Source organism: Elaeis guineensis, chromosome 8 (assembly GCF_000442705.2).
Source record: "Elaeis guineensis isolate ETL-2024a chromosome 8, EG11, whole genome shotgun sequence".
Taxonomy (NCBI): Eukaryota; Viridiplantae; Streptophyta; class Magnoliopsida; order Arecales; family Arecaceae; genus Elaeis; species Elaeis guineensis.
Window position 1 is genome coordinate 51,003,794 of NC_026000.2, and position 64,787 is coordinate 51,068,580.

The 64,787-nt window shown below is 40.0% G+C and overlaps 1 pseudogene; it reads right to left on the minus strand.

The window, feature by feature from the left end:
- Positions 1-22,969: 22,969 nt before the first annotated feature.
- LOC105034661 (serine/threonine-protein kinase Nek5-like) lies at positions 22,970-60,581 on the minus strand (annotated as a pseudogene).
- Between the last annotated feature and the right edge of the window lie 4,206 nt (positions 60,582-64,787).

A 64,787-nucleotide genomic window follows, 5' to 3' on the forward strand; every position in this document is an offset into this window, starting at 1 on the left:
TTAAATAATAAATATTATTTAATTTTTTTATCACTTTGTATATCTTCTTTGAACTCTTATATTGTGATGAAGTACTTAGAACTATTTGAATCGATATAGGAGGTGTTGGTGCAAAAATCCACCTGCGTCGGAGAAGCTGGAGTCAAGGGAGCCGCGGTCACCACCGGGACCTGCAAGGGAAGTCTAAATCGAAGGTGGGGGTGCTCCGACAAGACCCTCCGACGCTCAAGTCAGTTCTCTGCCTCAACAAGAATGGAGTGCTCGAACGAAAATTTTAGCAGAGTTTTGAGATAGAAAATGAGAGCTTAGAGAATAAGTATCTGGGGTCCCCCTTTTATAGGCGGAGGGCGCAACAGACTGATAGTGACATTTGTAACCATCTGGCAGTGGGCCGTTTGGGGCCAGAAGGAGCTTGTTATGAAGAGTAGTGGAGTGGAGTCATGGCCATCACTGTGACCTGCCACGTGGAGTCTGTTGCGGGGAGTGGAGCGGCGTCCGTTGTCGTGACCTACCAGAGAGTGAGGAGCTGCACGGTATCCATTGCAGGAAGTGGAGTAGAGTCATGGCCATTATTGTGGTCTGTCAGGGAGTGATGGAGCCGCACGAAATCCATCGCAAGAAGTGGAGCAGAGTCGTGGCCATTACTATGGTCTGCCAGGGGGTCCAGACCTGTCGCCCGAAGTTCGGTTGGAGTTCGATCTCCTTAAAAGCCCGGATGGGGATCATTTATCGAGGAATCTCGACGAGGCCTGTCTGCAATAGAAATCCGAAAGGAATTCGTCCACAATGAATCTGACACGGACCGCTCGTGATAGAAATTTGAAGTAGATCGCTTGTAGCAGAAGCTCGGAGTGGGTCGCTGCAGTAGGAGCCCGGAGTCCAGTCCTTGTAGGAATTCGGGGTGAGGTCCACCTGCAACAGGAGTTCAGGGGGAAGTCCGGCTCCTGTGGGGGCTCGACGAAGTCTACCTATTCGGGGAAGGAGTCCGGCTCCCGTAGGAGTCCGGACGAAGTCTTCCTGCAGCGGAATCGGGGATGAAGTCCGGCTCCCGTAGGAGTCCGGATGAAGTCTACCTTCAGTCGAGTCGGGGACGAGGTCCGGCTCCCGTAGGAGTTCGGATGAAGTCTTCCGAGCCGGAGTCGGGGATGAAGTCCGCTCCCGTAGGAGTCCGAATGAAGTCTTCCTGCAGTCGGAGTCGGGGGCGAAGTCCGGCTCCCGTAGGAGTCCGAATGAAGTCTTCCTGCAGCCAGAGTTGGGGACGAAGTCCGGCTCCCGTAGGAGTCCGGATGAAGTCTACCTGCAGTCGTCCGGCTCCCTAGGAGTCCGGAGTCGGGGACGAAGTTGGCTCCTGTAGGAGTCCGGATGAAATCTACCTGCAGTCGTCCGGCTCCCGTAGGATCCGGAGTCGAGGACGAGGTCCGGCTCCCGTAGGAGTCTGGATGAAGTCTACCTTCAGTCGAAGTAGGGGACGAGGTCGGCTCCGTAGGAGTCTGGATGAAGCCTTCCTGCAGTTGAAGTTGGGGACAAAGTCTGCTCCCGTAGGAGTCCGGATGAAATCTACCTGCAGTCGTCCGGCTCCCGTAGGAGTCCGGAGTCGGGGACGAGGTCCGACTCCCGTAGGAGTCCGGATGAAGTCTACCTTCAGTCAGTCAGGGATGAGGTCCGGCTCCCGTAGGAGTCCGATGAAGTCTACCTTCAGTCAGAGTCGGAAAGAGGTCCGGCTCCCGTAGGAGTTGGATGAAGTCTTCCTGCAGCCGGAGTCAGGGATGAAGTCCGGCTCCCATAGGAGTCCGGATGAAGTTTCCTGCAGCCAGAGTCGAGGCGAAGTCCGGCTCCCGTAGGAGTCCGGATGAAGTCTTCCTGCAGCCGGAGTTGGGGACGAAGTCCGGCTCCCGTAGGAGTCCGGATGAAGTCTACCTGCAGTCGTCTGGCTCCCATAGGAGTTCGGAGTCGGAGACAAAGTCCGGCTCCCGTAGGAGTCTGGATGAAATCTACCTGCAGTCGTCCAGCTCCCGTAGGAGTCCGGAGTCGGGGATGAGGTCCGGCTCCCATAGGAGTCCGGATGAAGTCTACCTTCAGTCGGAGTAGGGGACGAGGTCTGGCTCCCGTAGGAGTCCGGATGAAGCCTTCCTGCAGTTGAAGTCGGAGACGAAGTCTGGCTCCCGTAGGAGTCCGGATGAAATCTACCTGCAGTCGTTCGGCTCCCGTAGGAGTCCGGAGTCGGGGACGAGGTCCAGCTCTCGTAGGAGTCCGGATGAAGTCTACCTTCAGTCGGAGTCGGGGATGAGGTCCGGCTCCCGTAGGAGTCCGGATGGAGTCTTTCTGCAGTTGAAGTCGGGGACGAAGTCCGACTCCCATAGGAGTCCGGATGGAGTCTTCCTGCAGTTGAAGTGGGGACGAAGTCGGCTCCCTAGGAGTTGGATAAAGTCTACCTGCGGCTGAAGTTGGAGATGAAGTCCGGCTCCCGTAGGAGTCCGATGAATACTAGAAGGTGGTCGACCACCGTCGAAACTTGGGTGGAGTCCGCCCGTCGTGGAGAATCCGGCCTACACTGGTGGCAGTTTATTCGTCAGCAGAACTTGGGAACGTTGCGGAGGCTCAGCCGCCGGAGAGGTTTGGGAAGATGTCGTCGAAGGTCGGACGTCGATAGAACCCCTGGAGGGTCACTCCTGGCACGAACTTCGGTTGGGGGGGATATTTTATACCCAACACCAGTCCCCCTACTTCCGAGTTCGAGTTTCAAATGAAGAAGTACAGAAAATTTTCACAGCCGAAGTTGTCCCTTGAATCCTGTGCACGATCGCCCTCAGATATTCTGGCATTTAATGCGCGCGTGCGGGATCTTTTCAAATCGGACGATCCGAGGGACCTTTCAAATTTTCGCTGGAGCCTAGGTACAGCACAGTAATGGTTCTATCAGCTGCTTTTAGCCGCCTGTTGTGGCGAGTGGGACACGTGGCGAGCGCGGGTCAGCCTGGGAAGATCCGCGATCATTATAGCGCCGGATCCCAGGGCTTTTTAAACCCGCCTTTCCGCCCTCAGGAGTCTCATTCCGCCTGAAAGTTCCATCGGTGTCTGCCTTCTCTCCAAGAGTTCTGACCCTCCTTGGCATCTACCTTGGCCCTAGGCATTCTTCGAGTCACCCCTGTCCTTGCATCTCTGCATCTTTCGGAGCGACTTAGGTTAGTCCCGAAACTTCCGTTTCTCTTCTTGCCATCTAGGTGCTCTTTCTCCTCCATTTTTTTTTTGTCGCGTTCCCCTGGTTTGGTCCCCCACGAACTTTTCGCCTCTTATTTCGCCTGATTTCTCCGGATTTTTAGAGTCCGTGTTTGAAATATCTTCTGGCACTTCCGCCTCTAGTGGTTCCAGGAGTTCGTCCGCCTCAGCCCCCCAGAACCCTCATACTGTAGACGAACCCTCATCTAGGGCGGGGCCTCGCCAGGTTTTTGCGTCGGGCGCCATTCCTTGTTCTCTGACTCCGGATGAACTTTTACTGATAAGGGTTTAGTATGGAGTTCCTCTGGAGTAGATCTGGAGCTTCCTGGTTCTGCCGACCAGGCTAGCACCCCCCACCTGGCCGTTTCTGCCTGTATCAGGAGGCCTTCCGTGCCGGGCTCCGTCTTCCGCTTCCGCCCTTCGTCGTCACTCTTTTTTTTTTTAGATATTTCTTTGGCTTCAGTCGTGCCGAATTCCTTTAGGTTTCTGATAGGGTTCCTCTCCCTTTGCCACGTAGTCGAAGTCCAGCCATCTCTTTCTTTGTTTAGGCATTTTTACACTTTCAAGCGCCACCCCTCGACCAAGGACTGATGGTACTTATCCCCCCAGTTCGACAAGAAGGGGTTACTGAAGGGTGCTCCCTCTTCAATCCATAATTGGAAGGGGAAGTTCCTCTACGTCCAGTGCCCGAACCTGAAGCTGGGACTGCCCCCTTAGGGCTCCCTGAGGGACTCTGTCCGTCGGGCCCCAGCCTGGGGAGGATGACCTTCAGGCCACCCGGAAGCTTCTTAGCTATTCGACTCCTTCCCTTCCCAACCTTCTGAAGGATCAGTTTTTGTTCAACATCGGCATGAGCCCTCTGGATCCTACGAGTATCCCATCTTTGCTTTCTTCTTCTTTTCTCCTGCTCTTCTTCTCACTTCTTTTTCTTTCTTCTTCTTTTTTTTTTTTACGCGTCACTTCTTCCTTTTTCACTCCATTACTGATCTCTTTTTTCTCTCTCTTTTTTTTTTTTTTTTTAAGGAATGGATGCCGAAGCAGTACGGATGCTCGCCAGGGGCCTCAAGGCTCACAAAAGAAAAGGCGTCGCGACCTCTGGATCGGCAAAGAAGGCCAGAATGGAGGAGACGAGCTCGGCCATGCCTGCCCAGGCGGCCTTCGCAGTCGACGTTCCTTCAGACGCCGAACCACCGGCTCCCGGGCCTCTTCAAGGAGTTCCCCCGCTGGGTTCCCGTTTCGGGGGTCCGCTTTGAGGAGGTGCCCGGGGTTAAGAGGGGGAGGAGAAGGAAGTCGGTGGCGCGCGGGTGAGTAGCCACCATCGAAGAGTCCCACGGTTTCGAAGAAGAGCCAGGGGAGAATCCCTTTAATGACAGGGACTTGATAAAGCGACTGATCGATGGCTGTATCCTGCCCGAAGTCATCCAGAGGATTGATCGCGCCGATCCTGAACAACGGTTTGGGAATCCCTAGGTCCTTTCTCGAGGTAAACAGGTTCACCTTCCCCCTTCTCCTCGCTCCTTCGTTTAATTAATTCTTCAACTTTCATTCTGACCTCCTGGCCGCCCTTGCAGATCGGGCACCAGCTCCTTGCCAACATCGAGGCGACGAACCGGGCGAGAAGGGATGCCATCCAGCGGAGGAGAGTCGCTGGGCCGAAGTCGCCCGCTTCAAAGAAAAGGTTGCTGAGGTAGCCAACCTCCAAGAGGCCCTTGAGAAAGAAAAGCAGACCTCGGAGGAGACGGTGAGGAAGGCGGAGGCCGAGATCGCGAATTTGACGGAGCAGATTCTGATTCTGATCTCGGAGGCCAAGGTCCTAGCAGTGGAGGAGTTCAAGGCCTTCGTGGAGATGAGGGACCTGAACGTCAAGTTCAGCCAAGAAGCGTTCATCAAAGGGTTCGAGCTCTGTCAAGAGAAGGTGGTCAAGAAATTTCCCAACTCGACCTCAGCTTCTTGGACGAGATGTCCGAAGACGAAGTCGGGCCCTCTCCCACTGCTATTGCCACCGCAGCCCCCCTTTCGGGAACACCAAGCTCCCCAACTCCTATTTAGAGGTCTGAGGCCTCTGACTTTGTATTTTTTTTATTGTAATTTTTTTTCCCTCTTATCTTTAAGAAACATTCAATCAATAAAATTGGGTTTCTCCTTATAGAGGGCTTCTCCACTCTTCTTCTCCCCTCTCTTTTTTTCTTTTTTTTTTTGCAATGAGACGTGCCTTGACGCTTTTGTCTCCCGATGGCAGTGTCCTGCCGAAGCGCTTCCCTTACCACAGGGAATTCCGCTGAAGTCCATGATCCAACGTCTGAAGAAGAAAGTTCATCATTTAACAAAAAGGTCGAAGGAGATGGATGGTGAACTTCGCAGGTTGAGGAGAGTCACTCTGAGGCCACCGCGGAGGCCATCCACTTTCAGAACCTCCACGTAAAGGGGATCATGGAGTATAGCCGGAGGAAAGCAAACTTCGAGAAGGAGCTCGAGGAACATAAGAAGCATGCCAGCGATCGATCTTGGGCTCAAGCTGCCAAGATCAGCTCTCTCAGAGTGGAGCTGTCGGCTGCACAGAAGAGGATTAGCTAGTTGGAAGGAAGCTCATCCCGGCTTCCAACCCGGGCCGACTGTGATCGGGAATGGTCGAAGAAGTTCTCCGACCTTCAGCAATAGCTCCAGGATGCCGAGGCGAGCTATAACGCGTACCGGGCTGGCTGGTGCAAGCAGGTGGATGACTATAGGGGGAAGCTCAGGATGGCGACCGATGAGGTTGCCTGCCTTCAAAGGCAGCTAGCTAAAGGAGCTCAGTTTGCTCCTATTCGGGATCCTGACGAACTCCAATCTCTGAGAAGAACTGTAGAAGAGCTATCTGCCGCCCTCGGGAAGGGAAGCTGAACTACAGCAATTGAAGATCCAGCTGGTATACGAGCAGCAGGCAGTCAAGGATGCGGAGGCGGAATCCGAGGTTCTGAGAAAAAGGCACCGAGAGGTGGAGAATGAAAGCCAGCGACTTCATCGGAGATATATGGAGATGCTAATGAGAGAGAAGGAATTAGAAGAAGAAGCCGAAAGCTTGAGGCACTCCCTGATGAGGGTTGAAATCGAAAGTTCGATGTCGGAGGAAGCCGGGCCCCCTTAGGGCTCTTTTCATCTTCTGTCCTTCTATGTACCTTCTTCTGCCGCTTGTTCGCTTGTTGTCGTTGCTGTTGTGTTGTTGTTGTTTTTTTTTTTTTTGTCACCCTTTTTTCTTCAGTCTCAAGGGCTCTGTAATGTATACTTAATTAATGACATGAAAAGAAAATTTTTCGTTACCTTTTTTTACTCATGTGTTGAATTGTCGCTTGTCGAGCTTCCTTCGGCTTTTGCCTTGTCCGATATCGATGCCATTCGGAGGTACCCGATCACCGTCGCATTAACCCATCCTTTTGTTTATGGCCGCTGATTTGTCCGGGACCACTCGAGTTTGACGCCTCTTTTCAGAGTCCGAGCTCGGAGGTCCGAGCTTCTCGTCACCCCGAGGAAGCCGCCTTATCTCTGGCCTGTGTTGAGAGCCTTCTTAAAGGTCGAGATTTTGATAAGAACTCCAATCCTCGCTAAGATGAGGTTCTCTGCATCTTTGATGCAATTTATTTTCCATTCGTCGCTGATGCAGTTCGTCGCTTTCCTTTTTAACTCCCCTCCCCTTTTTCCTTTTTCTTTTTTCGAGTGAGGGTTTTCCCACTGCTCTTGGTGGGGTCGCGGGAGCACGAAGGGGTCGCTGGGAAGGTTCCCTTCTTCTTATCTGGTCTTGAATGACCAGACCTTAATTGGTGTCAGGATGAGGTTCTTCCCCTATTTCTGATGTAATCGATTTTAGCTCAGGTTAGGACGAGATCCTCCTCTTGTCTCTAATAGGGCTATAGGGGTACATATGGGCATTGCGGGGCCTCTCCCCCCATCCAGTCTGAGTGTAACCAGGCCTTCGACTTTGCTCAAGTTAGGGCAAGATTCTCCTCCTATCCCTAACAGGGTGTGGGGGCACATACGGGCGTTGCAGGGCCTCTCCCCCATCTGGTCTAAGGGTAATCAGGCCTTCGACTTTGCTCAAGTTAGGGCGAGGTTCTCCCCCTGTCCCTAACAAGGCTGTGGGGGCACATTCGGGCATTGCAGGGCCTCCCCCCCATCCGATCTAAGGGTAACCAGGCCTTCGACTTTGCTCAAGTTAGGGCGAGATTCTCCTCCTGTCTCTAACAGGGCTGTGGGGGCACATTTGGGCATTGCAGGGCCTCTCCCCCCATCCGGTCTAAGGGTAACCGGGCCTTCAACTTTGCTCATGTTAGGGCGAGGTTCTCCTCCTGTCCCTAACATGGCTGTGGGGGTGCATATGGGCGCTGCATGGCCTCTCCCCCCATCCGGTCTATAAATAACTGGGCCTTCGACCTTGCTCATGTTAGGGCAAGGTTCTCCTCCTGTCCCTAACATGGCTGTGGGGGCACATATGGGCGCTGTATGACCTCTCCCCCCATCCGATCTATAAATAATCGGGCCTTCAACTTTGCCCACATTAGGGTTTGTTTTCGTTGTCCGAAGTGGTCGTCCCCTGTCGTTACAAGTCCATGCCAAAAAAGAAAAGATGTGCAGATCTGAAAGGAATCTTGATTTAAAGTGGGGTCGTTCGTAATACATTTACAAGTTTTCAAATCCTAGAGCTGTGGAAGGTCTGCTTCCTGTCAAGGTCCTCCAGAGACAGAGTTAATGATCCCAATCGGAGGCCGATCTTCGGGCTGCTCTTCCCTCCTTGGCGGCTCAGGCTGTGGCAGGGCCCTTGGCCGATCTTCTCCACCCTCAGGCCGGCGTCGAATGAACCTATCGAACCGACCTCATCGGATGAGCTCCTCGATCTCATCTCGGAGCTGAATGCATTCCTTCGTGTCATGGCCGTGGTCATAATGGTAGAGGCAGAACTTGTTAGGATTGTGCTTCTCGAGGTGCGTGCGCATCCTCTCTGGCCTTGGGAGCTGCTCTCTGACCTCCATCAGCACCTGGGTTTTCGATGCGTTGAGGGGGGCATAGCTGCGGAATCTTCCTGGGGGAGAGCTCCGCCGAGCCCGGTGCTCCGGGCTTCCCCGCCTACATGCTCGGGGAGGAGTCTGGGTGCGCTTGTGCCCGGGAGGAGTTCGAGAACGTGACCGAGCTTCTCTCGATCCTTTTTCGACTGTGGGCTTACTCGAGTCTCCCACCTGCGCTCTCTCGCGTCTCCTCATCCTTCATTTTGAAGGCTTCTTCTGCTCGGGCGTACCCTTCGCCCAAGCCAACAGGTCAGCAAAATTCTGGGGTACTTCTTTTCCAAGAGAATAAAAGGTCGTTCTTCTGAAGGCCACCTTTCAGGGCGGCCATCGCTACCGATTGGTCCAAGTTCCAGACCTCCAATGCGGCGACATTGAAATGGTTGATGTAGGCCCGAATGGACTCCCCCTCCCTCTGCTTGATGTTAATGAGGGACTCCGAACCCTTCCGGGGATGCCGGCTGCTAACAAAATGAGCCACAAACTGGTAGCTCATCTGATCAAAGGAAAAGATGGTATCTGGCTTCAGCATCGAGTACCAGTTTCTCGCCGCTCCCTTCAAGGTGGATGGGAAGGCTCGGCATAGGATGGCGTCGGGCACGCCATGAAGCAGCATCATTATCCGGAAGGCCTCCAGGTGGTCAACTGGGTCCGAAGTCCCATCGTAGCTTTCAAATTGAGGGAGCTTGAAGTTTGGCGGGATCGATTCCTGCATGATCATTTGAGAAAAGGGAGGGTCAGTACAAATATCCTCACCATAAGCGGGGAAAGCGTGGTGGAGTTTTTCGATCCGCCAGTTCATCTCCTAGAGCCTCCGGTCCAGGAAATCCTCTCGACTACGGGTCTCAAGGGTCTTCTGGCAGAATGGAGGTAGAGATCTTCCAGGGGTGAAATCGTGATCTGACTGAGGGCTCTCCACCCTCGGATTCGTCTTTCCGGGAAAGGCGGAGCGACTGGCCCAGGTGGCCCATCCTACCGGCGGATTTTGGAGTTTCGACGACATTCTCTCCAGTCGCACTGACGCCTGCGGCTGTTGCTGCTGCTGCATGGCCTGCACCGCTTCAGCGAGGCCTCTGACCTACTGAGCCAGTAGGTCGAATTGTTCTGCGCCAACCGCCGTTGCCGGAGGAGGAGGCTGGGAAACTGGGGGTGAGGCCAGAGCCTGAGATCTGGCTGCAGAGGACGTGGATCACCGTGTGGATGCTTTGCGGGAGGCATCGGGCAAAGATCTAGTGGGGGAAGGAGAGGACGTCGAAAAAGATGACCGGAGGCGGTCCCGTTGATCGCTCCTTTAAGAACAAGGGCACTGCGAAGGTTCAAAGGGCCACCCTTCCTCTAGCGTCAATCCTGTTGGTGCAAAAATCTGCCTGCATCGGAGAAGCTGGAGTCGAGGGAGCCACGGTCGTCGTGGGGACCTGCAAGGGAAGTCTAAACCGGAGGTGGGGGTGCTCTGGCAAGACCCTCCGACGCTCAAGTCAGTTCTCTACCTCAACAAGAATGGAGTGCTCGAACGAAAATTTTAGCAGAATTTTGAGATAGAAAATGAGAGCTTAGAGAATAACGTATCTGGGGTCCCCCTTTTATAGGCGGAGGGTGCAACAGACTGACAGCGATATTTGTAACCGTTTGACAGTGGGCCGGTCAGGGCCAGAAGGAGCTTGTTATGAAGAGTAGTGGAGTGGAGTCATGGCCATCACCGTGACCTGCCTCGTAGAGTCTGTTGCGGGGAGTGGAGCGGCATCCGTTGTCGTGATTTGCCAGAGAGTGGAGGAGCCGCGCGGTATCCGTCGTAGGAAGTGGAGCAGAGTCATGGCCATTATTGTGGTCTGCCAGGGAGTGATGGAGCCATGCAAAATCCATCGCAGGAAGTGGAGCAGAGTCGTGGCTGTTACTATGATCTGCCAGGGGGTCCAGACCTATCGGTCGAAGTTTGGTTGGAGTTCGATCTCCTTAGAAGTCCGAATGGAGATCATTTGTCGAGGAATCTCGATCGAGGCCTGTCTGCAATAGAAATCCGAAAGAAATTCATCCACAATGAATCCGACACGGACCGCTTGTGATAGAAATTTGAAGTAGATCGCTTGTAGCAGAAGCTTGGAGTGGGTCGCTTGCAGTAGGAGCCCAGAGTCCGGTCCTTGTAGGAATTCGGGGTGAGGTCCACCTGCAACAGGAGTTCAGGACGAAAGTCCGGCTCCCATGGGGGCTCGGATGAAGTCTACCTGTTCGGGGAAGGAGTCTGGCTCCCGTAGGAGTCCGGACGAAGTCTTCCTGCAACTGGAGTCGGGGATGAAGTCCGGCTCTCGTAGGAGTCCGGATGAAGTCTACCTTCAGTCGGAGTCAGGGACGAGGTTCGGCTCCCGTAGGAGTCCGGATGAAGTCTTCCTGCAGCCGGAGTCGGGGATGAAGTCCGGCTCCCATAGGAGTCCGGATGAAGTCTTCCTGCAGCCGGAGTCGGGGGCGAAGTCCGGCTCCCGTAGGAGTCCGGATGAAGTCTTCCTACAGCCGGAGTTGGGGATGAAGTCTGGCTCCCGTAGGAGTCCGGATGAAGTCTACCTGCAGTCGTCCGGCTCCCATAGGAGTCCAGAGTCGGGGATGAAGTCCGACTCCCGTAGGAGTCCGGATGAAATCTACCTGCAGTCGTCCGGCTCCCGTAGGAGTCCAAAGTCGGGGATGAGGTCCGGCTCCCGTAGGAGTCCGGATGAAGTCTACCTTCAGTCGGAGTAGGGGACGAGGTCCGACTCCTGTAGGAGTCCGAATGAAGCCTTCCTACAGTTGAAGTCGGGGATGAAATCTGGCTCCCGTAGGAGTCTGGATGAAATCTACCTGCAGTCGTCCGGCTCCCGTAGGAATTCGGAGTCGGGGATGAGGTCCGGCTCCTGTAGGAGTCTTGATGAAGTCTACCTTCAGTCGGAGTCGGGGACGAGGTCCGGCTCCCGTAGGAGTCTGGATGAAGTCTACCTTCAGTGGGAGTCGGGGATGAGGTTCGGCTCCCGTAGGAGTCCGGATGAAGTCTTCCTGTAGCCAGAGTTGGGGACGAAGTCCGGCTCCCGTAGGAGTCCAGATGAAGTCTTCCTGCAGCCGGAGTCGGGGGCGAAGTCCGGCTCCCGTAGGAGTCCAGATGAAGTCTTCCTGCAGTCGGAGTTGGGGACGAAGTCCGGCTCCCGTAGGAGTCCGGATGAAGTCTATCTGCAGTCGTCCGGCTCCCGTAGGAGTCCGGAGTCGGGGATGAAGTCCGGCTCCCGTAGGAGTCCGGATGAAATCTACCTGCAGTCGTCCGGCTCCCGTAGGAGTCTGGAGTCGGGGATGAGGTCTGGCTCCCGTAGGAGTCCGGATGAAGTCTACCTTCAGTCGGAGTAGGGGACGTGGTTCGGCTCTCGTAGGAATCCGGATGAAGCCTTCCTGCAGTTGAAGTCGGGGACGAAGTCCGGCTCCCGTAGGAGTCAGGATGAAATCTACCTGCAGTCGTCCGACTCCCGTAGGAGTTCGGAGTCGGGGATGAGGTCTGGCTCCCGTAGGAGTCCGGATGAAGTCTACCTTCAGTCGGAGTCGGGGATGAGGTCCGGCTCCCGTAGGAGTCCGGATGGAGTCTTTCTGCAGTTGAAGTCGGAGACGAAGTTTGGCTCCCGTAGGAGTCCGGATGGACTCTTTCTGCAGTTGAAGTCAGGGACGAAGTCCGGCTCCCGTAGGAGTCCGGATGAAGTCTACCTGCGGCTGAAGTTGGGGATGAAGTCCGGCTCCCGTAGGAGTCCGGATGAAGACTAGAAGGTGGTCGACCACCGCTGAAACTTGGGTGGAGTCCGCCCATCGTGGAGAATCCAGCCTACACTGGTGGTAGTTTATCCATCGGCAGAACTTGGGAACGTTGCGGAGGCTCAGCCGTCGGAGAGGTTCGGGAAGATGTCGTTGAAGGTCGGACGTCGGTAGAACCCCTAGAGGGTCACTCCTGGCACGAACTTCGACTGGGGGGGTATTTTATACCCAACCGGAGGATATATCATTTAGTCCTTAATCTAGTTCACAACCAAATGATATTCTATTAGTAGGATGATAGCTATATCAAGTGTAGGTTATTGTGTGCCATGGGCGTTGGTTGTCCTCTTAACTAAAGAGTATGGAGATACTGGCATTGCATGCAAGTAAGATGTAAGAGTATATTTTACTGAATGTAACAACTATGGAGCACTCTGCTGTCAAGAGTAGCTCGTGAAGGATATGGGTATAAGTATCCCTCTGACCTAAGATCACCATAGTGATTTGCAAGTAACTCACTGTGCTTTGGTGTCAAACTATCTGAATTTCTAATTCAGTGATGAAAGATTTCTAGGTACAGTCAAGTACTTACGAAGTCGGTGTGTGAGTCAAGATAGAATTGATCCCTCCGAATAAATAAGAGTTAATGCATCATCGTATTTCAGTTCAATAAAACTTTGGCTAGGGTAATCTATATGATAGATTTAAAAGGTTGAAATACAATATAGATGACTTATTTTGGGTTGAAAGTTAAACTCTAGATCACTTTGGGTATTAGGGTCAAAGGGATGAGTTATACGATAACCATATGCCAATGGGTTCTTGAATATTGCTGAGCAATCTTTTGACCTATCCAGATATCGGGTACCATTACTAGATGGTCTCCTTGATTGGTATAGAAAAATTATTTCTGTACTATCGGCTTAGGTTCGAACCTATGGGATCACAATCAAAAAAAATTTCTGATTGATCATATAGCTGATCGATGATTGAGAATCATTCCAGTGTATAACCATCAATTCAATTGAAGATTAATCTTATGCAAAAGTTATAAAAATTTAATTTACTAAGAGTTGATGAATTATAGAATGATTGATTAGCAATTAAATTGCTAATTAGCTCAATTTGATTGAGCATTGAAGTTTGGATCAAGTCTAATTGAATTAGATTCAATTAGGTTTGATCCGATTAGGTTATGAGATGACCTAATCGTTAAGGATGTTCGATTTTTGATTTGATCGGAACTTGAATTTGATTAATTTTTAATTTGATTAGAATTTAATCAAGATAATTTATTACCTAATTAGATTAGGTTCAATGGTCTGAATAGGTCTAACCTAATTTAGTTTGGTTGAGAACGTAATTGGATAAAATTCAAGTTCAAATGGATTTGAACCAAAGCCTATGCGCCATCTTATCTCTACGCTCTTCATTTCTTCATGCAAGAAATGTTTCTATGTGAATTTTTCTCATGCCCAAAAGAGATATGCCGCCCACTCTCTAGTCTCCTTTGGATTAGGATAAGTTTGGTTCATAATTCAAATTCAAATGGTTTGAATTTGACTTAAAACAACCTAGTTCTTATCCTTATCCTTTGCTTATCGCCTACACCTTGAGAAGGCTGATCATTTGTGTGACAAATGAGAAGGGAATTGTATGAGAAATGTCTCACACCTCAGCCCTTCTGGCATTCCTCTTGGATAAGGATCAAGTGATTGAGTTTTGAATTCAAATTGGTTTGAATTTGAACTAAATCAAACCACCTTATCCTTATCTTATCTCCTCTCCACACCATGATTAAATTCTCTCCATTTTGTGTGACAAAGTGAGAGGCTTTTACTATAGAAATTGGTTTCTGAGAGTGACAGGGCATGAAACAGAGAGGGGGTGGGTCACTCTGTGCGACAGAAAGAGGAAAACAGCTTCCTCTTTGGGCATGAGTTCTCGGGTGGGGTTCTAGGATTTCGGCTCTAAAATTTTATGAGAAGAAAAATCAAGAGAGTCTTGTTCTATACTTTCTACACCACCACCTCCTCCTTTTATTCCATCCCGTACACCACCTCCTCCTCCTTTTGTTCGATCCTCTGAGTCAGAAAAGTCTAGGTGATCCAAAGGAAGGAGCACATATCAGCCATCTAGTGCTTTTCATGCGAGCTAGCACTCTCGAAAAAGGACGATCAGATCAGAGCTTCGAGCGGACATTCTGTAGAGATCGGACATACTGTGTGGCTCTTTAATATTAGAAAGAATCTGTTACCATATCTATCAGCAGTGATGATCATCGATCCATGCTCTAGTAAAGATCTAATCTCTATAGATAAGATCTACAGTTGATTAGTTTGCTTGTTTTAGATTCGATTTGCTTGCATGATTGATATGATCAATCACACCTAAAATCAGATGCTGTATTTATTTATGTCATATGATCCTAATTAGGTAGCTTCTAGATCAGATCTAAGGTATGCAAATAGATTAAAATATTTAATCTGTAGTCTTTTGCTAAAATTTTTGAAAATGCATGTATTGAACTACTGATTTTATCTTCAACAATATCCTTAAAGAAGAATATAACATTTAAATGGTGAATAATAACATCACCGATAATATATCCATAAGTTATTAGAGTTCGAAGGCCGAGGCAAAAGTATCCCATCCAGTTGCTTGAGGTGATAGATTTCTGACTGAATAACTTCATCCACTTGGTAGAAACCTTCCCAGTTGAGACTCAGCTTTCCACGCTCTGTGGGCTGAGAGACTTCAGCTCGCTATAGGACCAGATCTCTAACCTTAAACTCCTTACCTTGGACATGAAAATTGTAATACCTCACTACCTTCTGTCGATAGGTTGCCATCCTCACTTTTGCCTTCTCATAGGTTTCCTTAAGCAGATCCAAATTTGCTCGAAGCTCTTCTTCATTACTTTGGTCATCATAATTTTTGACCCAGTGTGAAGGGAGCCTGAGTTTTACAAGGATGATAACTTTGGCTTCAAAGGAAAGGTTGAAAAGAGTCTCCCTTGTTGGAGTTCTTTGGGTGGTTCGGTAGGCCCATAAGATATTATACAGCTCATCGACTCAGGCTCCCTTGGCCCAATTGATCTTGGCTTTTAGTCCCTGCAAAATGGTTCGGTTGGTAACTTTGGCTTCTCTATTGGCCTAAGGATGGCCCACCATAGTGAAGTGCTGGGAGATGCCATGGTCTTGCTAGAATTCGATGAACCTCAAGTGTGTGAAATGACAACCGTTGTCTATAACAATCACTCGAGGAAGATCGAACATATAAATAATAGTCTTCCAAATAAAGTTAGTCACTTTGACTTCAGTAATTTTAGCAAGGGGCTTAGCTTCCACCTATTTGATAAAGTAATCGATAGCCACTAATCAGAATTTTCTTTGGCCCGATGTTGGCAGAAAAGGACCCAAGATGTCCATTCCCCATTGGACAAATGGCCAAGGAGCGACAATTGGAGTGAGCGGCACAGATGGTAGATGCTGAATATTGGCATTCCGCTGGCATCGATCGTACTGTTTAACAAAGTTAGCTACTTCATCTTGCATCTTAGGCCAGTAATACCCTTACCAAAGTAGTTTATATGCTAGAAACTTGCCAGCTAGGTGATTATCGCATATTTCTTCGTGCACCTCCCTAAGAGCATATTCAACTTTGGATGGGCGAAGACACCTTAAAAGCGACAGAGAGAAGGATCGCTTGTAAAGTCTCCCATTGTAGAAGATGTAGAGAGTAGCCTAAAACTTGATCTTCCTGGCTTCCTTTGAGTCTGTAGGCAGCACCCCATCCCTTAGGAAATGAGTGAAGGGATCCATCCAATAATGTTCATCATCAACTTGCAGAACATGGACCGAATCTTCTATGCTTGACCTTTCCAAGACTTCAAAAAATGACTGTCATGGAAGATCTCTTGGTGTAAGGGTTGCCAACTTTGATAGCAGATCAGCTTTTGAATTTTCAATTCAAAGAACTTGCTGGATATCAAAGTCAGGAACTTCTGATATCAGATCCTTCACCTTCTGCAAGTAATTTTCATGTTTTCTTCTCGACTTTGGAGTCTCCTCTTACTTGTCCTACCATCAATTGGGAATCAGTGCATATCTTTAATTTTGATACCTCAAGCTCTTTGACGATCCTTAGTCCTGCCAAAAGTACTTCGTATTCCACTTCATTATTGGTAGATGGAAAGTTGAACCTCAAGGCATATCCAGTAGTGAACCTTTTAGGTTCGAGTAGCAGTAACCCGACCCTTGATCCAGCAGCATTGGATGAGCTGTCTACATATATTATCCAGGAGTTCCACAGTCCTAATGGCTTTGGTTCTTCCATTGCATCTTCTTGAATGGGTTTGGGTATTTCCAGGTCGTCAGGGATGGTACATTCTATAATGAAGTCTGCCAGGATCTACACTTTGATGGAAGGCCAAGGTCGATATTGAATTTCAAATTCTATCAGTTCAATAGCCTATTTCGCCAGTCTATCGGATGTATCTGGACAATGCAAAATAGCTTTGAGTGGCTGGTCCGTCAACACCATGATTGGATGTGCAAGGAAATAGGGCCAAAGTCTCCTAGCTGTAATAATGAGTACAAAGATTAGCTTCTCCAACTTTGTGTACCAGGTCTCAGCGTCATGTAATACTCGACTGGTGTAGTAAATTGGTTTCTGTATTTTATCCTGCTCATAGACCAGCACAACACTTATTGCCACCGGAGATACCACTAAGTATAAATAAAGCTACTCGCCTATGTTCGGCTTGCTAAGAAGTGGTGCCGAACTCATATATTGCTTTAGTTTCCCAAAGACTTGCTAGCACTCATCGATCCATTGAAAATTTTTCAACCGCTTCAAAGTTTGAAAAAAGGGAGGTAGTGCTCAGCTGATCTCGAGACAAATCTATTTAAAGCCACCACTCGACCGGTGAGGTGCTGAACTTCTATTATATTTCTTGGTGGACTCATCTCTATTATAGCCCGAATCTTTTCTAGATTGGCTTCTATCCTCCTACAGGACACCATGAAGCTTAAATTTTTTTTGAAATCACTCCAAAGGCACACTTGGTAGGATTTAGCTTCATTTTGTATTTTCTCAAAGTTGCAAAGGTCTCTTCGAGGTCTTCAATGTGGGTCCGAAAAGCTTTGCTTTTAACAAGCATATCATTCACATAAACTTTCATATTTCGGCCAATTTGGTCTTTGAAAATCTGATTGACTAAGCATTGGTAAGTTGCACCTGTATTTTTTAAACCAAAAGGTATCACCTTGTAACAAAAGAGATCTCAATCAGTAATAAAGGTCATTTTCTCCTCATCTTCAGAAGCCATTCGGATCTTGTTATATCCAGAAAAGGCATCCATGAAGGTGAAGAGCTCATGGTCCAAAGTTGCATCCACCAATTGGTCTATGAAAGGCAAAGGGTAACTATCTTTCGAGCATGCATCATTAAAATTTATAAAGTCGATGCAAACCCTCCACTTGTCATTCGCCTTTTTCACAAGAACCACATTCGCAATCCAGTTGGGGTAGTTGACCTCCCGAATGAAGCCTACATCTAGTAGCTTATCTATTTCTTCAGCTATCATCTTTTGTCATTTAGGTATGAAGCTTCTTTTCTTCTGCTTAATGGGCTTGTGCTTTGGGTTGATGCTCAGCCGATGCATTATCACTTCTGAGTCGACACCGAGCATGTCTGCTGGTGTCCAAGCGAATACATCAACATGGGCCTGCAAAAAAGAAATAAGTCTTTTTCTGGTTATCTGATCGAGATTCGATCCAATCTGGATGGTATGCTCCTTATTGTCATCTCCAAGTTGGATCGTCTCTAGATCTTCCACTAGTTTTCCCTTTTCTTCGGACAAATCGTCTCGAGTGTCCAACCCATCAACCAGGTAGGCTTCAGATGGGCCTGATCCATGAAGTGCGATGTTGTAATACTGTCATGCAAGGCCTGATCTCCACGCACCTCGCCAACTCCGAAGCATGTAGAAAATTTCATCTTTAGATGATAGGTGGATACAACAGCTTGGAGTGCATTGAGTCCTAGACGTCCAAAGATTGCATTGTAAGCCGAAGATATTCGAACTACCAGGAAATCCACTTGGACTTTAGATCGTTGAGGAGACTGCCCGGCTATCATGGAAAGAGTTACTATCCCCTCAACGGGTACAGTGTCCCCAGTAAATCCCATAAGAGGGGTGTCCATCCATCCCATTTATTTCGGTGATATGCCCATTTGAGAGAAAGCATCATAAAATAAAATATCGATCAAACTTTCATTATCAATTAAGATACGATATACATCATAATTTATAATGTTAAGAGTTACAACCATTGTGTCGTTATGTGGGAACTGAATCCCTTGGGCATCCTCCTCAGTAAAAATAAGGGATTCTTCGACTTTTAGCTTCTTGGATGGTACGGCTACTTTCTCTACCCTTTCCGGGACCCTCCAATTATCGCATTGATTACTTCTGCAGAAGGTCGATCTCCAGAAAGCTCCCTCTGCTGAGGTTTCGATAAGGCAGGTAATCTTCGTTGCTCCTCCTGCCAATCTTGTTGACGCTGGATGAATCGATCCAAACGACCATGCTGAATGAGTTCTTCAATTTCATCCTAAAGCTGAATGTAGTCTTCAGTGTCATGGCTATGGTCGTGGTGATACAAGCAATATTTATTTGGATTTCGCCGACCAGGATCGAACTTCAGTTTTGGCGCTCCTAGAATCCGATCCTTAATCTCCATGAGCACTTAGGATCGATCGGTATTCAAGGGGTGTAGTTGGTGAACTTTCTAGGTGGAGGCAGATGCTGGTCCCGTTGAGGATTGTCCCTCTGTCGAGAGTTGTGCGGGGAGTTCGGGATCTTCAATGTCTGGGAGGAGAAAGGGGGTGCTGCTGGTTCCTCGAGGGAGACTCTGACTTTTCTTCCCCCTTGTCTTCGATAGGAATTATCGGCTCATCTGATCAAAGGAATGAATCGTTCGGGACTTTAAACTGGTATACCAATGTCTAGCTGTACCCTTCAAAGTAGATGGAAAAGTATGACAGAGACAGCATTGATCACCCCATGGATGAGCATCAAAGATTTAAAGCTCTCCAAATAATCTATAGGATCGATAATCCCATGGTAGCTCTCAAGTTATGGCATCTTGAAGTTCAAGGAAAGCAGCTCTTGCATTATTTGATCATTGAATGGGGGGTTAGTGTTGTACCTGTTGAGAAATGTGTCCCAAAAAGCCAATCGTCAAGCTGTTGACGGTTGAGCAACCAAGTATTGTAATTGATTTGTTAATAAATAAAATATATTTGGCATTTTCATCATAAGTTTTCATCTTCTAATGAACTCCGTTGTTATGATGAAGTCCTTAGGACTATTTAAGTTCGATAAAGAGAGGATTTATCGATTAGCCCTTAAAACTATTCACGACCAAATGATAAGCTGTTAATAAAGACGACAGCTTCTATCGAGCATAGGTCGCTGTAGGCCATATGGGTTGGTTGTCCTCTTAACCAAGGAGTGTGGAGACACTGGTATGGCATACAGGTGAGATGTAAGGGTACATCATCATTGAACATGATCAATTCCAAGGCATTCTGCTGTCGAGAATGTCTTTGATGGGATATAGGTATAAGTATCCTTAGACCTGAGATCGCCTCAGTGACTTGCAAGTAACTCACTGTGCTTTGGTACTGGACTAACTGAATTTCTAATTCAGGGATGGAAGGCTTCTGGGCATAGTCAAGTACTTGCGAAGTCAGAGTGTGATCAAGATGGGATTGACCACTCCAAGAGTTGGAGAAGAATGAGTCGCTGTATTTCAATTTAGCAAAATCTTGGCCAGGATAATCCATTAGATGGATTTGATATTTTGAAATACAATGTGGACAACCTGATCAGAGTTGACAGTTGAACTCTGGGGTGTCCTATGATCATTTTGGTCAAGAGGATGAATTATATGAAAACTATATCCGCATGGGTTCTAAGATGTTGTTCTACACATTCGACCTATCTGGTCATCGGGTACCATTGCTAGATGGTCACTTCGATTGGTATAGAAATTTGTTCCTGTGCTACTGGCTTAGGTTTAAACCTATGAGGTCACACACATTAGAGTTCATAATCCGATCGGATGGTTGATCGACGATTAAGAATCGTTCTAGGTTAAATGATCAATACGATTGGCATTTAACCTAGTGCAAGTGTTGCAGGAGGATCAATTAGCAATTCGATTGCTAATTGACTTAATTTGATTAAGCCAATGGGCTGAGATTAAGTTTAATTAAATATGATTTAATTAGATTTAGTTTGGGCTTGATTGGATTAAGTCCAATTGATTTATTGGATAAGCCAAGTGCAAGAAAAACTAGTCCTAGTTCAACTAGGACTTGGGTCAATCTAATTTCTAATTTGATTAGAAAATTAAATCAGATTTAAATCTAATTTAATCTGATTAAATTAGATTCTTAATTGGGTTAAAACCTATTTTAATTGGGTTGATCTAATTTTGGTTTGATTTGATTTGAGAAACCAAATTAAAACAAGTCATAAGATAGAATCCTAGTAAGACTAGGATTCCACCTTGCACCACATAAGCCTTCCTCACGCCCTCTCTCTCATTCAATGCCAATCTCCTCTTATTTTGTTCGATAAAAGCCCTCTCCCAGGTCTCTCCCACGTTCACAAAAGGTCTCCTCTCTTCTTTCTTACATGGAAGGTGGTTTGGATCAAATCAAAAAGGAATAAGTTTGGATTTCGAATTCTATGAGATAGAGTTTTAGAAATCCAAAACTCTTTCAATTTTGCACTGAATTTATCCAAATTTTTTTTAGAATTTTCATGACTTTTAGGGTATATATTGTGCACCCTTTGCTGGTATCCATGCATGAAAATAAGGAGGAGGTGCTCAAGAGTTGAGCGCCCCTTAACTTGCCATGTTTGGATAAGCCTTAACTATGTATTTGACCTAGACAAGGACTCTATCATATCTCTCTGTATAAAATGAGTTTCTTCATAAAATTTTTGGAGAAGACAGAGATTTGAGAGACCTTTGGGCCATCCAAAAATTAAAGAGAAAGACCTTTGGATCGTGGAGATATAAAAGACACAAGTTAGGGTGTCTAGAGAGAGAAACGAGAAGAAGAAGAAGAGGGTTATCTTCTAGGGTTGTTTGTTTTCATATCTTTCCTCCCTCCATCTTGAGTTTCCTGAGAGCGTCTCAGATTTGAAACTCCTCCTTCTACTTTTCATTTTTAGAAGAGTCCAAATCAAGAAGAAGGAGGCACCTGATCAACCATCAAAGAAGAATCAGCGCAGTACTAGCATACTGTGCTGATTTCCTGAAGCAGACTTCTGATCGAGATTCGTGGGCTTGTGTGGATGACTCCTAGAGGCCGGACGCGTGTGCGGCTTGCAACATCATCCGCAAGTCGGATTAACGAAGTTAGAATGTCAAACTTGAAAGGTAATAGATCTGATCTATTGTTTAATACATACATTAGATGTAGTATAGAAACATGTTGATATGATCAACATGTAGTTCATGCTATATTTATATATTTTAATTTCTGATTTAATACTATGTAATAATCATATAATAGGATCTTAGATTAGGAATTCTCTAATTTTAGAAAATAAATTTATGATTTATTTTAGTCTTCCGCTGTATGATCTTGAAAAAATTTCAAGATCTAACCCTGAAACCCTAGATCTGGTTCCAACAGTACCCATCGTCAAGAGCCGATGCCTGGTGATGGAGCATCTCAATGTGCTCATACATCTCCCAAAATTTTCAATCAATGTCGGCAGCAGTATGATTCTCAGAACACATTGGGGTGATCACTGACTAGGCATTGAGTCCTACCTAGAATGGGGACTCAGCGATTGCTGCCTTCTGAGTTTGGGACTTCGGAATTGGCTGTGATGAGTCTACCTTCCCCGTTTAGGGCTTTGCGGGGGGACTGGAGGTCACGCCTGCGATGTTGCTGCAGGCTACTGTAGAGGAATTGCTAAAGATGAATTCACCACCGGTACTGTGCTGGTCGGTAGAGGTGCGACTGTAGCCACCACTGTTGGTGCCACCATCGAGGATGCTGCATCATCTGGACGGTAGCGATCAAGGTTTGGACTTATTGGAACAGTAATTAAAACTATTCTGCACTGATATTCGCCGCCTGTGGGGGAGGTGGTTGCTGAACTTTCGACTGCGGCTGCATCGAAGTTTGCTAGATCGGCACATTCTCCATGGGTTGGGAGGTGGCAGCGATGTCGGATCTCTGGGTGGACGCTTGTCGCGGTGCCATAATCGTTGTTTGATGCTTTTTCTCAAAAGTAGATCAGAGGTCCTTCCTCTGACGTCAATCTGTTGCCGCTGAAATTTGGATCGTGGTTGATGAAAGCTAGAGTGGTGGTGCATCCTCTCGACTGAAAAATCTGCATGCAAATCCTAATCGAAATTGATTTCGACCGAAATCCTTCAACACTCAAGTCAGATCTCAAAAAAATAGTGGAGTATAGAAAATTATGGATGTGTACCTTGAGAGATCCCTCTGTAGATCTTTTTGTAAGATCAAATCATGTAACCGTCAAGAGAGATCGTGGAGGCGATTCAGGCGCAACATGGCGATACTTCCGATCGAGATCAATGAGGAGGTTATCACACCTTCCTTTTTCATTCCGAAATCAACTGACAATCATGGCGATATCGAATTTTGAATTGAAGTGTAGGTGAGATAGACCATACCTCATCAGTTGTAGGTTCGATATAATTTGATGGAAGCAGATGCTGAGGAAAGGAAACAACTAAATTGGATCTCACCCACCAAGATAAGGATCGATATCTACCTACAGCTAAAGCAGAACTTAGAATGCCCAAGTACTTCATCATCTACGGTTGTCCGTGTTGAGAGCCAATCACCACAGAGACGGAAAGAAATATGATAGCGAAGCTGACAAAGGCCGATCCTTGTTATGGGCCAAAGCTTGGATCAGACTATTTACAACATTTATCAATCTACAACTTGCTACCTGCCTCTATCTCCGGCCCAAGGAGGAAATATCCCCCTACAGTTCCCATGCTACCTCAAGAACATGCAACTATCATTTCTTTAAGCTCGCATGTTCGGAGAAAAGATGCTTATTTAGTTCACAAATCTAACTATTTACAACATTCTTTGTGAAGAATACAAAAAAAAATGTGGAAATCATGCAAGAGCTACAGGTATTCCTATCAAACAACATTTCAGAAGTAGAAAAGGGGAAACAACAATTGAAAAGAAGAAGGTAAGAAATCTCATGCCGTGCGGCTGCTGTCCTCATTCATCATCCCTTTAAAGCTTTTTGCCAACCAGATTGCAGTTTCTCGTGGGAGACCTTATCCTTACCAAATGGCTTTAAAACAACTGCAAGCTCTTCCAACCTGTTGTGCTGCAGTAGTTCTGCTGAAAGTTCTCACAAGCCTTCAAGTGCTTCTGCTCTCTGTCTAAATGATTTGACGTCCAATGTCTCTTTAGCTGGAGACTCCTCTTCCTTTGACCCAAGGGTGACCTCTGATGAGTTTGATCTGACCTCTGCAGAATTTAACTTCATAGTTTATGAGCTGTTTGATTTTTCCTTGATAATATTTTCTAGAACATTAGATTTAACAGTTACAGCTTCAACAAATTCAGGAGGTTTGATGTTTGGCGAGACACTCCTCATATCCACTTCTTCTCTAACCACATTCAATAGCTTTGCCATATCCATGTTCTGAACACCCTTTTCAACACTCTCAATTGCCGGGTGCTCACTGCCTACCCGGAAACTGCTGTCTTATAACATGTATGACATCATCAAAAGCTGGGGTTAAATGAGGAGCTGCCAGCTTTTCCAAAGCCTGATTTGGAACTGCTACCTTCTCCAAAGGAGTGTTCTTTGGGGTTGCTGAGACAAAAGGTGCAATATCTGTTATGAATGAGAGGAGCTCTCTGACAGTAAACTTGCCATCGCCATTTTGTGCTACAATGTGATTCTTCTCACGCTCGATCGCAGATGCATCATCTTTACAAACAAACTCCTGTTCAGAGCTGGGAAAGGATGGCTCTAGGACTGAACTTGAACTCAGTTCATCATTCCTTGCACTACTGTTCTGCAAGCCTGCCCCTGATTAACCTCTGAAACTGGTGTAGGTCTGCAATAATGCTCCAGACTTTCTACAGATGAACAATCAATTCTTGAATGTGTGAATGAAGAAATTGAACATCTTGGTGGATTAGATTCAGAAATTTCAGGGAGCAAGATGTCATCAATGCGATCAACTTTAGAGTTTGAGCATATGCTGCTCTGTTCCTTCATCGCTGTCCATGGGGTTCCTGAGTTTGAACAGATGGTGCTCTGGTGTTGCTTAGATCAGTTTGCATTCTTCTTGAAGGATCCGAAGAAAACTTTTCAGATTCTTGAACCTGGTTGATGACTTGCTTGGGATATACAGTTTGGTTTGGACTCTTCTCATTCTCCTGACTTATCTTCACTGGCACACCCATGATACCATCATTAGCTGGGCTTGTACTGTCAGGCATAGCAGGCTTTGAAGCAGGGAGAGGTCTTCCGACAATACTGGGAGGTGGAGGCCTTTGCTTCACCTTGATATGGATGCCATCTTCCATAACTTGTTTGACAGAGTGTGAGATCCCCTCATTTCTAGCTTTGGTTTTTGGGGAGCAGTCCGATATCGGCAACTGCAAGAGGTGACAGATAATAGTAAATGAAAAGAGATAATTAAGAGAGTGAGCCTTGATACCAAGTATTCAAGTCTCAGTAGGACGTCCTATAGAACACTTGATAGAGTACCATTCCAAGTGTTAGGATGGGACCGTCCTACGATTGTCCCAGTATCTTGATAGGCATGTCTAAGGATATCTTTTATCTCAAGTATTGGGATAGTCCTATCCCACAGAATTTAAAACTTTGCTCTTTGCAACTATAAGGTTGCTCTACTGTGACATGGAGGTCACAAGTCCAAAACATGGAGATAATATCTTCGCACGGTGGGGTAAGGCTGCGTATATCTAATCCCATAGTGGTGGAAGTCCTGTGCACTAGGCTACCCTTGAAAAAAGATAATTAAGAAATGCTGGGGGAAAATATTGGAATCTACTTACCAGATGCTTCAATGGGTGTAATGCCAGCACTCTTTTTGCAGAATCACAATTGTTTTCCACTGATTTACGAGCTAGCACTTCTACATTAGGCTTGGAGCTTGACGAACTGGAACAAGTAGGTCTACATGACCTGGGAGGTGGTTCTGTGTCAGTTTTATGATTTGGTGTACCACCTATCTTAACATGACTGGCTCTCACAAGAGAGCTGCCCTGTCTAACTTTGCCCTCTTTAAGAGCCAGGATTACATTTTTAACAGTGCTTGGTTGCTTATGCTTGACTTTTGGCTGCTGATCAACATGCAAGGATTTTGGTGAATCTTGTTTCTCTACATCCATTTTAGAGACATTACAATCACCTCCGACATCTTGTGAGGGAATAATGTTTCTATCAGAGGCAACTCCTTTTGAAAAATTGTCCTTTTCAACTTCCTTGTGATCACAGTTGAGTGCTAACCCTGATATGTTTCTTCACTTGACCGCAAACTGTCCTTATCGCTGCTAGAAATGCTGCTGTTTTGGCTTTCAGACATGTTTTTCTGACCATTGCATGAAGTGGAGATAGGCTTCTTCAGTGACCGAGTTATACTTGAAGGGTCAAGGGATGGTCGATATTGATCGACATATGGTTGCAAATATGGATGACTTAAAATTTCAGAAGCCTGATTTGGATTTAAATCACCGCATAAGTAGATGAAGATGTCGAGCATTTGTAGATATTGTCAAAACATAAATAGACCAAACATTATTAATTGCTACAAACTGGGAGGAGACAGAAGGAAAGTCTTACATTTGGACGATGCTCTGGGTTCTTTCTCAACATGCTCTTAATAAGTGTTTTCCTGCATGAAATTACAGAGGTCAGGTCTCTTCAAAAGTTGATTCTTACGAAAAAAGAAAGCAAAAATAGAAAAGAGAAAAATTGGACAACAATGTTCGAATTTCCATGTTGGGGATGCATGTATGTTTCAAAAATTTTTTTCTAAACAACGCAGTGGAATAGAAGATTAAAACTCCTTTTAATTTATATCATGCATGCATAAAACATAAAGCACTAAGATCTACTTCATATGCTGAAATTGAACATATGCTGAAATTGAATATGTGATCGAATCACATACCTGTTTCGCAAATCCTTTCTTCAAATTTGGACCTAAAAGAGAATAAGTTCTTCCTTAGCCACGCAAATACCCGGCCTCTACGGATATCCACTCAGGATCAGCCTAAAACAATCCTCTTTGGTATTAATTTTTCTTTTCTAAAAAAAATTAACCTACGATCTGAACGAAGCCTGAATCGTGATCAACTCTTTGATCCTTTCCTTGATCTTCTTCTTCTCTTCTTCTCTTGCTTTTCTTCTCTTGATTATGGAGCAATCAGGGACTAGAAACCCGCAAACAAAGGGGATGTCTAAACTCCTTTGGGCGTGGAAGATGGAGGACACCCAAGGCTTGGGCATTGGATCTTCAAGGAAGAAGAGAGGGGAGAAGAGAGAGAGGGCGTGGGCTGCTGGTTCAATTGCCTAGAGACCTTAGGGAAGGTCCCTTTTTAAATAGATGTAAGGTTTGAATCCTATTCAAAACCAAACAACCACTTAATACAAGTCCTACTTGTATTAGGAATCCTTATTCCTTTAGTTATTTGACTCCCTTTAGGAGATCCTTTAGGCGCCAACTATGGAGCCTTTGCACCCACAAATAAACCCACCACATGGCACTCATGGGACCCCCATGCTGGTCCCACACGCCCTCTAATGGGTGGACACGTCCAACTCGATCAAATCAAGTGGCGCCCAATCAAAACTATCACGGATATTAATTAAGGACTTGAACCCTTAATTCATTTGATCTAAAATCCTAGGCACCCAACAATTAGAGCCCAAATGAATCTAATTCATTTAGGTTGTTAGCAGGTAATTAAATCTAAATTAATCTTATCAAATAAGAAATTCAAACGTAAAGAGAAAATTGGGTCCAACCATGTGCTAGCAAGTTTATCCTGAATCCAATAGGATTTCTCTAAATCCAATTGAGACTTCATGAGTCCAATTGCTTATTCCAGATCTAATTCCTTTGTTGTATGACTCCATAGGTTCAATTCTATCTGATAGTGAGATATATAATAATCTCTATCATAGTATTATTGAAATTCTTTTCAATAGATCGGAACAATTCCACTCCAACTCATTAAGGATTGTCGATTCTGGACAACCCTAATGAGCTCTCACAATTCACCAGTGACACCTAACAGTATGTAGTGGCAATCTAGTAGAACCGAAAAAGAACCTCAAGGTGTAGTTCACATATGATTCAGTCCCTTTATCGTGAGTCCGACTAGATGGCAGGTCATGGATAAATCGTCAAACCTCATCATCAGTCATATGATGATATGATTAGCTCAAGTCTAATTATGATCCTTATGGAAACTCTTTTTTCATCAATCACACTGCTGTGGCTACAGACTCTTGAACTTAGCCTCTCAAATCCTATAGGACTACTCCTCTCTATCAAGATCGATAGATCTCATCTTGATGCGCACCCTACTCCTACAGTGAACCAACTGTCGCCAACATCCACTATAAGGGCTCATTGAGACCATGTTTATGTGTCAGCCAAACTCCAACAGTCTCATTGCGAGCAGTCGTACCATCGCAGATCAAAGAACCATTCACAAAACTACAGTATCGAGACAATCACCGACGATCAAGTAGAAATGCAAGTGATCTCTCATATGGTCATCCTCAGTACTAGTTGTTCTCTAACAACTATCCGCACTCATTGCTCAATATTTTTACACTGTAGACTAGAGACTCATCTATCCCGAAGGAAGCGATCTGTGCGCTGGTCTATCTGGATCGATCACTGTCCTTATGATAATATTATGACCAGAAGCATTTAAGAATTATATACATATTTTTAATTCTCAACACTTTGAAATACGTATCGAAATGTTAATTCCATAGACGATTCAAGGACATATCACACTTGAATGAAAAATAAACTTATCCTTTTATTGATCAAATCAATGTATTAAGTACAAAATTGTATCCTAGCTTTATTATAATGTGTTAGCCATATTAGCTTCTAAGACATACATTTAACAATCTCCCACTTGGACTAAAATCAATCGGCCACTAATCTATGTCCCATCTTCTCAAGGTGGACTTCCATCTTTGGCTGGCTCAATTGCTTTGTCAACGGGTCTGCCACGTTGTCCACAGAGTCTACTATTCGCACCTCGATATATTTCTTTTCGAGATAGTCGCATATGATGTGGTACCACCGTTCGATATACTTTGATTTTCGATGAGACCTTGGCTCTTTAGCAAGTGCTATGACTCTATTGTTGTCGCAATAAAGTGGTATGACATCTGATGTTGTAACCCCAAGTTCTGCGACGAATTTCTTGAACAAAAGCCTTCCTTTGCAGCATCCGAAGCAGTGACATATTCAGCCTCTGTGGTTGAATCTGCTATGATGGGTTGCTTGAAAGTCTTTCAGCTGATTGCGCCACCATTGCATACGAACACATATCCTGACGTAGACTTTCTATCATCAGGATCAGACATGAAGTCTGAATCAGTATACCCTTCGACTCGCAACTCAGACCTCCTCCAAAGATCAAGAACAAATTCTTAGTTCTTCTTAAGTACTTAAAGATATTCTTCACAGCTATCCAGTGCTCTTCACCTAAATTTGACTGATATCTGCTTGTGATACTCACAGCAAGGACAATATCAAGTCAAGTACACAACATGACATACATGAGGCTCTCTATGGCTGAGGCATAAAGAATCCTACTCATGCGCTGAACTTCCTCAGATGTGGTCAGACACATCATCTTGGTAAGATGAATACCATGCTTAAGAGGCAAAAATCCTCTTTTAGAGTTTTCCATATTGAACCTCTTCAGCACTTTCTCCATGTACAGCTTTTGTGACAAGCCTAGTATCCTTTTAGATCTATCCGTATAGACCTTTATTTCAAGAATATAGGATACTTCCTTTAAGTCCTTCATGAAGTATTCTTTAGACAACCATCTTTTGATCGTGGTCAGCATAGGAATATCATTCTCAATGAAGAGAATATCATCCACGTACAATACGAGGAATGTTATTGCACTCCCACTAACCCTTTTGTATACACAAGGTTCCTCTTCGTTCTTGATAAAATCAAACGATTTGATTGCATCATCAAAACAAAAATTCCAATATCGAGAAGTTTGCTATAATCCGTATATGAACCTTTGCAGCTTGCAGACTTTATGATCACTATCACCAGATGTGAAACCTAAAGACTGCTCCATATAAATATCTTCCTCAAGATATCCATTCAAGAAAGCAATTTTTACATTCATCTGTCAGATTTCATAATCATAATAAACTGCAATAGCAAGCAGAGTGCAGATGGACTTCAACATGGCTACGGACGAGAAGATTTCTTGATAGTTAATGTCCTCGCACTGGCTATAACCTTTTCCCACAAGCCTAACTTTATAGATTTCTATCTTACTATCAGCATCTATTTTTCTTTTGTAGATCCATGTACACCCAATGGGTACTATACCCTTGGGTGGATCTACTAAGGTCCATATTTGGTTCACATGCATCGAGTCAATTTTTGACTTTATTGCATCTAACCATTTCTCGAAATCGATGTCAGACATTGTCTCATCAAAGGTATTAGGATCATCACCATGATCTTTATTTCCCATAAAGAATATTTTTTTTACTTTCTCCATAAGCATACCCATATACCTTTCAAGAGGTTGGAAGATCCTGCTAGATCTACGAGATGGTAGAGGAACATCAACTACTGACTCATGAATAATGGGTTCCTGAGGATCTATAGCTCTTTGCTCTTCAGAGACATTCTCTTCGAGCTCAACTAACCTCCCACTACCACCATCCTGGATAAACTATTTTCTAAGAATATGACATTCCGACTCAATCATATTGTGATCTAGTGGAAAATAGTAGTATCCCATTGATTCTTTTGAATATCCTATGAAACGAGCTATTATAGATCTATCCTCTAATTTATCGGCCATCTATCTCTTGACATAGACCGGACATCCCTAAGTCTTAAGATAATCTAGACTCGGCTTCTTACCGTACCATATCTTATACGATATGGTAGGAACAGATTTTGATGGAACTCTATTCAATAGGTGAATTACAGTTAATAAAACTATCTCCAAAGATATAAGGATAAATCAGTGAAGCTTATCGTGGATCTGACCATATCTAATAGGGTCCTATTCCTTCTTTCGAATATCTCGTTGAGCTGAGGTGTTCCGAGAAGAGTCTATTGAGAGACTATGCCGTTGTCCTTAAGATATCCCAAAAATTCCTGACTAAGATATTCACCTCTTCGATCAGATCGAAAAATCTTAATGGGTTTGCCTGTTTGTTTTCTACTTCATTTCTGAATTTTTTGAACTTTTCAAAGACTTCAGACTTGTGTTTCATCAGATACACATACCTATAACTAGATAGATCATCGATAAATGTGATGAAGTAGCAATAACCACCTCTGGCCTGCACATCAAATGGACCACACTCATCAGTGTGTACTAGAGCAAATAACTCAGTGGCTCTTTTCCCATGTCCTACAAAGAGCAATTTGATCATTTTTCCTCGAAGCAAGATTCACAAGCTAGATATGACTCTGGATGAAGAGAACCAAGGATCCCATCCATTTTCAGTTTGTTTATCCTGTCCTCTCTAATATGGCCTAATCTATGATGCCACAAGTACTTCTGATTAATTTCATCTCTGAATCTTTTTTGGCCTACGGCACTCATTATTTGCTCATTCAAATTTACATTCGTATCAACATGCAAAGATATACTGTCAATTAAAAGACCACGTGCACCTAATTTATTTTGTAAATAAATGGAACAAAAATCTTTATTGAAATTAAATTCAAAACCATCTTGTACTAGCACAGACACGGAAATCAAATTCCGACTAGCTACAGGAATAAAATAACAGTCTTTTAAATCTAATCTAAATATTGATGGTAATCGAAGAGGATAAGTACCAAAGACTTCTGCAGCAACTTTTACTCCATTGCTGACCTGAAGGATCATGTCACCTTCCCTCAATCTTCTATTTTTTATTAGACCTTGCATTAAGGTATATATATGAGCACTCAAACCAATGTCCAATACCTAACTAGAAGTAGAAAAAACCGTAAGATTAGATTCAATTACGAGCATATCTTTTGAAGGTTATCATCCTTCTTAGTCTTTAAGCTCTCCAGATAGAGTGGACAGTTCCTCTTCCAGTGGCCTTCAGCATCATAGTAGAAACACTTTTCCTTTGCTTCAACTTTCTTTGGAATATCTTTTTTGGCTTGCTCTTTTTTCTCTGCTTCTTAGCGGATTTATTTTTCTTCTTCCAACCAGACTTTCTCTTGGTCAAAGAAGTCCACTCCATAGTGAGACCAGTGCCTCTTGAACTCTTCAAAGTTCCTTCCGTAATGACCAACATGTTGACCAGTTCAAATATAGTGCAATCAAGTTTGTTCATATAAATATTTATAATAAATTGACTATATGAACTCGTAAGGGATTGAAAGATCAAATCCATCTACAATTCCTTTTGCATATCAAGTCCGAGTTTCCCAAGCTCCTCAATGTCTTTGATCACTGTCATACAGTGCTCTTGGACTGACTGTCCTTTATGCATCTTCAGATTGAAAAGTCTCTTGGACACTTCAAAGTATGCTGTACAGCTCTGCTCACCATACAACTCTTGTAGATGAGTGATTATAGCCCTGACAGTGGACATATGCTCATGCTGGCTCTGCAAGACATTGACATTTGACATGGATACCAGCATATAGCACTTAACCCGACTGTTTTCATCCGTCCACTTTTCATAAGCAGTTCTTTGCTCAGTAGTAGGACGGTTTGGTAACACCAGGGTTCCTGATCGAATACATGATTTAGTTTTTCAGAAGTTAGGACAATCCTGAGGTTTTTAGCCAGTCTTTATAGTTTGTTCCGATCAAACGATTGGATTCAAGTTAGACTTTTGTATTTTAAAATTATATTTGCTTCTAGACTTTCAGATGCAAATAATGACTCACTAATTTTTCAAATTCCTCCACTCCCTGGATGGGAAATGAAAACTCTAATGCAATAAATGGATTCCTTGTGAGTGCTGCAGTCCCACCGATGCCATATATCTCACCTAATAGTTATTGGTAACATGCACACCGATGCGTGGACAACTCTTTGTCCAAATGCTTCTCTAAGCATGTTGCAGAAACTTGATCTTTAAGTTATGTGGGCTCATCTAACAGTTATTGACCACACTCCTTAATTAAATCCGACCCACCATTCACAAGCAGGTGCAAGGCCGTCATTAAATCCCTCACATAACAGTTATTGGGCCCAACCCCATCCTTACCCTAGAGCAACCCTTTGCTAATAGAGTGATTGCGTATTCCCGATGCAATTGAACCACCGAGAACAATCAACACCAATAGCACGTCCGCACATCTACAACGGTGGAAGACCTATGGACTTAATATTTATAAAGAAGTTTAGGTTTAGATCTCATCTAATCAGTCATCATATGACTAATCTAATTAGCATGAGCTAAACCAGACCGCCAAGCAACCTTATTTAAGACTCAATTCTCTAAATTGACCAGGTAAGTAGAGATCGGTGGGAGTCCCCCATTGCTTTCGTTAGATACTAATAAATTGACTAGGTCAGCAAATGGAACCAATTAAATAACCATCTCTCAATTACTTGCCTTAGACACCAATAGGTCAATTGGTCCAAATAGGTTAGCTCAAGCGAATCAGGCTCAAACTATTAAGCCGAATTAGGTTCTTAAGTTAATCGATTCTACATATGGGATTCAATCGATTTGATTAACAATAATTGCATGATCATATAACTTAATTGATCTAACCTTAATCTATACTTAATTCGGTTTGATCAATTACTTAATCGAATTAAACCTATTATGTTCAAATCAAAAACTCTAGATGCAATCTAATTACATGATCTAATTTTTTATTTTCCTATAACCAAAATTTTTATGCACAAACACAAATTTCAGATTCCAAAACTAAATTTTAACTCTAAATTCTTTGCATAAAGGATAAACTTTAAATCATGAAACTCATTTTCAGATTTAACATACAAGCATATATTTCATATATGTATGTAAGATTCAGATCTAAATAAAAATTCAGATCATAACATGATTTCATATATCTTATATACAAATCATGAATCATATCAAAAATAATTTTCTAACATAAATATGCAATCATATATCTCATATATAAATCATGAATCAGATCGAATTAAATTTCAGATTTATGCATGTATCTATATATTTCATGAATATGAACTAGAAACCATTATAGATTAAAATTCAGATCTATGCATGCTTTCACATATCAACTATATGTTCTAAAATTAAATCTAAAATAAATTTCAGATTCAAAATATTTATTTATACATCTCATATATCAAGAAAAAATCAGATTTTGAAACTTTTTTTAAAACATGTATGTCAATTTCATGTATATAAAACCCATGGTTTTGATACTACTGTTGGAATTTTCATATCGAGGCATGCATGTATGTTTCAAAATTTTTTTTTTAAACAACGCAGCGGAATAAAAGATTAAAACTCTTTTTCATCTCTATCATGCATGCATAAAATATAAAGCACTAGAATCTACTTCATATGCTGAAATTGAACATATGCTAAAATTGAATATGTGATCGAATCACATACCTATTTCGCAAATCTTTTCTTCAAATCTGGATCTAAAAGAGAGTAAGTTTTTCTTTAGCCGTGCAAGTTCCCAGCCTCTACGGATATCCACTAAAGATCAGTCTGGAATAATCCTCTTTGGTATTGATTTTTTTCACTAAGAAAAATCAGCTTGCGATTCTGAACTAAACCTGGATCGCGATCAACTCTTTGATCCTTTCCTTGATCTTCTTCTTCTCTTCTCTTGCTTTTCTTCTCCTGATTATGAAGCAATCAGGGACTAAAAATCAGCAAACAAAGGGATGCCCAAACTCCTTTGGGTGTGGAAGATGAAGGACGCCCAAGGCTTGAGCATTGGATCTTCAAGGAAGAAGAGAGGGGAGAAGAGAGAGAGGAGCGTGGGCTGCTATATGGAAGCATGGGGCTGCTGGTTCAATTGTCTAGAGACCTTAGAAAAGGTCCCTTTAAATAGGCATAAGGTTTGAATCCATTTAAAATCAAACAACCATTTAATACAAGTCCTATTTGCACTAGGAATCCTTATTCCTTTAGTTATTTGACTCCCTTTAGGAGATCCTTTAGGCGCCAACTATTGGAGCCTTTGCACCCACAAATAAACCTGCCATATGGCACCCATGGGATGCCTCATGCTGGTCCCACACGCCCTCTAATGGGTGGACATGCCCAACTTGATCAAATCAAGTGGCACCCAATCAAAACTATCAAGGATATTAATTAAGGGCTTGAATCCTTAATTCATTTGATCTAAAACCTTAAGCACCCAACAATTGAAGCCCAATGAAATTAATTCATTTAGATTATTAATAGGTAATTAAATTTGAATTAATCTTATCAAATAAAAAATTCAAACGTAAAGAAAAAATTGGATCCAACTATATGCTACCAAGATTACCTTAAATCCAATAGAATTTCTCTAAATCCAATTGAGACTTTATAAGCCCAATTGCTTATTCCAGGTCTAATCTCTTTGCTATGTAACCTCATAGATTCAATTCTATTTGATAATGAGATATACAATAATCATATCATAGTATCATTGAAACTCTTTTCAATGGATCGAAATAATTCTACTCTAACTCATCAAGGATTATCAATCCTAGACAACCCTAATGAGCTCTCACAATCCACTAGTGACACCTAGCAGTATGTAGTGACAACCCAATAGAATCGAAAAAGAACCTCAAGGTGTAGTTCATATGTGATTCAGTCCCTTTATCGTGAGTTCCGACTAGATGGCAAGTCATGGATAAATCGTCAAACCTCATCATCAGTCATATGATAGATATAATCAGCTTAAGTCCAATTGTGATCTTTATGAAAACTCTTTTTCATCAATCACACTGCTATGGCCACAGACTCTCGGACTTAGCCTCTCAAATCCTATAGGACTACTCTTTATCAAGATCGATAGATCCTATTTTGATGCGCACCCTACTACAGTGGATTAACTATCGCCAACATCCACTACAAGGGCTCATTGAGATCATGTTTATGTGTCGGTCAAACTCCAGCATCCTCACTGCGAACAGTCGTATCATCATAAGTCAAAGGACCATTCACACAACTACAACATCGAGACAATCACTGACGATCGAGTAGAAATCCAAGTGATCTCTCGTATGGTCATGCTCAGCACTAATTGTTCTCTAATAACTATCCGTACTCGTCGCTCAGTATCTCTACATAATAAACCGGAGACTCATCTATCCCGAAGGAAGCGATCTGTGCGTCGGTCTATCCAGATCGATCACCATCCTCATGATGATACTATGATTGGAAGCATTTAGAAATTATATACATGTCTCTAATTCTCAACACTTTGAGAATATATATTAAAATGTTAATTCCATGAACGATTTAAGGACATTACACTTGAATGAAAAATAAACTTGCCCTTTTATTGATCAAATCAATGTATTAAGTATAAAATTGTATCCTAACTTTATTATAATGTATTAGTCATATTGGCTTCTAGGATATACATCTAACAAACAAATACTCCAAACATGAGCCCGTCATAGATATTTTAAGTAGAACAAATCAGTAATCTCAAATCAATAATAGAAAGAGTCGAGTGGGCATCACGAGGACCTAAACAGTTCCTTGGTCCATGTCTAAACTACCCAGATGTAAACCCATAAGGCCCAATCAAATAATGAAGCCAACTAGTATTGCCAAAATAGTCTTGCTCACAGGCTTTATATGAGGTTTCGACAATTTTAATTTTCCTCAGGTTTTATGTGGGAATGCTGCGAGTGCATCAAATTGAAGAAATTCAATAAATGTTTAAAAAATTACAGATGCACATTTTCTCATGATAATATCCAGATATTGTGGGAATATTATTAAAATAAATCTTGATGCTACTATAGTAGTATGTGTATGATGAAGCAAATATTCACAAACTTAGAATTATCTGATTGTGCATGGGTTTGACTAGTTTTTTCCAAATGTCAAATTATCTGGAAACTGTTATAAACACAAGCCAACTGTTGTGTTTTATAATCAGGATAAGATAACAAACAGGTTTAATTGAAATATTTATTTTCCCAAATCAAAAGGCTAATAAGAACAAATTTGGTTTCACACCTTAACTCTATCAAAAAAACAAAAAAAAAAAAGGAAATTTGCAACCTTGGGGTCTTAGAATCAGCCAAGCTAAATTAAAAAGAAAAAGAAAATAAATAAATCATTACTGACTTATACCACATTGTGTATCTTGTCTGCCGTTAAATCTTGATTATCAATGCCACTAGATTCTACCATTGTTAAGCCCTTGCAACTGACAATGCTTAAGACATTGAAATTTCCTCATCGAATGATAAGAAATACTTATGCATCGAACAGAGTGAACAAGTTTATGCAATACACATTAATATAAGAAGACCAAAAAGTTGATAAGTATCTTTCTGGATTACAAGAAGAAACGTTGATAGGCCCGACAAACATGAAAAATAAAATAGCCTACAATCACAGATCATCAAAGGTTTTGTCTAAGAAAGATTGTCACTGAGCTTCCACAAATATGTAATAGCATAGAGAATACTCACAAGGAAGAAGAAAAGCAGGAAGGTAAAGGGCCAATAGAAGACCGGTTTATCTTACTTATCAATCCAGCCACATCCTGAAAATATTTTTCACATGACCCATTTTATTATAAATGTTAGCTGATACATATGTAACTAATATTTGGTGTTAGATATTTGATCAGAGTACAGGATAGCACTTGAGAAGATGTAAAAGAGTATTAACCAAACATATAAACAAGGTACAGAAGAAAACTAATTCAAGCTATTCCCAGACAAACTAATTCTTCAGAAAAAGTTAATAGAGTGAAAATGTGAAACAAAATATATTAATTAGCATGTAACTATTTGAAAGACTAGCTCATTTACAGGGAGGGAAAAAAAAGGTTACTGCAAAAGACTCCAACATGTAACAATGCTGATTCAGCAAGGACTAAATAAGGCCCAAATACAGTCTTAGAGATATCTAGAATTCAAGCCTTTAATGAAGTTGCAGAACGATAATCCAGCTCAGTTGGTCCCTTGACATATCAGAAGAAGCTGCTAGATAGGTAACATTATAATTCAATCCATATCAAACACGAGTGAAAGCCTCAGCATAGAAAGGTACATGAGTGTTTGTTGCTTGCTTAGTAAATATGCTAGTAAGTCAAGAACTACACATCGAATGGTCATAATCAGAGCTGTGTGTGATGTATCTGTCAGAGAGAGAGAGAGAGAGAGAGAGAGAGATGAACTAGGATCCCACCAAGCAATTTAATTCTAAATTGTATCTGTTAGAACTACATGATGAGTGATTAAAACAGAGAATGCAACAGTTTAAAATAAGATAAAATATTTAGAATGTCTAAGAACCGAATAATTTCAAAAATTTTCCTTTTTTTGGGTAAAGTGATCCTTAATACATAACTAATGAAGAAAAAGTATGTAGAAGTAACTCATATAGAATATTTTTGAGGTTTGGGAGCAAAAGATCAAAGTGAAAACATATACTCCTTGGGATGACGTCCACATTTGGCTAACTAATGTACGGCCTATTCAATGCATGAAGCACATAGAGGCAATGAGAATTCATTTGTTTAACCATCAACTGTGTTATTTGCATATTTATAGTTGGCTCCAAACATCCATGTCAGATATGTGTCCGGCAGCCACTTTAATACTTATGATATTCTAGGAATGCCCTTTTTAAACATTGGTGGAGAGTTGAACTCTTCCAACAATGAGTTTGACCCTTCATTTTCATGTTAGAAAGGAGTATTATTCTTAATGATGGGCTAAGAATGTAGGTATTGAAAGAACTTTGTAAGATATTATTTTTCTTATATCCTTTAGTTAATTGCGAAGCTTGAATAGGAAACTTGTATGTTAAAAGAGCTTAACAAGCAACATCTTCTTAATATTTATTTTTAATATATAAAAACTAAACATTGATATATTAATATATACAATACAGCTAAATTATAATTTATCCAATGTATCCTTATATTTCCTTTATACCTCTTGCCAAATTAGCCGCTTCAATACGGTCTAAATCTGACTCCCATATTAACATCCATGCAACACAAGCCATCAAGTTAAGCCCAATAATGGGGCATTGTGACTTACTAAGAGCATAGTCAATGAGCAATTATCTTTTGTAATCTAAATTTTTTACAATCTCAATGTATATCTTAAGAATCCAAACCTCAAGAGACCAAGGTGTACTGATGGCCTACCACTACAACATGCCAAATCTCATATGATACCGACAGATACATTTTGGCTCAGCTAGTACCGAGGTCTGACCGGTATTGAGGCATGCACTGGCCGGAGACCGATTCAACATGGTACATGATTCTACTATGCCATGCTAGGGCATACTGAAACAAGGAGAGGAAGGGAAGAAAGGAAAGAGAGGATGAGTGAAAGAGAGGGAGAGAAAGAGAGATCAAATGAGAGAGCTGTCGAAGGCTCTCGAACCATTGACATAGGGGATGGGATTTTATCATTTAATCGGCATGACCTACTGAACCATCCTGACTTGGTATCTATCTGGTTCAATACAGATTGAACCATCCATTTTGAATCAGTTCAGCAATCATTGGCTGGTACACCTTTGGTATGGTCTATCTTGGCCTCTCTTTTTTGCCTTTCTTTACTTTTTATTATTTTAAAGTAAAAATTTTTGTATAAACAAGCAGCCAAGCATGTGCAATGGATGTTAAAAAGCAGGGATAGAGTAAGCTGAGAATCTAATCTTTTTGGGAGACGAATTAAAGAAACAAAGACAGTCCAATTTGTTTGAAGTTCTACAAAAGAAGTCCGATCTGATTGGAAAGGAGGAAAGAACACCTGGGGTAGTTAAAGATAAGAAAGCTAGTGAGATAATTAACATATTTTGAAGATAAATAGAGGGTATTCTTGGTATAAAAATTGATAGACAGAATCGATAAAGAATATTCCCTGATTTCAAGTGCCATTTTTATAAATATAGCATAGATATGTTGTATTGATGGAGATTCCCAAGTCATCCTATTCGAGCTGTACTAATTTTTTTTATTTTTAATATAATATATATTTTCATATTACTTGCAATTAAAACTACATTGAAAAACTATATATCTTGATTGATGACTGAAAGGTAATTAGGCTACTAGAAGCCTCCCCAATACCTTTAAAGCTCTCTTCTATCTTCAATGGTGGAAAAGGAAAAGGAAACGGACTCGCTTAGTAGTTGTCTAAAGGAACTGGCTAGGGCTGGGTTTGGGTGCAATCTGATACAATTCAGGTGGTTTGCACGTGGTTCAGCTAAATTGGGTATACATAGCATAGTTTGCCTACTCCTTGCCAGCATGAGGCCAATATGCCCAAACCTTCTAATCCTACATTATCTTAATACTTGGCATTTCCAATGTTTCCTATTAATAAATGAGTGATAATAAAAGGAATGCAAGGCATTAAAATGGAGAATCCACAAAGCTTACAATGATGAAAATTATGTAGAATTCCTAGAAACCAAAATCAAATGTTTCAAAATTTTTAAGAAGAAAATCAAATGTTTCAAAATTTTTTAAATTTTCTTCTTAATGGATCAAGTGGTCATAAGATGGATACACATGTTGCACTTTCGAAAATGCATGATGGGCTTAATCATGCTATATGTTTCATAAGACCTAAAGATCAAGATAAGTAGGTTTAGATATTTCCAAAGCATAATTCATATCAGATCTTTGCATCTTGTCCTTAAAAGCTTTCATTTTATGATTACCAATTGTTTCGCTAAAATATCTATAATGGATTTCATTTGTGGTTTGACCAATGAAGCTTATATTATATAAATAATACTATATAGTATATACATATGGTTACATTGAGCATCAAGTTCACCAGATCATGATTCTTTATAGTGAATATTAGAAATAGTTATTTCATGTTTATTTGAATGGTTCCAAGCCAATAGGGCAGACTGTCCTGGATCCCTGTAGATTCAGTTTGGTAAGCCTCGAACTTCTGGTTTGGGCAATATGGCCAACGATAATTCAAATCAATCTTAGCACATGTTTCAGCCAATGATAAAAAATAATATCTTTCCTATGGATTTAAAAAGCCAACGCCGGTCAAAACTTGTTCTCATTGATATTGACTGAAAGAGCATGAAATGCTAAAGACTTACTCCCAAGACAATTTAAAAGAAAATAGAAAATTTAAAAATGAATCTAAACAAAAAAGTTACTATGACTAGCTCACAATCAGTCTTCCTTTAGCTGAAACAAGTAAAATAAGGGCCAAATTTCTGAAACAGAGATTAAATGATCATCTATTGGTTTCCAAGGTCCATTTCGATATAATTGTTGGAACTTCAAAACAGTTCAGCCCAAACATTTTGTTTCAAGCTTTTAGCAAATGCTTGAATCTATGTGAATATGTTTTGAACTTAGACCACTTGAAGCTTCGTAGAAGTGTTGCATTCTTTTAAGTTAGAGGTAGTGGTTAATAGGAGAATGCAAGAGCTTCTTTTTAACTTAACATCTTCCTCTATTTAAAAACAATCTATCTTCATAAAACATTGAATTTTGCATTTTTTTACATTAGAAAAGTCAGTTGTAGTGACCATGTCTTTGTTTCGCATATATATAAAATTACAATGCCCAGGATCGGTTAACCTTATATCATTCCCCTTTTCTTGAGAAGCAGAAAAGTCAGAAAGCAAACACACCATAGGCTAGTATTTTACCTCACCTGATAGAGTTAGATACGAGACATAACGATCATATTCAACATAAGTTGTAACCTGGCACTGATATTAGGAAGGACAATCTAATCTAATGGAATAGATTACAAACAGCCATTACCGAGATATAATGCCATCAAATCAACTTTTACAATAATTCTAGAGTTCAAAAAAAAAAAAAAAGAGATGAAAGAAACTTACAAAAGCTTTAAAAGCAGGTCGATGAGCAGCCATCTGATACATACAGCAACCTGCTCATCAAAATTCCATTCAAAGATCAGGATTTAGTATTTCTCTTTGTCAAAGCATCTTCAAGGAAAAGTTTGCAATTTACTAAATCATCCTACCAAGAGACCAGATATCTGACTTAAATCCATATGGAATATCAGCAAGCAGCTCTGGACACATGTAATTGGGAGTTCCAACAACCTAAATAAAGCAAATTCCCAGCCATCAGTCTCTTAATGGCATGGCAAGCATCGCAAAATCAACAGCATTATATCAACAAAAACAAAAGAATCTAAAACATTGGGGATGTCATTTAGCTATTATGGGTACTACTATGGCATAAATCTATTTTCCTGGACCCTAAAGAAATAAGACTTACATTCAAATTAACTTTCAGTAATAAACATTGTTTTCATAGCAACATTTTCTAAAATATGGCATTAGTTTACTGACAGAGTTCCAATGGAGGAAAATGCCAAAATAGAGAACATCTAAAATCAAAACAATGGTATGTCAAGACCACAACACAAGAAGAGATTGCAACAAAGTTACCATGCTATAGATTAATGTCCTTGAGGGAAATCATGGGCTGGAAAAAATACCATTAGAATCAGTTTTCTTCGTCATTTTCCTTCTTGGTGGAAGCACATAGAGTTGATATGAAATTCTAGAATCAGGTACATTGTTTTTTTTTTTTTTTTTTCTTGGAGTTACAACTTGGTGCCTCAAATTTGGACCAAGGAACAGATAAAGTTGGATAATGCTAGCATATCTGGTCAAGTTTTTCTCAGAGTTTCTATACCGTTCTTACCTACCTGTACCAGGCAGCATCAAATGTACCCAGGTTTTTGATTACTCAGACAGCATTTTTCACATAAAAAATATGAAGGAATGGCAAATATTGATTATTTAAACCACTAAATCCCAAACAATAATCCAACATATCACGAAAATTTGAAACTGAAAAATTAAGTAAACTTGCACATACAGAAGAAGCCAAATCATCTGCTTTGAGGGTTTTAGCAAGTCCAAAATCCCCTGCACATAAATGAGAAATACAGAGGCAAAAAGTAAAAGTTAAAAATATGTTAAGAAATCTAGGTCTCTAAATATTTAAGGGCCCTGAGTCACTAACCAAGCCGAACATCTTGATCCTTAGTCAGAAATATATTTGAGCACTGCCAAGAAGGCCCAAAAATTATTTGGCCAGCAGGAATCATGCAACATTCTACTATGCAACAAGAAAGATGCAGTTGCTTCTAATCCAATCACAAACCTTGAGGTCGCGATGCAAAACAAAGTGGGAATGCAGGTATTCAACAGCTAATAATAATTGCACGAACCATTTCAACAGTTTCTGAGCAGTAACAATTATCAGTTAACACTCAGCACATAAAATTATTTTTTAATCGAATTATCCAGAAAGTTGACATTACCCCTTCTGGGAAGTATGCTCCGTTTGATCTCTTCATCAACTCAGCCCTGCCAGATGCCACAGATAATAAGTTATGCAAACCAAATTTCTTTTCATGGAATAAAGGACATTTGATATCAGAAGTGCACTCACATATCTCCACCTTCACAGTATCCTGTAACGATACAAACATAGCAGCCCTGTATTGAGAAGCATAATCTAGATATAAGCTATAAACAAGATAAATTTATGTGAGTTTAAGCTACTCGTCTTCAAACCTTCTCCACCCACGCTTTCCTGAACTCCACTATGAAAGGGTGTTGCAGCCGTGCAATGAGAGCCATCTACACTCAAATGTTTACAAAGATTAGAAAGTTTCTAAACAACCTAGAACAGGCAAAACAAAATCACATCTGTTTCACTGACCTCCTGATGAGCAGATCTTCTGCAGCGCTCAGTTTGCCGTGCAAGCCTGATTTTCTTTAAGACATACCTGAAATCCAGAAACCCATAAGCAGTTGAATAAAGACCCCTTGAACAGTACTCGCAAAATAAACAAATTTAAGCAAAAAGAGCTGATGTTAACCTACTTCTTCTTCTCCACTTTATGATTCACAAGAATTGCCGCTCCAAAGGCACCTCGGCCAATCTGCACCGTTATCTCGTATTGATCCTGTTATAGCTCAAGCCCAAGCCCAAATCCGATTTAAAAGACCCAAGCCCATTCAAAAAAATAATAATAATAAGGAAAATAGGGGATCGGGAAGAAGACTCTCGATAGGAGTCTTCTTCTCCAATCAAACCTCAGAATCGGAGTCCTAAGACCTCTTGGAGTCCTAGAGCCCTCTATAAAAAGACCTCCCCTTCTTTAGAAATCGATCATTGGCCCTCTTCCCCTCTCCTTCTCCCTAATTTCTCGATTTGGAGCCGCGGACACCCGTTTTATTCTCGCCGTGATTGCTCGCCGGTGGGGTCATCGGAGGCCGAGGTGAGTTCCCCTTCTCTTCCTCTCTTCTTTTCCCTTCCTCCTGTGCCTTTGTGCGCGGCTGCCGGCGACGGGAGTCGTCGATTCTTGATCGGAAAAAGAGACTTCTGTTTTGATCTCTTTTCCTTTGGATTTTCCGACGCCGGCGATCGCAATCAACCGCCGGCCATGCTTCTCCGTAACTGGGGGAGTGGCCCCCCCTCTGCCGTCGGTCTCTGTCGGGGCGGCCGCGACCTAAACGATCGATCAAAAGAGGAGAACCATCGGTCCCTTGTTCGGCCTGGAAGGAGCCCGAGAGAAGAAGAAGAAAAAAAGAAGAAGAAAAGAAAAGAAAAGAAAAGAAAAGAAAAAGAAAAAAAAAGAAGAAAAAGAGAAAAAAAAAGAAAAGAAAAAGAAGAAAAAAAAGAAAATAAAGAAAATAAAATAAAAAAGAGAAAAGAAAATAAAAATAATAATAAAAATAATAAAAATATATAATATATAATATATATATATAAATAAATAATAAAATAAAAAAATGAGAGAGAGTTTCTCTCTCTTCTTTCAGTCTGAACCCTTACTTTCTCTCTCTAGAATTGGACTTTCTCTCTCTAAAATTTTCTCTCTCTAGATTGTTTCTCTCTCTTGATGGATTTCTCTCTCCAAAGTTATTCCTCTATAATTAGCATAGTGAAAGACTTCATTTTGATGATTTTGATCAAGTTTAGGGAAGAGTCTGATTTTAAGTGAGGTTTTGATTTGAGATTTGTTTAGATTTAATTTTGAATTAAAATTTATGTAAAAATATAATTTTGGATAATAGGCACTGAAGAATCTCCTAGAAGTTAGTCGATCTATTCATTTAGTGCTCCGTGAAAGGTAAGTAATGAATCATCTTCTCGAGATATTTTATATTTATTCTGAAAATAAACAATTATTCTCTGAAATTATGCATGATTTATGAAATTATATTTTGAAAGAAAAGTGCTTTTGAAATATTATGGTACATCGATTATGCACATGTTCAGTGAAAAATTATGATATATTATGATACAAAAGTATTTTGATACAGATCGGATTTATGCTCTCAGCCTAACTATGTTTTAGTGGGCCCCGTCAATGGGGATTATACGTTGGTACTCAGTGGACCCTGCCAGTGGGGGTTGTGTGCTGGTGTTTGTGGACCCTGCCAGTGGGGGTTGTGCGCTGGTATTCTGTGGACCCCGCTAATGGGGGTTAAACGTTGGTCATAGTCGAGGCTGTTGAGTTACGAGTGTTTTGAATCGAATCGGATTTATGATTATATTATATGTGAATATTTGAAAATATTGGATTTGTATTAAATTAGCATGAAATATATTTTTATGTTTATTTGCAACATTGTTCTTGAAAATTATATAATATCTGAAATATCTAGTTGAGATATTTGTTACTTACTGGGCTGTCTAGCTCATTACCTTTCTTTCTATTTTTCAGATTCAGATAATTAACTTTGAGCGTGGGAAGAAATATTGGGACAGAGCTTTTAGAGGTGAGATTTAGCATTGTCAACTTCATTGAACTTAAATCTATTGTTTTATTTTTAGTAAAATTTTATTGGATGTAAGATATTTATTTTAATTACTTGAATTAAAGTTGAATAATAATTATTTGAATTTATTCCACTGTGATGCATTGATATCGTGATAAGATGTCTTGCATGCTTATGGAGAGAGTTCTTCATAAGTATGCGGCAGTTGCCGCGACCTCCTGCTCGCGATCTCGGGCCGGGGGTGTGATAATTAATATGGTATCAGAGCATAAATAGATAAATTATGACACATAGAATTAGACATAGTATGAGTGTAGGTGGGTAAACATTAGAAATATTAGGACGATAAAGTATGAGCATCATAATAAACCCATCCTAACAAATAGATAAATGAATCTAATAAGGTTTTACTACTACAAGGTTATCATGCCTCCTCGTAGAATGATAAGAACTACTCAAGGAATTGCAAGAGAGACATCACAACCACGGGATGGTAGCACTCCCCATCTGATCAGTGGCACCCCTCAGAAGGAGGGAGTCGTAGATCCTAATGGGAGTACTTCGAGAGCACGTCAGGAACTAGATATGGCTCAGTTAATGCAGACCCTAATCAGGATGGTACAAGCGCAATAACAAATACAACAGCAAATGCTTGAACAACAGCAGATACAACGAGATACACAACAACATCAGCATCCACCACCACAACATAGAGAGCAACCAGTACAACAGAACAACATTTCAGAATTTAAAAAGCTTGCTCCTCCAGCTTTCAAGGGGACTACTGAACCTTTGGAGGCTGATAACTGGATAATGGAGATGGAGAAGGCCTTCGCTGTCCAAGAGTGTCTTAATGAAGAAAATATTCGATATGCAGCTTATTTACTACAAGGAGAAGCATACAACTGGTGTCAGCGACTACAGCACGAGTATGAACAAGATGGCGAAATACTTACCTGAAAAAGATTTCAGATTGCATTCTATGATCAGTATTTTCCTCGGAGTATAAGGATCCAGAAAGAGTAAGAGTTTATTTATTTAAAGCAAAAGGGTATGAGTGTGACTGAATATGAAGCAAAATTTACAAAGTTAGCAAAATTTACTTCGAGATTAGTGGATGGTGAGCAAAAACGTGTTCACAAGTTTGAGATGGGACTGAAAACTGAGATTCGAAAATAAGTGGTTCCATATGAATTGACAATTTATGTAGATGTGGTAAACAAAGCACTTGTTGCCCAGCTATACAACCCAAGAGGGGGGGTGAATTGGATTTCTAAAAATTTTAAGCTTAACTTATGACTTATAAAAAATGTTTGATAAAAGCTAAATAAATAGGGAGAGTAAAATTAATTCAAGGCTAATGGCTAAAAGCTAGAATGCAAGAGAATAATAAAAAGTTAAAGAAGAGCAATTAGGCACCCACAAACAAAAGGATTTATAGTGGTTCGGTGCCAACCTTGCACCTACATCCACTCCCCAAGCTCTTACTTGGGAATTCCAATCCACTAATCTTGTATTCAACCCGAATACAAACGTCGGAAACTCCGACTCTAGCTATCCTAAGCTAGTCCACTTATTTTTTGGGTACAAGCCAACCCTATACACTCCGATTCAAGGTTCGGATCAACCTTCCCTTGTTTTGGAACCCTTCCAAAACAAAAACAATAACACAAACAAAGCATAACAATGAATAGCACAAGTAAGCACAAAGAAAGCTCCTTTAATGAGCGTATGAGACTTTAAATACTCTTTACTCAAGAAGAAGAAGACCCTTTTTGATTTCCTCAAGATGGTTGGAGACTAGAATGTGCACTTGAGGAGTTGGTGAGCTTGGATCAAAGGCTTCTTGAATGCTTTGAGTGAGCTTTTGCTTAGGGCTGAAAAGTTTGCTTGAAATTCTTTTTTTAAAATCTCTCTTCTTGATACTTCTTTTTTTTTTTCTTATTTTCTTCTTATTGATTTTCACCTTTTTGTCCCTTTTATAGCTTTAAGAAATAGTGAAAAATATTTTAGGCTGAAAAAGAGCCGTTAGACCACATTAAATGAGCATTAAAAGTATTTAAAATGGGTTAAAAACTAGCCGTTGCGGAAAAATCCCGTCACAGGGGTCGACTCATGGGTCGACTCATGCCTGGGGGTCGACTCATGGGTCGATCTCTGTGGAAGAACAACAGAAAACAACCAGAAGACAAGGTTCTGTGATTTTTGGCCTAAAAACAGCAGGGGTCGACTCATGGGTCGATTCATGCCTTGGGGGTCGACTCATGGGTCGACTCACAGGTTGTGCCAAGCCAAAAAATCTGTGTGCCAAACAACTCATTGTGCCATGAGTTGACTCATGGGTCGACTCATGATTTTCAAACATGCATATCTTTCAAAATACAAGTCCAAAAATAATAAAATTTTCACCAATGGATCACAAATCTTTTATTCTATCATTTGATGCTTTCAAATCAGGGTTTTGATAAAATTACAATTTTGCTCCTGAAAAGCAATAAGTCTTTTTCAAGTGAAAATCATTAGTACTCCTTCAACTGCTTGTAATCATCAAAATCAATCTAAGGAGCAACAATCTTTTCCTTTTTGATGATGACAAAACACTTGAACAAAAGCATATATATGAATCAATGAGCATGAATTTCAAGGAATGAAATGCATTATAGGTAGTTTGAAGATAAATAGGAAATTTACTACCAACTTATAAGTGCATTTGCTTGAAAAGAAGATTGATTCTTTTGGCATGTGATACATGTGCCCATTTGCATAAACAATTTGCCTATTGCTTAATGATTTGAAATTTTGCTCATTTGATTATGTGATTCTGGTATCAGAGCAGAAAATTTATTTTTGTTATTAGAGCAAAGCAGAATTTACCTTAGGATTTGAAAATTGCGTGTTTGAAAATATCTCATTTGCTTATTTTTCAATTTTCTTAACATCTTGAAAATTCGCTCATTCTCATTTGATTATTTAATTTTGGTATCAGAGCATGTTTAAAAATTAAGTGTATCAATGCATGTCTAAGAATTAATTTTAAAGTATATTAGAGCATGTCAAATTTTAAGTGTATCAGAGCATGTCGAAGAAGTAATTTTAAAGTTTGATACTTTTCTTTAATTTCTCCCAATCCACTCATTTTATTTTTAAATCTTTTATCAATCTTGCTTTTTATATTTTTCTTTAATTTCTCCTCCTTTTTGACATCATCAAACATTGTTAACTCCCCCTCTTTTTTTGAATACATTTTCTCTCTCTCTTTTTATTTCTTCAAACTTCTTGTGCTAATCATTAATTTTACTGACATTAATGTTTACTCCCCCTGAATACAGCAATCATAAAACAAAATATGCCATTGAGTACCATAGATATGAAATAGCAACATACATTAAAAGACAAAGAGTAGATATATAATCAAAAGGTGATTGGTACCATAGCTGTTCCAATACATATTCCATAATATAAAAGTCAACCAGTTAATATCATTACATGGCCCAAAAGATAGATCCTAGAAAGAACAACAGACAAGGCTAGCTACAAGGATCTAGTGGAGCTCATGACTAGATGGATCAGAATCAGATGTATCAGAGATGGGGTGGGGAGATGATGGATCACGACCAAGGACTCATCCTCTACCACGTCTGCCTCTGCCACGAGTGGAGGTGCTGGCACGAGTAGGTGGGCGAGATGATCCTGAAGGCTGAGAAGCCATAGACTGGATTGCAAGAGAGAGCCTGATGGTGTCAAGAAGGTTCAGAGCTCTCGAAACGAACTGAAGCAGTGCAGTGAACTGTGTAGAAGTATGCTCACTAGAGCCTCTGATCTCTCTCCTCAAGAAATCAAATCCACCCTCTAATACACCTCTAAGTCTGCCAGCCTCCGTAGTTAGGTCTGAGACTTCAATAGTGCACTCCTGTGGCTGTGGATGGGCCAGAGCTAACACTTGCCTCTGCAAGTCAAGTACTCTCCCAATCAGTCTCAAAATGTAACCCTCGAGCTGCTGAAACTGAACTGACTGATCTGAGATCATCTGAAAAATAGTAGAGATGTGGGGGATCAAGGTCTGATCAGATGCATCTAATGATGTGGATCCCGGTGCAAAGGCTGAAGTGCTCCACTGACGAGAAAGCAAGGAAGCCACACGCTGAGAAATCAGCTCAATCTGATCATCAGCCAATCTGAACTCTGAGGGAGGTGCTCTGCTGTCTGGCTGCTGAACTGGTGTGTGCCTCCTGGTGGACTCTGAAGGGCCAGCCTCTGGATCTGAAACAAACTAGATGTCTGGAGATGCTGTCCTGAAGTCATGGAGAGGTGATGAGGGACCTTCTTCCTCAGCTCTGTCCTCAACTCTGTCCTCAACTCTCTCTTCTGCACCCTTTATCCAACCACCATCGATCCTAGTGAATCCCATGCGGTGCAAAGTGTGCTGATTGATGGTGTCAGAGTGAGAAAGCCTAGCAGATGTCTTCCCCTCAAAACTAACTTCAAACCTCCTGAATACCAGTGTGAGGGTCATACCAAAAAGCAGATGTGCCTTGGATCTATTCAGTGTTTCTCTCATGGCCTCAATCATTAAAGCTGGGAGGTTTAAGGGGGTTTGGGTGATCACATGAAACATGATACATATGTCACGACCTGAAAGGAGGTCATGTCTACCACTTCTCGGGAAGAAAAGCTTTGTTACTAATTGATGTAGAATTCTCATTTCAATTGACCAGATCTTTGCTTCTAATTTATTTAGACTTCCCGAGTAGGTTCCTCCTAAAATCACATTGATCCCTTCTTCCTTCACTGGGAGTTCCATGTTTGAATATCCCTCACAGGGCAAATATAGAATCTCTCCCAAAATAATAAGATCTAAGCAGATATCAATTCCCTTAATAGTAGAAGTTACTGTTCCATTGCCATAGCACAGATTCAGATAAAACTCTCTAACCAAATCTACATATGTAACTTCTTTGAGAGAATAGTAAAATTCCCAACCTTGGTTTTTGATCTTTGAACCAAAGGAGAAACCTTCTTTTTCAAAGAATCTGAAGTCCACATTCTTGCCGGTTTCTACCTTTCTGTCAGAGAGTGAAATTTTGCTAGGGCTGAGAGGAGACTGAGAGAAACCTGGTGCAGATGCTGAAGCAGGAATGGGAGCAGAGGAGGTCTGAGAAGCTTGCCTTTTCCTGCGCACGCCTTCTTCCAGCTCACGGACTGATTTCCTTCTTTGAGGGAGTTTCATTTTTGGGGCCATTCTCACCACAAGAGTAGGCAAGGAGACTCGGAAGATCAAATGGGTGAGGAGAAGGAGGGTTATTAGAGGATGGAAAGGGATTTTTGGTGGAGAGAAATCCTGATTTGGAGAAGAATGGTGGAAGCTAGGGCACACTCCAACCGCTTCAATCAAGGGAGAAAAAATGCGAAAAGCTCCTTTCCCAAGGGGCAATTTGAGGTGGAGAGGTGATGGGAGAAGGATCTTGGGCTAAAACTTTGGATTTGGAGAGAATGAAGATGAGAACGATGAGTTTTGGAGGGAGGAAGACGAAGAAGGAGGGGTCGGCTCATGAACGGGCTTTAAGTTAAAAAGAAATGAACCCGTGGGATGTTGGCCAAAAATTTTAAGTATGCCATTGGGTCGATCCTAAGGGGTCGACTCATGATTCACAAAATTTCAGAAAAAATATGAATAAATTTCGAAAAAAAATTTAGAATTTTGGGAGAAGAATTTTTGCTCAATGACAAGTTGTGAGAGGTATAATCTTGAGCGTTTAGGTCCAAGAGAGATGATGAAAATTGAGCTCAAAGAAATTTTGACATCGATTCCTTAGAATTGGAGAAATATTTAGGCAAAAGGATCAAGAATTCCTAGATTCTTCTAATTTCACAGAATCTATCCTCACTTAGGGCCTTTGTAAAGATATCGGCTAGTTGATTTTCAGTACAAACATAGTCAAGAATTATATCTTTATTTTGAACATGTTCTCTTATAAAATGATGTCTTATTTCAATATGTTTAGACCTTGAATGTTGAATTGGATTTTTAGTAAGATTTATGGCACTAGTGTTATCACATCTTATGGGTGTTTCATTATATTTGATACCAAAATCTTCGAGTTGTTGCTTAATCCACAAGATTTGAGCACAACAACTTTCGGCTGTAATGTATTCGGCCTCAGCCGTAGACAGTGCTACCAAATTTTGTTTCTTGCTAAACCAGGAGATTAGGTTAACTCCAAAAAATTGGCAAGTTCCACTAGTATTTTTCTATCTAATCTACATCCAGCAAAATCAGCATCTGAATATCCTATTAAGTCAATTAATGAGTCCTTAGAGTATCATAATCCTAGAGTTTGAGTACCATTTAAATATCTAAGGATTCTTTTAACAGCATTCAAGTGAGACTCTTTAAGATTAGATTGAAATCTAGCACACAGACAAACACTAAACATGATATCAGGCCTACTTACAGTTAAATATAATAGAGAGCCAATCATACCTCTATAATATTTTAAGTCTACATATTTACCTTCTTCATCCTTGTCAAGCTTACATGAAGGGCTCATGGGGTTGCTTTGGAGTTCTCCATTCTAAATCTTTTGAGTAATTCCTTGGTGTACTTGCTTTGGGTGATGGAGATTCCTTCCTTTGTTTGTTTGATTTGGAGTCCGAGGAAGAATGTCAGTTCTCCCATCATGCTCATCTCGAACTCCCCCTGCATGAGCTTAGCAAAGTCTTGACAAAGAGATTCATTAGTAGACCCAAAAATAATGTCATCAACATATATTTGTATAATTAACATATCATTTTGATTTCTTTTAATGAAGAGGGTTGTGTCTACATTACCTCTTGAAAAATATTATTTAGTAAAAATTTGCTTAGCCTATCATACCAAGCCCTAGGTGCTTGTTTCAAACCATATAGAGCTTTATTTAATTTAAAAACATGATTAGGAAAAGCATGATTTTCAAAACCTGGGGGTTGTTCTACATAGACTTCTTCAGCAATATATCCATTCAAAAATACACTTTTGACATCCATTTGAAATAATTTAAATTTATAAAGCAAGCATATGCAAGTAGAAGTCTAATGGCCTCTAATCTAGCAACAGGTGCAAAGGTCTCATCAAAATCAATTCCTTCTTCTTGATTATAACCTTTAGCAACCAATCTTGCTTTATTTCTTATTACATTTCCATGTTCATCTAATTTGTTCCTAAAGACCATTTTGTGCCAATTATTGAATAATTTTTAGGTCTTGATACTAAAGTCCATACATTATTTCTTTCAAATTGATTAAGTTCCTCTTGCATTGCATTAATCCAATTATAATCATTTTCAGCTTCTTCAATAGTTTTTGGTTCAAGATGAGAGACAAAAGCACAATGATTAAATACATCTTTTAGTAAAGAACGAGTTTTTACCCCATGCATAGGATCACCAATAATTAGCTCCTTAGGGTGATTGTGAACATACCTCCATTCTTTGGGTAGGTCATTTGTACCTTGAGGTTGTTCTTGATGTTCTTCACCTCTCTTATCCTGTTTGTCTTCATGTTCCTCATCATCTTGAATTGTTGAATCTTTCAGAGTGATCTCCTTCATTCCTTCTATAAGAGGATCTGCATCATCAACACCTTCATTCTTCCTTGAAGGAAGATCGTTAGATTCATCAAAGACAACATGTATCGACTCCTCTACTACTAAGTTCTTTTGTTAAAAACTCTAAAAGCTTTACTAGTGGAGGAGTAACCAAGAAAAATTGCTTCATCTGACTTTGCATCAAATTTTTCAAGTCTTTCTTTACCATTATTTAATACAAAACATCGGCAACCAAAAACATGAAAATATGCAATATTAGGTTTTCTTTCTTTCCAAAGCTCATAGGGGGTTTTCTTTAAAATTTATCTAATCAAAGCACGATTTAAAATGTAACATGCTGTGTTAATTGCTTCCGCCCAAAAATATCTTGGAAGGTTGCTTTCACATAGCATGGTACGGGCCATTTCTTCTAAGGTTCTGTTTTTCTTTCTACTATCCCATTTTGTTGGGGTGTCCTAGGTGCAGAGAAGTTATGGCCTATTCCTTTTTCATCACAAAAGTTTTCAAAGTCTTGATTTTCAAATTCAGTTCCATGATCACTTCGAATATTTTGAATTGAAAATCCTTTCTCATTAGTGACTTTTCGGTAAAATTTAGTGAAAACATGAAAAGTTTCATCTTTGTGTGCCAAAAAGAAAACCAAGTAAAACGAGAGTAATCATCTATAATTACAAAACCATATCATTTTCCTCCTAGACTAGTGGTTCTAGTAGGTCCAAATAAGTCCATATGCAAAAGCTCTAACGGTCTAGAGGTTGAAACAATATTTTTGGATTTAAATGAAACTCTTGTTTGTTTACCTAGTTGGCATGCATCACAAATTCTGTCCTTTTCAAAATTCAATTTTGGCAAACCAAGAACTAATTCTTTCTTAATTAATTTTAAAGAGAATGCATGCTAATATGTGCAAGCCTACGATGCCAAAGCCAACTAGTCTCATTAGTTTTAGCATTCAAGGATACTAGGCATTGCATGTTTATTTTGGCTAGATCATTTAAATCTACATATAAACATTACCATGTCTATGTCCAATAAATTTAATGCCATCATTAATAGGACTAGTTACAATGCAAACAGATGATTCAAAAATAACTTTATATCCTTTATCACAAAATTGACTAATGCTTAGTAAATTATGCTTTAAACCATCTACTAACAAAATATTTTCAATGTATTTGGAGGGAGTGATACCAATGTTACCTATACCGATGATCTTTCCTTTGCCATTGTCTCCAAAGGTGACCATCCCTCCATTCTTAGCATCAAGAGTGATGAATTGGGATTCATCACCAGTCATGTGTCTCGAGCATCCACTGTCAAGATACCATTTCCTGTTTCCTCCTTGGGATGCTAGACACACCTGCAAGCAAAAGTCAAGTTTTTGTTTTAGGTACCCAAGCTTTCTTGGATCCTTTTTGGTTAGTCATAATGGTTCTTTTGGAACCCATATTTTTTTTATATTTGAGTTTGCAGACTTGTTAGAGAAGCAAGTGTATGACTTATGTCCTACTCTACCACATTTGAAGCAAGTAATATTAGAAGACTTGTTACTTAAAGAATTTACATAAATATTTTTCAGATATTTTTGTTTCTTCAAGGGGTTATAGCCAAGTCCAGCCTTATCATACACGGCCTTTTGATTTTCAAGAATCATATTAAGTTTATTTGAACTCAAGGTAAATTTTTCAACTAATGGTTTTAACTTGGCAATTTCATTCTGTAAACTTTGATTTTCTTGAAGCAGGATGGATTTTTCAATTGAAATGCTTTCATTTTGTTTCAATAAAGATTGATTTTTCAATTTTAGATCTTTGTTCTTCATTCCTAGTTTCTTTAATTCATCAACTAAATCATAAAAAGCTTCATGTAGTTCTTCAAATGTAAAGTCACTAGGAGTTTCAGAAATTACCTCATTTTCGTGTGCCATAAGGCACAGGTTGGCTTGTTCAGTCGAGTTTTTCTCTTCGGAGCTTGAGTCATCACTCGCACTCCAAGTGGCCATCATGGCCTTCTTCTTGTACTTCTTGGGACCCTTCTTCAGTTGTGGGCATTCGGACTTGAAGTGTCCCGGCTTCTTGCATTCGTAGCAGATAAGGGGTTGGTCTTTCTCTTTTTCTTTGCTCTGTTCTCCTTTTGTGAATGGCCTCTTCCTCATCCCTTGTTTCTTTTTTCTCAAAAATTTCTTGAATTTTTGGGTAATGAGTGCCATCTCTTCATCCTGTTCTTCATCTTCAGTGTCATCAGTTTCTTCATCTGGTGGAGCTGTGGATTTGAGGGCAATTGTTCTCTTCTTTTTGACTTCTTCCTCTTGATGTTGCTTCATGCTTAGCTCATGAGTCATCAATGATCCAAGAAGCTCTTCCAAGGGTAGAATGTTCAAGTCCTTGGCTTCTTGGATGGCGGTCACTTTGGCTTCCCAAGTTCTTGGTAAGGACCTGAGAATCTTTCTTACAAGCTCACTGTTAGTATAGGACTTACCAAGACTCTTTAAACCATTTATAATATCAGTAAAGCGAGTAAACATTTCAGTTATGGACTCATCATGCTCCATTTTAAATAATTCATATTTATGCACAAGCATGTTGATTTTAGACTCCTTTACTTGATTGGTTCCTTCATGGGTTACTTCTAACCTATCCCATATTTCTTTAGCAGACGAGCAAGTAGAAATGCGATTAAATTCGTTAGCATCAAGAGCACAATAAAGAACATTCATTGCTTTAGCATTTAATTGACCATTTTCTTATCAACCTCATCCCATTCTTTCTCGGTTTGGCTGATTCCACACCATCTATACTTTTAGTGGGTGTGTGAGGACCGTTCACTATGATACTCCACATATCATAGTCGAGTGCTTGAATGAATATTTTCATCCGAGCTTTCCAATAGGTGTAATTAGACCCATTGAAAAGTGGAGGTCGGTTGGTAGATTGCCCCTCGGCTAGAGAAGTGCCGACTTGAGTTGCCATAGATCTTTGGCTCTTTGATTGTTTAGATCAAAGTAGGGCTAGAGCACCGGGCTCTGATACCACTTGTTGCCCAGCTATGCAACCCAAGAGGGGGGGGTGAATTGGGTTTCTAAAAATTTTAAGCTTAACTTATGACTTATGAAAAATATTTGATAAAAGCTAAATAAATAGGGAGAGTAAAATTAATTCAAGGCTAATGGCTAAAAGCTAGAATGCAAGAGAATAATGAAAAGTTAAAGAAGAGCAATTAGGCACCCACAAACAAAAGGATTTATAGTGGTTCGGTGCCAACCTTGCACCTACATCCACTCCCCAAGCTCCTACTTGGGAATTCCAATCCACTAATCTTGTATTCAACCCGAATACAAACATCGAAAACTCTGACTCTAGCTATCCCAAGCTAGTCCACTTATTTTTCGGATACAAGCCAACCCTATACACTCCGATTCAAGGTTCGGATCAACCTTTCCTTATTTTGGAACCCTTCCAAAATAAAAACAATAACACAAAAAAGTATAACAATGAATAGCACAAGTAAGCACAAGAAAGCTCCTTTAATGAGCGTATGAGACTTTAAATACTCTTTACTCAAGAAGAAGAAGACCTTTTTGATTTCCTCAAGGTGGTTGGAGACTAGAATGTGCACTTGAGGAGTTGGTGAGCTTGGATCAAAGGCTTCTTGAATGCTTTGAGTGAGCTTTTGCTTAGGGCTGAAAAGTTTGCTTGAAATTTCTTTTTCAAAATCTCTCTTCTTAATTCTTTTTTTTGACTTCCACCTTTTTGTCCCTTTTATAGCTTTAGAAATAGTGAAAAAATTCTAGGCTAAAATAGAGCCGTTAGACCACAATAAATGAGCATTAAAAGCACTTAAAATGGGTTAAAAACTACCCATTGTGGAAAAATCCCATCACAGGGTCGACTCATGGGTCGACTCATGCCTGGGGGTCGACTCATGGGTCGACCTCTGTGAAAAAATATCAGAGAATCGAATGGGATGCAAGGTTCTGTAAAATTGGCTTAAAACCCGAGAGGTCGACTCATGGTCACTCATGCCTTGGGGGTCGACTCATGGGTCGACTCACAGGGTGTGCCAAGTCTGTGCCGGTCAGAAATTTCAGCGTGCCAGTCATCTCATGTGCCATGAGTCGACTCATGGGTCGACTCATGATTTTCAATCATGCATATCTTTCAAAATACAAGTCCAAAATCAATAAAATTTTTACCAGTGGATCACAAATCTTTTGTTCTATCATTTGATACTTTCAAATCAGGGTTTTGATAAAATTACAATTTTGTTCCTGAAGAGCAATAAGTCTTTTTCAAGTGAGAAACATTAGTACCCCTTCAACTACTTTGTAATCATCAAAATCAATCTAAGGAGCAACAAAAAATACATTTGAACATAAGTTAAGTGTTAGGACTGACAAATATAGATTTATAGATTATCCTCAAGAAGGTATTGGATACCTCTTTTATCATCCTACTGAACAAAAATTTTTTATCAGTAGTCATGCTATTTTCTTGAAAAAAGAATTTATCAAAGAAGAGGGATGTGGGAGGATGATTGAACTAAGTGAAGTTCAAAACCTACAATCTACCTCATCTGATCCTCAATATGAAATTCTAAAACCAATTAAATCTATTGATCAAGAACATCCACAACACACACCTCTTCTCCGAAGGTCAGAAAGAGTATAGAATGTACCTTTAGGATATGGTTTTGTCATTGGAAATGACAATGAAGTCCATATCATTCAGGATGATGATCTTATACCTATACGGAAGCTATCCAGAGTAGGAACTCTGATAAATAGTCTGAAGCCATGAAATCTGAAATGGACTCTGTGTACTCCAATCAAGTATGAACTTTGGTTGATGCACCTCAGGGTGTAACCCTAGTAGGATGCAAATGGATCTTCAAGAAGAAGATTGGAGCAGATAGCCAAGTAGAAATCTACTAGGCTAGGGTGTTGGCAAAAGATTTTAAGCAAAGATAAGGAATTGACTATGATGAAACTTTTTATCAATAGCAATGCTCGAGTTCATTCAGATTATACTTGCTATAGCTGCATATTATGATTATGAAATCTGACAAATGGATGTAAAAACTGCTTTTCTCAATGAAAATATTGAGAAAAAAGTTTATACTACAAAGAAAGAGCATTTTTATGATGAAATTATTTATCATGCAAATATTTTTATTGCCACTAATCATATTTATGATGAAAAATAAAATTCATCATAAATAATAAAATATTTATGATGAATTTTTCATCATAAATAATTGCCTATCAATGATAAAAAAATTATTCCATCATACATACACATTATTTGTGATGAATATTTCATCATAAATAATATATCATTTATTTTAATTTTAAATTTTTAAATATTATTGATGAAAATATTTTCAACATAACTAATTTAAGTATTTATGATGAAAAATATTTTTTCATCAAAAATAAGCTTATTCCCAATGAAAATATTTTTATCACTAATATTTAAAAAATAATTAAAAATTTAAAAAATTTAAAAATTATAGATTATTTGTGATAAAAATATTACATCTTAAATAATTGAGTATTTATGATGAAAAAAATTTCCATCATAAATACTTGATTATTTATGATGAAAATATTTTCATCATAAATAGTTAAAATAAATCAAAAATTTAAAAAATTAAAAAATACTCATTATTTATGATAAAAATTTTTCATCATAAATAAAATTTTTTATGATAAAAAAAATATTTCATCATAAATTCATGATTATTTTTGATAAAAATATTTTCATCATTAGTAGTTAAAAAAATTAAAAATTAAAAAAAAATAAGAGTTACTTATTGTTTGTGATAAAAAAATTTCTTCATAAGTAAATAGTTTTTATGATGAAAATAAAATTTTATCATAAATAGTAAATTATTTATGATAATACTATTTTCATCATAAATATTTTAAAAAATTAATAATTTAAAAAAATCAAAAGTTGCTTATTATTTATGATGAAAAATTTCCATCATAAATAATCAAGTATTTATGATGAAAAATTTATTTTCATCATAAATATTATTATTTATGATCAAAATATTATCATCATCAATATGTAAAAAATAAAAAATTAAAAAAATTATAAAATTTAAATTTTTGATTTTATATAAGATGATTGCATCTATTTTTTGTTGTGATATCAATGAATCTTTCTGATAGAATATTTGCCTTAAGCTGTATGAAAGGAGCCTTGTTTCATATAGAAACCATATAGTTAAGTTGTACATTCTAGCATGACTTCAACAATCTCAAAAGGTATCGTATTTTCTGCATCGATCGATGCTTAAATATATCTCTATAGGAGTTTCAATCATGAGAAGACAAACAATACGAGCACTCATCTTTTTAGCAATGCAAAGTATAAATATGAGTTTATACTTTATAACACAACTTACACTATCCGTAGGTCTGTATTGATTTTGATTAATTGCTAGATCCTTGATGCTCACACAATTCCTCTTGAATTTTTCAAGGTCGATCTTCATATGCATGCAACATATGAGCTTTTGGACCTCTAACTTTCTATCTCTATCCTATCCTCCAAATCTCAATCTTGATAAATTTTTTTCACGATCTTAGAATCACCGTGATATTCTCATACTCAAATTTTCGAAATGAGGACTCCAAGAAGAAGATGAACTCCTTGAAGATTGAAAATCTCAAAGCTATCGATCTCCTATAGTATCTATTCCATTACGGAAGCTGAAGAGCTATTCTTATAATAATTATTAGCAATATAAATTGAACTTTTTATTATAATTATATTTATTTATGTATGTAATTTTTTTTTTGAAGAAAAAATTACAAATTAACTATTTATATAAATTTTTTTGATTAATAGAAAATTAATTTTTTGATGAAATTATTTTGAAAAATTTTTTTAGGCCAAAAATTTTTTAGATTAAAAAAATTAATTTATTTTTCATCATGAATATTTTTTTAATATCTTTTTTTGTTAAATTTTTTTGATGGAAATTTTTTTTGATGGGAAAATCCAAAATTAATTTATTGTGAAATTATTATTGGAAAGATATAATTATTAGTGATGTAAAACTAATTTTCATCATAAATAGTCTTTAAATTTTTTTTATAAATTTTTTTATAAAAATATATTTATGATGTAAATTTATTTTTCATCAGTAACCATATTTTAAAAATATTATTTTATTAATTATTATGAATAGAAAATTTGTTAATGGAAAAAAAATTTTATTAATGATGAAAAGATGTATTCATCCAAAAATCATTTTAAAAATATATTTTTTAATTTTTTGAAGAAAAAATTTTAGAAAGAATTTTTTTTTGAATGGAATTTATTAGCGATAGAAACTATATTTTCATCGCTAATAGTCTAATTAACAGCAAATTTTTTTGTTACATCACCAATAATTTATTTTTGGATGAAATTTCTTTAGAAAAAAATTTTTTAGTGAAAAATTTTTTGACAGAAACTATTGATGATGAAAATAATTTTTCATCACTAATAATGGTATTAGCGATCAAAATTTTATCGCTAATAGTTCTTCATTTAATTCATATCAAGTCGACGTCCCTTCCACTATCGACGATCGTGAAACCCTCCTCTCCCCCTGCTCCCTCCAAGCTCTCCCCCTCTCTCTCTCCCTCACCCTCTCTGGCTTCACTGTCTCTTGCACCAGCCATCACGGACGATGCCTCTCCGGCTCTGCTATTGCTCGCCATCGCTTTTCCCGCAAGATCTGTCACCTTTTTTTTTTTTGGTTAATCAGGCCATTGGGGGGTGGAGGGGGTGGGTGATCGGGGGTGACATAAGGGCTAGGATTTTGTAGGGTGGAGGGGTTGCTGGGGTGGGGGTGGGCGGTCGAGGGTGACACAGGGGTGGGGAGGGGGTCGAGGGCGACAAGGAGGCAGGGAGGGGGCCGAGGGTGACATAGGAGTGGGGAGGGGTCGACCGATGGAGGGATGTTGCAGGGTCGGGGTGGGTGACCGGGGGTGACATGGGGGTGGGGATGGGGTCAGGGGGCGACACAGGGGTGGGGAGGGGGCCATGGGTGGCTGGGGGCGACACGAGACCTGGGAGGGGTTTGCAGGGGTGGGGGTTGGCTGTCGGGGTGACACGAGTGGGGATGGGATCAGGGGGCGGTCGGGGGTGACACGGGGTTAGAGAGGGGATCAGTCGAGGAGGGAGGAAGGTCTATTCGGGAGGGAAGGGAGGAAGGTCAGTCGGGGAGGGAGGAAGGGAAGAAAAAAAAAGTGAAAAAAAAATAAATGAGGAAGGGAAGAAGGGAAGAAATGAGGGGAGAAAAAGAAAAAAAATAAAAAAAATATTAATCAAATATTTTATTATTTGATTATTAAAAATAAAATCTAGATCATGATTTGAATTGGATCGAGATCAAAATCTGGATTGAGATCTTGATTCGAGTTGGGATCTAGGTCGGGATCTGATCAGGATCTGAGTTGGGATCCGGATCGTAAGGGGTTGGAGAGGGTGGCAGCATCATGGGGGGTGGGTTGCAAGGGTGGGTGACTGCGGTAGTGCCATAGGAGCGGGGCTCGTGGGGGTCAAGTCCGGACAGTGTGGGATGGGTGATGGCACCGGCACCGCAGGAGTGGGGGCTGTGGCGGCTGAGTCCAGAGCTCGTTTAGCGAAAAAATATTTTTTTAAAAATATTTTAAAAAAAAATAAAAAAAATATTTATTATTTTTGGTAAAAAATATTTTAAAAAAAATAAAAAACCATCGGGCCCTCAAGATTGGATTTCATGTTATTATTTTATGTTAATATTATTTTGCATGCTCAACTACTTATAGTTTATTTTATATTTATTGCATAAATTTTTTAGCATTACTTCTAAAATTTATAAATTTTTTATTATTCCACTAGCACAATATACATTGCTTTTACTTATTATAATTTAATTATTTATATACCATTTGTATGCTTTTGCTTATTATAATTAAATATAAAAAAATATTTATTTTTTAGAGAAAACTTTACTGAAATTTTTGATGAAAAAATTTCAATGCAGAGTTACTCTTTTTTAATAAAATAGAAATTCATCTTTGAATGTATATTCAGAGATGGTGGTTAAATTGTATTGAGTCGTAGATTTCCATCCAAGAGTCAATCTTGATCGAGATCGACTCTTGGATGTCCCATATTCAGGCTTTTTGAAAAAATAATAATCTTATTATTGTTAATAGTTGATATTTGTTTCGTTATGTGGTATTCAGCAGTTATCTGTCTATTGTTCTCCAGATATATAGTGGATACGATGCGTAGACATCATATTCACATCGTATACTTGGAGAACCATGGGAAGATACTATCAAAATTTTCATAATAATAAAATAAAATATCAACTAATAATAATAATAAGATTATTATTTTTTTGAAAGAGATAGGGCCACACCTATTAGTAATAATTTGAAATGGATAGAATCATATATTTTTACTTCATTAAATTGATGGAAGTAGATTTTTATGTTATTATTCAGTCTGTGTTCTTTAATGCATGTTGTTTTGTATAAAATGATCCGTGTCTAGATCTGGATCGAGATTTGATCTGCAATTCGGATCGAAATTTGATCCGAAATCCAGGTTGGGATCTAGTTCAGATGAATACCACTAAAAATTTTTTGGTTTATAATAGTTTTTATGTTTGTTGTTAGATGGATATCAATAAAAGTTAGATGAATGCTATAGATATTTTTTTGCCTGAATATCAAAAAGATATTTGAGATTTTATTGAGTTTGCACGGCATAAGGCTGACAGTGCTAATCAGATAAAGTGTCCATGCAAGAGATGTGTCAATATGGTATATCATCACATAATACTTGTTGAGGAGCATCTGCTACATTATGTATAGATAAGAAGTATACTTGCTAGATATGACATGGGGAGGGTGATCCGAATGAAGTTGTGTGTGATGATGACGATACTGAAGATGATAGTGATGCTACTGAACCTATCGAACATGATGGTATAGGAGAACTGTTGGATAATTTACATCAGATGTTTGTTCAAATATATGCATAAGTACTAGTGCATTTGAAGGCAATTCTAATCATGAACACAATATCCGATTTGAGGTAGAAGGAACTTCTGAATGGTTGCAAAGCTTGTAAGGGATGCATGAGAGTTACTCTATCCAAATTATGCAAAGTTCTTCAAATTAGAGCTTTGATAACATTACTTTATATTAAAATCATGAATCGATGGAGTCAGAAGTCATTTGGCCAAAAATTTGACATTGATTAAAACAGCTCTTCCCGATGGAGAGAGACTTCTGAAATCGTATTTTGAAGCAAAAATATACATGCAAAAATTAAGACTTGGCTCTATTCTTATACATGTCTATAAAAATGACTATATATTATTTTATAAAGATAATGAATAGGCAAACTGAATGTCCAAAATGTAGGAGCCTAGGTACAAAATCGATAACAAAAAAGGAAAGAAGATACCTCAAAAGATCTTGAGGTATTTTCCATTGATTCCAAGACTTCAAAAGTTGTATATGTCCATAAAGACAGTTGAAAAAAAATGAGATGGTTCATGAGCAGCGGGTTTCGGAGGAGAACATACTTAGTCACTCAGCCGACTCTGTAGTGTGGAAAGACTTCGATCAAAGCATCCGTGCTTTGCAAGTAACTCGTGCAATATCCAGCTTGGTCTAGCAACAGAGGATTTAATCCTTTTGGCAATTTGAGTACTTCCTACAGTATGTGGCCTGATGCTAGTTGTATATAATATGTCACCTTGAAAGTGCATGAAAGAATCATTTGTTTTTATATCACTGTTGATTTCAAATCTGAAAACACCAAATAATAAAATTGATGTATATCTATGATCAAATCGATGATCTGAAGGAGCTATGGGGAAAATGGAGTACCGACTGATTCTATGAGTCGAAAGAATTTTAAGTTGCATGCTTCAATTTTATGGACTATAAATGAATTTTTCTACATATAGAAACTTATCTGAGTGGAGCACCAAAGGATATCTGGCATGTCCAATATGCAACAAGGAATGCATCCTCCTTATATTTAAAGCATGGATGGAAAATATGCTTCATGGGTCATCGATGGTTTCTACATAGTAATCATTCTTGGGAGGACCTGTTACAACTAATGCTTTGATGGTAAGTTTGACCGATATCCATCACCTAAGGAGTTAAGTGGAGTAGAGTAGAAGTTTAGAACAACTTGAAGTCATTGGAAACATCCAATTTGAGAACATTAGGTACTCGCAAGTGGAAGCATACTGAAGCTGAGCTGAATTAGACGAAACGAAGTTTTTTTTGAACTATCATATTGGAAAGCAGTTATTTCTTCATCATAATCTGGATGTAATGCACATTGAGAAAAATATTATGATAATATTATCGGTATTGTATTGAATATCGTAGAAAAAATAAAAGATAGTATAAAAGCTCATCTTGATTTACAGCAAATGAGAATTCGATCAGAGTTGTATTTAGTTTGTCGAGGAGATAGATTTTTTATGCCATCTGCATATTGTTTATTATTTGTTGTTTGATGAAGAAAAGAAGAGTTTCTATGGATGGTTCAAAATCGTAAAGTTTTCTAACACATATGCTTCAAACTTATCATGATGTTTAGGAACAACGACGGTAATATCTCTGACATGAAAAGTCATGACTTCCATGTGATGATGTAATGCTTGCTTTCTATGCTCGTGCATGGCTATTTGGGTGGTGATGTTCCAACTATATTGATTGAGTTGGAAGTGTTCTTCTGAGAACTGTGTTGTCGAAAATTGAAGATTAACTTACTTGAGAAGTTTAAGAAAGATATTGTGCTCATTCTTTATAAGTTAGAAAAAAAAATTTTACCATCATTTTTTATGTTATGGTGCTGTTATGGTGCACCTAGCTATTCATCTTTCAAAAGAAGCTCTT